The sequence below is a fragment of the Archocentrus centrarchus genome, chromosome 4 (genome assembly GCF_007364275.1).
Source record: "Archocentrus centrarchus isolate MPI-CPG fArcCen1 chromosome 4, fArcCen1, whole genome shotgun sequence".
In the NCBI taxonomy this organism is placed as follows: Eukaryota; Metazoa; Chordata; class Actinopteri; order Cichliformes; family Cichlidae; genus Archocentrus; species Archocentrus centrarchus.
In genome coordinates this window covers 22173899-22245987 of record NC_044349.1, presented here as the reverse complement: position 1 = coordinate 22245987, position 72089 = coordinate 22173899, and the positions used below count along the sequence as shown (strand labels likewise).

The following is a 72089-nucleotide window of genomic DNA, read 5'->3' as shown; positions in this document are numbered from 1 at the left end:
TGCAGTGCTGTAGGTGTAGTATGTATGCCACAACTCGCATTGCCTCATTTCTTGGGTACAAAAAAAAATGAATGACAATTTGAGTTGTGAGTAACGTGTTAGATAATCCAAGCAAAGTGTGACTAAATGGCCTTGAGGCAAGGCATTGCTACACAAACTCTTGTTTTTCCATGTGTACATTCTTTATTGTCTGTTGGACTGTGACAAGCCTGTTCTTTTAAATGTCTATTGTATCTTTAATCGCTGACCCGCATACAAAGTTTCAACTGTATGCAGAAGTTCCTGTTTTCTTTTTAATCTTCAGAGACACAGCTGTTCTAAAACTGGTTTAGAGTATTTTTTTTCTTTTTTTTTTCTATATTTCTATAAGTTTGCATTGTATCTCTGTAGGCAGAGTCACTCTGGGTTTCTCAGTTTCTTTTGCAGTTCACACCTAAAGAATAATTCAGCAGATTTTCTGATTGTCCCCAAAATATTAAATTGTTCTCAGTATTTTATATGGTCAGAGGCACATTGTCACATACAATAGGGCTTGCTCACAGAGTCCCACAGCAGGAAAATTACATATTTCCTTGCATTCTTTACTTTTAATACACTTTGTCCCCTTGTACTGTTGCCGTCACTGGTTATTTTGTCGGTGAAGCCGTCCTGCAGCGTCTCCCGGGAGCTGGGCCTCTCATGTGGTTTTTGTCCTCGGAGCAAAACTATGAAGATGCTTGATGGGAATGGTTTTCCTCAGTAGAGCTGTGTCATGGAAACTGAAGCCCTTTTTATCAAAGAGGCACGTTCCATTGAGAGAACTTTGAACTTAGTTTCTGTGTAGCTGATGTTCAAATTATTTTTTATTATTACAGGTAAAATTGCAGGTGAAATTGTGGAATTTCAGGCATTTTAGATGCATAAATTGTTTGATTTTTTTCACAGTTTGGTTATGCAATTATGAGGATGATTATACCTTTTATGATTTACAGCCTGTACCCATCTATATGTTATTTTATCTTGCCTAGCTATGAATAAATCCAATATTCTCTTTTCCAGTATAGTTATTGCTGCTTATTAAAGGGTACCGACTCTTTGCAGTTCCATGTTTTTAATTCTTGGACTTTACTAGAGCTTAGCATTATTCCCACTTCAAAATAATCCTTTTTTTAGCACAGCCACTCAATTCACTCACTCTAGCATACGCTGTTTTAGCACTTCTTCCTTTAGGTAACCTTTCTTTTTTTTTTCTGAATGACTACCTTTCCCAAACAGAAGGTTTGAGCAGCAGGTGTGTGGGGTTGGGACTCTCTGCCAGTGCTGTCGCTGACATCATACAGAGCTTCGAGTACAAAAAATGTAAATGGTGTTCTCTGATTACCAGAAAAAGAAATGAACCAAACTTAATCTAAAAGACATTCTTTTATGTCATTCCAAGCTAGATTCTAATGAAAACTATAATACAATGAATTGGCAACATAAAGGCACCATCAAATATATACAGGACAAAGTAAGACGTAGCAAAGCAACAGCAGCTTATTTGGTAAGGTCAGGACCATTCATTGTAGTTGCACACATCAGAGTGACTTTTAACTCCTCCCGCAGACCTTTCTGGCTTAGGCTGAAACCTGTGTGGCCTACTTCTTTGATCCCCTCCAAACCCAGGCTCTTTGATTGCTAACCCAGATTTAGTTGCTCTCCCACCACTCACACAGCCTCGCCTGCCACCATGTCTCCTTCTGCTCTGCTTGAAGCTAAGCACGCGTAAATGATGGACAGAGTGAAACAGTGGGATTAAAAATAAAGAATGGACCACAGCAGCAGCAGGATTTGGTGTGACTGGTGAAGCTGGGCGTTCCTCATATGAATTAGAATTCCAGAGGCCTACGCCGGCAGAGGCTGTAGCCTCAGCACATACCTTCCACATTAGTCAGTCCAGCTTTGAGGGAGACAGATAGAAAGAGAGAGCTTTTAGTTGTTTTTTAGCTGCAACCCTTCTTTTACAGATCTGTAACGTTGCCTGTTTTGACGTAAAACATGTTTGAATTGGAGGAAGCAAACGAAAAAGAGAACGCAAAGAAAAAAGTGGAAACACTGACTGCAACTAAGAGGAAAAAAAATGCCTGCCTCTGTCCTCGTCCACGCTGGGTGGAATTAGAAGCAGTCAAGAATGGAATGAGTGACTAAAAAGTGACACAGATGAAAAATGAAGGAACAAGAAATGGTGAAATGTGAGCTGAAACTAGAACTGTCAACAAGAGGAAAAGATGGATAGAAATACAGAAAAAAGAAACTGAGTGACCTTCGTACTGCAAAGACAGGAAACGGGAGTGGAAGAAATTAGATGGAGGAGCAAATGTTCCCGCTGCGACCCCGAAGGAAAGTTTTAGAATTCGCAGGGCACCTTAAGGGCATGGGAACACCCATCTCACACCACACACAGGATATGCACTCTTTAGGTATGCATAATAATAACCTAGACTACATGTTTTTCAAATTAGGGAAAATTATTGGCCATCCACGTGGATGCAGGTGCAGCAAGTTATGTCAGAGTAAGTTTGAGAGTAAGTTGACCATGGCAGTCTGACTCAAGGAACTAACGTTTCTACAGGAGAAAAATGGAGCACGGACGGCAAATACATGTAGACATGAAAAAGAAGGAAAGGAAATGGAAGGGAAGGGAAAAAAAAGACAAAAAACAGAGAGAGAGAGGATGTGACAGGCCTTGAATGTCAGCACCAGAGTGCGATTGCGGTCCAAATGGTCCTGCATAATTGCACATCTGCCAGCTAAATAAAGCATCACCCACTGAGGCCTCTATATTTACAACAGAGTGAGAAGTGTGTGGGAGGACAGTGTGATCGAGTGAGTGACAGAAAGCAAAGAATGAATGGCTTTAAGCATGAGAGAGAAACAGAATGAGAGGATGTGATTCAGCAGTGGTAGAAAGAATGAACATAGTGAAATCTTTGTTGGTTGGTGTTGTTGGGGTATCGATTAATGTGAAAATCATCCTCTGACTGAGCTGTATTCTTCAGACTGCCTTTACACAGTAACTGTCACTTACTCAGATGTAACTTCGTGTTCCACTAATATCCATTTCAGCAGTGGGAGTCACCAAAGTACCACTGCAAAGAGGAACCAAAGACTCAAAAGTGAACCTTCCTTAAACTGAGACGGACAGACTGCATCCTCCCACTTCAAAGCTTCCCATTAGGGGCTCAGGCAGGAGATTTCTGACTGGCTACAGAAGATGAGTTTCCTGGCCACGCTTCAAACAGAAGGCATTTTCCTCCGTCAGTGTTTGGAAGAAATGTCTAAAAAGAAGGTTTTCCTGCACCCCCAAGAAACACCTCCACTCTCTTTGCCATTGCCTCCATGTAATTCTCTGTTCTTTCACATTTTCTCAACAGAAAAATCTCCAGTAGATGTCTGAGCTTAGCCCAAGTCAGAGACACTGCTCGGTCTTAAATGGAGGCAGTTCTGGAGCAATGTCAATTTGGGTTGTGGGACTGTCTCGTGGTATGCTGGAGGCCTATTTTGTGTGCTGATGGGTCTAATTTTGTCTGAAAACTGTGTATGTGTGTGTGTCTGCCTTTCCAGAGACTGGCTGGTTTGTTTCTTGCAGATCTTATACACAGGGGCACTGCTCATGAGACACACTCGCATACGCACCTCAGGGCGTACCATTTATTTTGCCCATGAGAGCAGTCCAGACTCCTTACATCATTTTATTTCAGCCTTTTTCTTTTCATCCAAGCTTGTAATTTATGACTGAAAAGTTAAAGTCAGGTGTTAGCTGAATTAGTGCTTCATGGATGAACACAGAAATGAAAAATTAATACTTTTTTACAAGTCAGTGGGGCTTATTTAAGACCTTCAGGCTGACTTCACTCAGTTTCTGTGGCAAATGTGCCTTGTTAAGAGGATTTAGTAAGCATTAAAAACATAAAAGATATTAAACTGATGAGATGAATACATTTTTTGTAGTCAGTAGAATAATGCCAATGATGGACGTGGAAAAGCTTTTTAGTCTTGTGTGAATTTATGTGCTATTTCATTAGCTGCTGGCAGATGACTTTAAAGTTTTTTGCTTGATTTTTCTCCTGCTTTGCTGTGATTAATGGCCCCATTCCACCATGTGACTCCGGTATAGAAATAATGTTGTACTGCTGCTTTAAAGTGACATTTACCATTCTGTGTTAAGTAAATAAACATCTCCCCAGAGTTTGTCCAGGGCAGTCTTACAGGAACCTTTTAAACTTGCCGTTATGTAATAGTTGAGGGAGGTTTCACTTGAAACCTGCCAAAAAAAAAAAAATAGGGCTTCTGGGCAACATTTATGCATCAGTTTACCGATTTTGCATAATTTATAGAGAAAATGTCTACACTTACATAAAATAAAACATGATTGCTTGACATTATAGTGTTTATTGAGAACTCTGATGTTCCTAGTAATCTTTCTTTGTATTTCTTCCCACAGATATTTAACAATTTTAAAGCAGGATTTTGAAGACACTGGAGTACAAGTCACTATAATAACTCCTGTAATGCAACCCACTCTGGTTGGGCTCTGTCTGATTTTTAGTGCAACTATTTGTCCCTGACTCCATGGAGAAATTAGCAGCAGGTAGTGCTCCATTCTTGCCAGCTGGAAGCAGGATACAGATGCACAAGCTGCCACCCAAAAGCCACATCAGTAAATCCATATCAGGGAGCTCCCTTGTGGTGCCTCAGACAGGATGTTAGTTAAATACAAGAGACTCTGTATTACACCATGGTCACAAACAGGATTTGGTGGTTCTAAGAGGAAAATGAGTGCAGTAAGACTTTAAAATCATGGTTCACCACATCCTGACGTGGCTGGTAGATGTACAGACAGGGGCCTGGTACTTAAGCAGTAGTTGGTGGGAATCAACATAAAGTGAAAGGTGACAACCAGCTGCTGCTTGTGCGTTGGTGTTTGGAGAAAGGGGGAATAAATGCACTGCAATTGCCTGTAGGCAACAAAATTAGTTAAAAATGTATGGTTGCTGCATGTAACAATAGCTGCATGTTTTGGAAAGTGCTCCTGACTCCTTTGCTGCAGCCCCCCTCACACACACACACACACACACACATTATACTTTGATTAGAAAGACTTAGTCAGGCAAAATGCTTTAAGTAGTGTTACTTTGTGTCTGAATGCAGTTGTCTACTTGTCTTTTTCTGTCCTTGTTTGTCTAAATTCAGCTCCATCAAGGTCAGTTTAGCAGGAGTCAGTGCACAATCATATATTTATCCAATTGTGCGCTATTGTTTATTCTGCTCTCAGCACAAAGCTTCTATTTTACTGCTGCCTTTCGTCACTGAGCCCATAGGACACTTTGTCCACATGTGTGCAGCTGGCATGTCACTAAACATTAAATATGTCGCCTTAGACATGTTAGATAAGTACAAATGCATGTTATTATTATTATTATTATTATTCTGTCACTGTGTATGCCTTGTTATTGAAAATTTGAACATTAGTGAGAGGTATTTCAATACATTTAATTGAGTTATTAAATGTAATGAATGACCCAAATTCACAGATTCTCTGCTTACAAACTAAATAGTCACAAAATCTTTTTCTTTTTGTTTTTCTTTTTGTCAGGATTCATGCATTTACAGTAGGCTGTTGTTCTGTGTCCATCATGTGAATGAATTAAACATGGAATTAACAGAGCATTTATTTCAGCTGAATCCCAATCCACCTTCGAGTTGTGTATTTTCCTTTAGTTTCAGTCTCGATGGTCTCTCATCAGTCAGTCTCACTGGAAGTCTTCCTAGAATTATGTCAGCAGCCTGCTTTTTTTTTTTTTTAATGGGAGGGGTGCACTGCTCGTTTACACAGAAATGTAATGCTGTTGCTGAGTGAATTTTTCAAGTCCTTGTGATGCTTTTGAGTTGCTGTTTTTCTTGCATTTAGCATGCAGGTGCTTGGTATTTCCACAGTGGCCCCAAGACTGTCTGCCTTAAATGGATAGTAGTAGTGGATATTAGGGTGGAGAACACATTCCTTAGTGGGGCTGGAACACACAATCATTTTCAGCCATTTGTCAGCTAATTTTTTTTACTCTTTGGCTTCTCTAATATACTTTGGAAATCAAGATCAACAGCACACCAAAACCCGTGTGTGTGTGTGTGTGTGTGTGTGTGTGTGTGTGTTTTTCCCTCAGAAAACACCTGTAATCCTATAAAACTACAAGTTTACAGTAGCATGTAAGGGGAAAAAATGCTATTCCTTGCATTTAGGATGTTAAAACCAGGAAATCTTCTACATACGTGTTATAGATTATGTTCATTGAATAACTCGATAGTATATTAGTGATTTATTCATCACTTTACTTTTGCCACCAAAGAGTCCAAGGTTGGATGAAGCACCTCTGGCTTCTGCGGCTGTGCATATGAAGCCTTTGTCCTGCATATTGTTTATATCTCTCTAGAGTCATTCTTCACTGCTCCACATTGTAGCCTTGAAAGAGGACAGTCAATGACAAGCAGTAGTAGTTAGTTTTGATTAGGTTACATTGGTTGGAGGCAGAAAAGAAGCATCACGTGTCTGTCAGTAGTCTCATATCCTCAGGTCTCTATTGTAGCTTCTGCAAATTTAAGAGGTCTTTGATTTTTTAACCAACATAACAAAACGCAATGAAAAAAAAGTGTTTACTCTTTATTAATACAAGCTTGTTAAAATTCAGAGATTTGCTTAATAGTGAGTGTCTGTTGGAGAGACAGGAAGATGACGCGTGTGTGGTTTGGGAATGGATGCTTTCGAATATTTCAAGGACATCATTCGTTCTCGGGGGAGCCATAAGCAGCTATATTTGGTCTTATTTTGCACACAGCCACATCAGTTAAAAGCACTGCAGTTGTGTGTGTTGTCTGCAGGAATTTGTGTACAGTCTTTTAAATGTTTATATAGTACACATGGGTATGTGTGTGTGATGTGTGACTTTGATATTTAGATTTTTTTCAACGTGAGCCCATGTATATAAAATCTATTCCCACTGTGTATTTTTGTGGGCATTTAAGTACAAAATGTGCCTTTTCATTTTGGGTTGTTTTCATCAATTTGAATTTAGCATCCAAGGTTAAGAGAGGGAGAGAGAGAAAACTATTTAGTTATCCTTAGAGAAACATTCCCCAAGTTGGGACATGAGGTAATGTCTGAAAACTGTAGAAAAAATAGACAAACATGGTTTTCTACCACATTTTTTTTAACATGTATTAACTTGGATCCTGGATCATCCAACCTATGCATTCATCTCATCCCAACAAGAGCAAAATGTATCCAAATATAATAATTCCTCTAACCTAATCAGCCTGCTCCTCTGGTTTTTTCCATCCAGCGGCGCTGCCCTTCATCATTATGACCATCGTGTCCAAGCCATATCAAAGAGGCATTTACTGTAATGATGAGAGTATCATGTACCCCCTAAAACCAGACACCATCACCCACGGTATGCTGGCGGCTGTCACCATCTCCTGCACTGTCATCATTGTAAGTTTTAACAGGAAGTTTTATTTCTTCTCACCTCAGTTTCCTCGTTATATAGTTCCAGTTGACTTTACTCAGAGAAGAACATCTTGTGGTCTTTGTTCAATTAACTTTTGGAACTTGATGTTTTGACGTGTAAGACATTTTATGTAATGGTGCAAAAAATGTAGGAAAAAGAAACAGCAACAAAGATTGATCTTTCACTTTTGTTCTCTCTCCTCAGATCTCATCTGGAGAGGCTTATCTGGTCTACAGCAATAGGATTTACTCTAATACAGATTTCAACCAATACTTGGCTGCGCTCTACAAAGTAGTGGGCACCTTTTTATTTGGAGGAGCTGTCAGCCAGTCACTGACTGATCTTGCAAAGTACACTATTGGCCGCCCAAGACCTAACTTCATGGCAGTATGCTCACCAAAAGTCTGCACAGGATACGTGCAGGTGATCAACTGCACTGGCAGGCCTCAGGATGTCACGGAGTCCAGGTAGGAGGGAAAGAACTTGCATCGTTTTGTTCACACAGACAAATAAACTGTCTCTGATTTGGACCTGATACTGATTACACAGATTATAACATAATGCAAGACAGAAAAGGCTGGGATATTGATGCTACAAAATGCCACTGTACAAATGTCCTGTGTAAAGCAGTTACATCTGAATTGTGTTTTTCTCTAGATTGTCCTTCTACTCTGGTCACTCCTCTTTTGGCATGTACTGCATGCTTTTCCTAGCGGTAAGTGCAGAACATGAGCTTCAAGAATTAAAACGCATCTCTCTGTACAGTTAAAAAGACTAAAAAACTTCTGGGTCCTTTTAAGAACAGTCATATGCATTTCCTCACCAGTACTCAGAGACTTAAAAGAGCAAAGTGGAGTCCAGGGAAAGAATGGAGTGAGATACATGATCTGGATTCATCTGCAACCTTTTTCCCAGCAATGATGAAGGCAAAGCAAGAGCTGTGTCGTGTCTTCCAGGCCTATTCAGTTCATTCCACCTGGCCTCATCTTTGTTTTAAAAGGCATGAGTGCTAGACAGCGAGCTCCAAGCAAAGCAGCATTTTTTTTTTTCCAGTTCCAAGAAAAGAGTGTCCAGCTAGTGTCCATTCCTGTCTTTGGTGCACTCTGTTTTGCCAGGCATATGCTGCAAACAGAGAGCTCAGCTGTGATATCCAGCCCTTGTCTGTACGTCAGGGGGACGGTGGTGTGATGCCAGTTTTTACACCTTCAACAGCAGCCGAGTAGAATTTCTATACTTTTGCCAGATTCATATTTTTTCTGCGTTTGTTCTTCCCAGTATAAATGAGTTTATGGTGGGCATAAATTAAATTTGTGCTCAGCACCCTTTGAAAGTTAAATCCAGCTTGAGAGGTGCCAGCCACTGTTTTCACTCTAGAGATGCAAGCTCCAAACTAACAGGCAAGTTAGGATCCACCCGACGACCTAATAGGCTGTCTGTTCAAGCAAATGTACAGAAATTTGCCTGCTGTACTGTTTTGTTAGCATATCACATTGCAGCTATGATGTATGACTGCGCTGTCATGTACTGGTGTGATAACCTTTTTAGGTTCCAGTTTTGCTAACAGCATCACTGCTCTCTTTTTCGACTCTGTTTCTCCCTCCAGCTTTACGTACAGGCGAGACTTGTAGCAAAGTGGGCCAGACTTCTCCGGCCCACCATCCAGTTCTTCCTGGTGGCCTTCGCGGTTTATGTGGGTTACACCCGAGTCTCTGATTACAAGCACCATTGGAGCGATGTGCTGGTGGGGCTGCTGCAGGGAGCGCTTGTTGCTTTGTTAAATGTGAGTCTCCAAGGCAACATCTTCCATGATAAATGCTGTAACAATTAATGATTCCCACATTATACGCAACCAGTAACACATAATACAGCCAATACCTACAACACCTGATGCCCAGGGGCCTCTGTTATATAGCCTGTGGCAATTTTTACTTCTCTTCTTGAGAGTTTATGGTCACATGGAGACTTCTTTTTCATTTCATTTCATTTTTTTTTTTTTTTTTTGTGAAGTACCTCTAGCTTCCTACCTGATGACATACTCACTCTGAATCTCAGCCCTCTGGTTTCCAAGTGTTGGAAAAGCAAATATGGGTGCAACTGTCCAAATCATAAAAATGACATTTAATGGAAATCTTGCTGTGAGCAGAATAGCCATAGGTGAAAATATATTTTTTGCCTTGTATTTCATTCCCAAAGTTAAAACCTAAGTAGACAGGAAGTTTGAGCAGTGTGAAGTGTGACAGCAGCGTGGTGTGCCTTGATACAAACCCACACACTCACAGCTGGCAGGTTCTCAGGTAACAAGTCCATTCGCCTCACTTCATCCAGCTGGGCTTCTTTATTGTTTGGCCTCTTACCTGTTTTGATTGAACCACTGTCAGCTCTGCCTTGTGGAAATTCTGGAGCGGTGGAGTGTGTGTTTGTGTGTCTGTGTGTGTGTCCATGTATGATTAATTGGGATGTGAGCCCGCACCTTTGGCCTTCACATTGCTGTGTGCAATTAGAGACCCTCCTGGGCATAGGATTTTATGGTCTGCAGGAGTTGTGCTTACTCTCTGTGTGTTCCTCTCTGATGTGTGTGAGTTTGTGTTAGTGTGCCATTTAACAGCTGTTCACAGTCCTCTCCAGACATGTGTAATCACAGTTTCCAGCCCTGCCTTTACCTCCTCTGTATCCCTTACTTGTTTACACTCCAATTCCTGTGGCACAAATAAATTTCTAAGTGACCTGCAATCTTGTCTGGCTTCCTTTTTCCTTCCCTCTTAATCTCTCATTTCCTTCCATCTGCAGGTGCACTTTGTGTCAGATTTCTTCAAGAAGCGTCCTAAACGTTCCACGAAGCCTGACACGGCCGATAGTGAGGAACCAGCAAGGAAACCCAGCCTGCAGATTGCAGATTCTGAGAACAGCAACCATTACAACTACCACAATCGTGGCCCTGTGTGATAGTGGACTTAGGAACAAAGGCTGTGGTCTGCAGACCCCAAACCTGTGTGATAGCTTCAAATCCAGGGGCTTCCGCCTGTTTAGTTCAGGTAATAACCTGGTTGTATGCAGTCCTGACTCTTTCGGTTGCCTTCTGTCCTAGAACTGTGTTAAATTTTAGTGTCTTTGTGAGTTTGTAATCTGCCTTTTGTATTTCTTTAAAAAAAAAAAAAAGGAGAAAAAAGTAAAAAGTTAGATATCTGGTCTGTAACTTTCAACTTCTCTCTGCATCAACCACTCACTTCCCACCTGCTCCACTGGACTGAGGGATGCAACCCATCACTAGGTGCCAGAGACCCCGCTTAAAGACACCACGATGACACTTTTCTCCTGTAAGAGAGAAAGAAGCATATTTTAAAGCTATCATTATTGACAGTATAGCAAAATACACTTAAAGCTGCATCAAGTGAAGCACTACAAACCAAATGCAACAACCTTTTGTTTCCTGTGTTGGCAGTGCAGATAACAGTATGGGCTTCCAGTGTCTTTTTCCAGCACACTGACAAATACATGTCAGATATAAGTCTCTCTGCCTTTGGGTTGATACATGTACTACTTTTTTTATGCAGTACGTACTTTGTAAGTACTGTTTCTCAGGCTCTGTGTTAGAATGGGTCAGTAAAAGTACTGACATTTCAGCTGTACAGAGTGAAGGCAGCAATAACAACCTGAAAGTGCCTGAAAACTGCTTGAAGATCTGGGTGTGGATTCACTCTGGGGGGGTCACAATTACTAGCAACTGTTTCACATCCAGTGAGTTCTTTATTTTATTAGAACTATGCCGCTTAATAGAGCTTTAACATTAATGTATTGTTTTGATTTCTGTAAGTAGAGAACCAAATTTGTCTAGAATAATAAAATTGAAGTACAAATGTTCAGGCAAGAATGTTTCTAAATGATGGTGAATTCATGTAATTTTATTGCACCTTAAAACTGCCTAAAACACTAGAAAAATATTGCATTGCTGATGGCAGATGGACTTATTTTCTTTTCCTATATAATGCCATCCTGTTGACAAAATGTCTCAAAAGCTAAAATGCAGTGTTTTTCCTGGCAGTCGAGTCTGTGTCACCTTTTTCAGCAGAAACTTTCTGCCTATTATTTGATAAACAAATATTTAACAGGCGCCCCAATTAATGAGGCTGTTTAAAAAAATAATTTTATTACAGTGCTGGTGATTTTTCTTTGGCTCTGTTTTAAACCTTTTTGATGGTTTTAACGGCTGTAGACCATCCAAAGCTGCTTTGAAATCAGGTTTAACCCCATGTCAAACAAGAACATCCAGTTACATTTCAGTGCCGTGTAAACAGATCTGGATCCCTATTTGGACAATGTGTTCTTAAAGTGGCTATACAGGTTTGACAGTGCTGGTGACTCACTTATTAGATCATAAAAAATTTTACTTTAAATTACTTTTTATTTCAACTGCTAGTGTTGGCAAACTTTACTACCTGTCACAGATTTTTTTGCGCTTAGGGATGGCTTATGTCCAGCCTGGAACAGATTTATTTGTTAAATTAGTTATGCATTTCTAAAATGTAAACATGTAATTATGGCTCAGATGAATGATTTAGATTTTCCTTCTGTGAAATGGACTGCAGTAGCAGAAACCATTGATGCCAGTAGCTTTTATTTCTGCTGGACTTGATGTGTCATACCACTACTACACTGCCAATGAAATATTAAGAAATGTTGCCTCTATCTTGTGTCCCTTTTTCCATTTTCTTTTATTTTTGTGGTTTTGTTTAGCAAATATTAATCAAAGAAGGATGAGACAGCCATTTTGAAGATGGTATATAAGTTATTCTGAATATAAAATGTTCTTTATTTACTTTTACAAGGTTGGAAGTGCCAGCTATAAGGTTTTTGTGCAATCAACCCAGCTTGCCACTATGAGCCACAAATACTGTATCCATGAATGCTATGCTGAGACATGTTTTTAAGTTTTGTGAAGGATGTGTGTATTTGTACACCCGTGTTTGAAATAAATACATTTAAAGCAATAGCAATGATTAATATATAACTTCCATCCATCCATCCATTCGCTTCCGCACATCCTGTTAAGGGTTGCGGGGGGGGCTGGAGCCTATCCCAGCTGTCATAGGGCGAGAGGCAGGGTACACCCTGAACAGGTCGCCAGCCTGTTGCAGGGCTAATATATAACTTGTATGCTTTTATTTCAAATGTGGGGATGTTTTGGTTTCACCTGTACAGTGTGTTTTGGCCCATGCCTGTTGCCTGTTGGATTTACCACACAAACAGATCCAATCCCAGGTCCAAACGTATGCCAGATGCATTGGCAGGGCTTTGAAATGGCTGCTGTAAAGATGATAAAGAGTTACATACCCAGCTGTGTATTTGAAGCTTGTAACACTGCTCTGGTTCCACTTCAAAGATTGGTTCATGTTCCCTTTCCCCTTCCTGTGCTGATAAATGGGGTTAATTTGTGCATAAGGTCTCCTGTGTAGCTCTTGTACAGCATGCAGACCCCTGGCTGATGGACAACAGATCAGACAGACCATAGACCTGACAGACTGATAAACAGAGAGAGAAAGGAACATGGAGGGACTCTCAACTGGCAGTGATTGTGAGGCCCCCAGAGCTGACCTGTGGTGGGGGTGGTGTATCTTATGGTGAACCTCGGTCCATAGGGATTTCCACACATTTAAAGCATACATTTGCAACAAGACGCATCTGGAACTGGTTGCATTTAAGTGCAGTTCTCTGGTTGTGCTTGCTTCTTATATCTAAAGCATCTGTGTATAACTAAACCTGACGATTGGCAGAAAATGAGGATAAGGATGTAGAGGTATCATACTGTCTGAGTCTGCTCCAGGTTTTTGGAACCAAAAGTTCTCAGCTGGCAATATGTCTCCATGTGTGGCAATATGTCTCCATTGGTTTAATACCTTAGATTTGCTGCTTTTGTTTATATGTCTGTTGTTTATATATGATTTGTGCCTGTGGTTCATGTTGTTTGCTTGTGTTTAACCTATAGATTATATCTATAGTCTTTAAAGCAGAGAATTTTAAATAAAGTTTTAATCTACATCACAAATGTATTGTTGGAACGTATCTCTTTAGCATGACTGATGTTATGATTAGAGCTTAGGCTTTGTGTGTGTGTGTGTGTGTGTGTGTGTGTGTGTGTGTGTGTGTGTGTGTGTGTGTGTGTGTGTGTGTGTGTGTGTGTGTGTGTGTGTGTGTGTGTGTGTGTGTTTCTGTTTTGTTTTTTTCTGTTAGAACATGATTTAACCATGATTAAGGAGAGCAAGCTGTTCTTTGAAAATTGTTTTGCATCATTTAAAAATAGGTTTATCCAGTCTGAAGCAGAGAAGATGTAATTGTAAGTTTCCTTAATTGAAATATGAATATTATGATGCTTTAAAAGGTGTTACTGGAGTCCTCAGTGTCAAGTTGTGTGTAATATCATTTATTTGTTTTTTCTTTTACTGCACATATGGTTTGTTTTAAGGTAAGTATCATTGTGTCGTGCAATGTTCATCAATAATTTATACTTTTCCAAAGCTGTTTGCCATGCTTTGTAAACACCAAGAAGAGAGTGACATAAAAGTGTGAATGAGGTTGAGGCATAATTTCTACTCTTACATACTGTTCATATTTCATACCTTTTCAAGCCAAGAATTCCCTCATAAGTGCCTACAACAAATTTTAGATTACAGGTGTATTTGGAATGTGTGGAAAGCCCATCTGACATTAATAATGAATAATCCTTAAAGTTTCAGAGAGCAGAGATGGTATATTTCTTTAGGTTTTCTAACACTCGTTTTTGGAGAAAAACCTCTACAATCCCACAATATCATGTCCTGTTTCACCTAAGACTTCAAGACATAAAAGCCAAAATTATTTAAATATATTTTAATGAAAGTAAAAATGGCAAGAACATTCTGGAACTGTTGGGATTTTTAATATAACTACATATCACCATTATAACCATAAAACACTGTATATGATTTAAAAAAAATGCTCAGAAATACAGTTTATAATTATCAAGATAAATCTAGCATTTCTAAACCAGTCTGTGCATTCAAAGCATTTGCATTTGCATTCAATTCAATTTTATTTATATAGCACCAAATCACAACAAACAGTCACCTCAAGGTGCTTTTTACTGTAGATAAATACCCTCCAATAATACAGAGAAAACCCAACAGTCAAAACAGCCCCCTATGAGCAAGCATTTGGCAACAGTGGGAAAGAAAAACTCCCTTTTAACAGGAAGAAACCTCCAGCAGAACCAGGCTCAGGGAGGGGCAGTCATCTCCTGTGACTGGTTGGGGCTGAGTTTCCCACACTCACTGAAATGGCAGCTCAGGAGCTTTTATGATCTTATGACCCTTCTTTTGATCTCTGTATTAATCTCAGTTAAAAACTGATTCTAATTTATTTTTAGTGTTAAGGCACCCTCTGACCTCTGTATGGCCTCTGTTCTGTATGTGCACCATATATGATCACTCCTTTGTTGTTGCATTATTTCACAGTTTTAAAGAGCTTCAGGTGCCCGTCTCTGTGGGAAACTAGGCAAATGTGGTGGGAACACAAGTATTTCTCTTGACAGTGTCAAGGCCTCCATTGAATTCTGTCACCGCTGTCCCATAAAAAATACACACAGACATGCATGTACAGTTTAACAGTTTCAAAATTCCCTAAAACCAACATTTTCTTCTATTTGACCCACACTGGTAGATCTAAGATCCATCTGAATAGATATGGCTCAAATTTAACCTGGAACAACCTCAATGTACAAAAACTATAAAATTTTAAAATATTTTCATTTGGGTCAATTTGAGAAAAGTCATCAAATTTGATGGTTAAATAATTCACATGCAGAATATTTTTACTGTCCTCAAATGTCATAACAGGTCATATTTGACCCAAAGAGTATGCAAGAGTGCCCCTGCACTGCATTTCTTAATCTTCTATGGATTTACCTCCAGAGACATACTGACGAGTTCTTGATTTGGATGATTAATTAAGTAAATGTTTTTGTTTTGTCGTTTTTCCATCAAGAATAATTCAGTCCCATTGCTGATGAGTCAGTAAGGGTTAATCAAGTCTCTCTACTGTCTCAGTGCATCTAGGCTGGAGAATGGAACAAGCCACAAAAATAAACACATATATTTATAACGAAATAAACACTGGACCCACGGGGACATTTGTGGGAGTTTTGTTGGCAGTGGTACTGAAAACCACTGCCATTCCTCATTTAAAACAATATTACTCACTTGCATGTTGTGAAAGTTATGCAGAAACGGGGCTATTTTTCAATGCGATGTCAAAACAAGTACAAATGGAAAACACCAAGATATTTTATTTACATGACTATTTAGCCATTTAGCTCCTTCTTCTTCAGGGTGATTTACAATATGTGAGTTCACAGCTCTGTTTATTAATTTCTCCAGAGAGATGCATAATGTACCCTACTGGATATATTATCCTCAAGGCCTGATGGAAAATTTACCCTTTTATATCATGAGATGTGTTCTGTGTGGTAACCGGAGCATTTACAAGCTTGCTAAAAAAAAAAAAAAGCTAAAAAAGCTTGCCTTTGGTTGTAGACGGTAAAACAGGATCTGAAAACCATCATGTTACATTTAAATTACATCTGTCCAGGTTAATGAGGCAAATGAAAGAAATACCTCACCTGGAACGTTCCACATTCCATGTGTTTTAGATAAAAATAAATAAATAAACATAATGAAAGATTCTGCAATGATGGTAGTGCTGCATAAAAATCTTAATATGATAGTGGCTAAACATCCTGCACTTAACTAAAAGTAGTAGTGGTAGTTCCAACCATAGACTCTGTGTATGGTGAATGATATGCTTAGTCCTCATGACTCACTCGCTGATTGGTGAACTCCCATTTGGAAGGTTTTATTTTAGCACTGTGGCCATTGCCAGCATTTTGGAACCAGGAGTCACCAAATTTGGAGAGAGTGGTGTGCAAAGTTCTCAGCTAATCAGCGAGCTTAGTTAGCAAGTTGCATCCATAGACTGTGTGGGAGCATGGCACAGATAGGGGAGCACAGTGTGTAAAAGGGTGTGTTATTACCAAAATGTATTATGAAACTATTCATCACCTGCTAAAGTGTAGCAGAGATTAAAAAAAAAAATTACAATGTATTTTTCTTTTGCATTTTTGGCCACAGTGGCTTTTATCAACAGTGGAGAGAGACAGGAAAGATACAGGGGAAGACACGTGGGCAAATTGGCGAAGGGCTGGGACGCGAGCCCGCACCGCCTGCACCGCAACGTGGCATATGTATGTGGTCGCCGGCTTCACCACTAAGCCACCCAGGCGCCCCACAGTGTGTTTTTCTTTTCTTTTTTTGTCAGAAATAAATAGAAACACTCAAGTAAAAAACCTTTAAAAATTGTACTTGAGCTACTTCATAGTTGCAGTATTTGCCTTCTTTCAAGCATATGTGCCAAAAAAAACAAACAAACAAAAAAACCCCAAAAACAACAACAACAAATTTGTTACATCTAATCTTCAGAAAAAGCAGAAAAATATTCCTTAGAAGCCTTCACAAATCATGAATGGTCCCGTCCTCGGGGATGGAATTATGTGAATGACTGAGAGCCTGGTGCAAAGTGGCTCTTGAGATGAGTAGCTTTGGAAAAACCTCAGTACTGAAAGCAGTAACGCATGACGGAAAAAGACTTTGTTGCCAGTATTTTGATGCTGCAGTAGACAATATTGGATGGTATATACTCACTTTGGTCAATGTGCCTGTGGAAAATGGCCACATATTTAAAAACAGGAATTTTAAAGGGTGCTGCTAGAAATCCTACGAGCATGTAAATCACACTGTGAAAGTTGTCTTAGAGTCCTGGAACAATCAATATTTATAACTCTTTAATTCTGCTTCCCTTTTTCTCTTTCTCTTGCTGTAGCTTTGTAACTATGGGTGAATGTCTGCTGGGAAATTGTAGTTATTAGTGCAATGACGGGAAGTGGAAATCAGTCACAAGAATCAGACATACTGTCTGTTTATGGACAGAGAGGATGTAAGAAGCAAAGTGAATGTCTGAATCAGACATGAGCTGTTTTACATAAGTAGAAGTGGCTCCAGTGTTTAATTGAGTTATTCTGTGGTTTCCATTGAACTGGAACTGATATCATATTTTCAGCACTTAAAGACGGCATCTAAATCAATTAGTGTTTAGAGTCTCATAACCACAGGCATGCACAGGCACCAGTACTGGAACTACTGGTGCTACTGACTCTCAGAATATCATCCTGGTGTGTAAACCTCAGCAGTGACTGTTGCTTTTTTTGTTCCAGAAGAACTAGTTTTAACAAGCGCTATTAGTGCATTTGCTATCTGATGTTAATTTTGAAAATTAACATTTTTTTTTCCTTCGGTATTGATTCAGAGGTGTTACAGAGAGCAGCTTTTGTTACTTTCTCATGCTGGAAGCCAGTGGAGACATTTTTAGCTTGGCTCTGTATTCTAGCAATTAAAATGCCTCCAGAAATGAGCAGCTAGTCTCTGTTGTTTTTCTCTTCCTATTATAGACAGCAGCTAGTCTTCCTTTCATCACAGCTAAAAGCATTGCTTCTGCAAAGAGACGCATTAATTGAGCCCACTCTGTTCCACATACAAAAGCACATTCTCAAACATACCTATATGATTTATGCAGTAGGTAGGTTATAGCATCAGCTCACAAGTCTTAATCTGAAGAATAGTTTGGAATGACCCTTTTGTATTTTTTATCATTATTATTTAAATATTTAATCTTTGGCCCTGCGACAGGCTGGCGACCTGTACAGGGTGTACCCTGCCTCTCGCCCTATGACAGCTGGGATAGGCTCCAGCCCCCCCGTGACCCTGAACAGGATAAGCGGAAGTGAATGGATGGATGGATGGATGGATATTTAATCTTTGGAATTTTTTTTAGATGATATGTGTTACACAGACACAGCACGTCCGGGAGTCAGATGACACCAGCCTATCAATGATCACGATGCAGATACTTCAGGCTTAATTGTGATGGTTTACATTTCCTTAGCTTTCAACATTAGAATTTTGGATGTTTTCATATTTCACCTATTTTTTTTATTCAGTCACTTCTGAATGTACACCTGTTCAACTGCTCATAATTGCCTAAAACTGGTTTCTAGAGCATGACAAGGAGTTCACCTGTATTCCAAGTAGAGCAGAGGATGTGGTGAAATGGGAGCTTTGCATCGTGGAGGTGCAGCTGACAAATCTGCAGCAACTGTGTGATGCCATCATATCACTATGGCCCAAAATCTCTGAGGAATGTTTCCAGCACTTTGTTGAATCTGTGCCACAAAGAAATCAAGACACTTCTGAAGGCAAAAGGGGTCAAATCCAGTACTAGCAAGGTGTAACTAATGAAGTAGCCAGTGAGTGTTTGTCCACTGTATTTTGACAGGTGGATTTGTGTACATGTTATTACTTTATGTAGCCACTTCCAATTGAGCTCCTGCCTCTCTCTGCCAGGACACGCTTGATAAAGAAGAGTTTAATTTCAAGAGTCTTATTTTCCTGATGGAATAAAGATTAAATATATAAACACATCTTAACTATTGATTTTGATCCAATCACCCATTTCCACAGCGTCTATAAACAGAAAACCATAAACAAAGACAGCAATGGGCAGAATCGTCAGTTGCGTCATTCAAAGTACAGTTAACAGTGCACATTTTTAAAAATCTGTCACACTGGAGATCAGGGCTGTGTGACGACCTACTGCAGAACTCTGTGTGGTTCTTCTGTCTTCATGTTTGTGCTTATTGTCTTCCTGCACAATGAAACTGAAACCAAACAGATGTCTAATAAATCAAAAGAAAATGTAAGGATCTCAGGTTCTTAAAACATTTGCACAGCTATTTATAGAGAGGTATCATCATCTTTCAAAGTAACATATGTTGTTTATACATTTAGCTCAGCCAGAAAATGTGTTCTTAATGTTCAGCATCCTATTTTTCATGTGCAGTTAAACAGTTTGTTTTCAGTCCACTAACCTGCAACTGCTTGTCTTTAGTACATCCATATATTCACCCAAACTGAAAGTGCTTTTAAATTATTTTCATGATTCCATTCAGAAGAGAAGATGATTGTCCTCACGTGTCTTTTGCTGTGTAATACCAGAATCATTCTGTTACTGATGAGCAGTGACTGGTTATAATTATACCAGTAGACACAAGGAGATGAGGAGTGATTAAGGTGTTGTGAGTGCAACTATCGCAACACAAAAAAAGCATACTAACATCTGCCATTGATAAACTTGACTGAGTTGCAGTGCAGCAGAGACCCTGGCATAAGGCTGCAGTCCCAACTATGTAATATAAAGTTTACAAGTAGCCTTTCCCTATATTCATTTCATTGTGCCCCTTGAAGGTCAACTATCTTCCTTCCATCTTTTAGGGAAAGAAGCCACTGCTTCTTGAAGAGCAACATTGCTTGATACATGTGCACTGTTTCAAGATCCTATTTTATGAGAAGCTATCAATATAATAATAACCCAATTTCAAAGTAGAGGTCAAAATCAGTAGTTACCAGGCCGTTTAAGCTTTGTGACACTGGCAACACAGACTTGGCTGCAAACAGAGTGAAAGAGATAACCTGCAAACTGATCTCAAAATCTCCACTCCCAGTGCACAGTTCACTAGAGTACATTAATAAAAAGGAAGTGGAGCAAAGATTGTACACATTTTTAAAATATCGACTTATTGTGGTACTTTATCCTTCTTATTTGATGTACTGAATGTAATGTAATGAACAGTTACCCATTATTTGTCCGTAGATACAACTCTAAAGCCTTTGCTTGTAGTAATGGCTAAATGACCTTTTTTGACCCCTAGTCAAATATCTGCATGGGAAGCACATAAGTGTGGGCAGTAATAGTTTCTGGATCCAACCAGCACTAGTCTGCAGATGCTGTTCCCCACATTGTTAAAGATTACGGAACATGATGGGGGCATGAGCATCCATAAGGATGCTGTGAAGTAGTTGCAGAACAGGATGATTTTAAATGCTGCTTCTTATATAGCACTTTTCTACTCTACTTTATACAATATGCTTCATTCACCCATTCATATAAGCACTTCTTTCTACGCCTAAGTGCTTTCTATCTAACATTCACACTCCAATGGATGCGTCAGAGAGCAACTTGGGATTCAGTATCTTGCCCAAGGATACTTTGGTATGCGGCCAGGGATCGAACCACCAGCCCTCCAATTAGTAGATGACCTGCTCTACCCCCTGACTCAGCTACAGCTGATCACCTTTTTTCCATCAAAGCTCTTGAAACAAGGTTTTCAAGAGAAATAAGTGTTAAAAAAAAATGAATGGTCAGAAGAACATAGTAAGTTGGACAATTTAATGTATTATTTGTGTCTCTTGCAATCTCATAATGAGAAACAGTCGGAATTCAGCTCCAGCCTGGACTGCTGAGGGAGACTTTTGGTTTGAGAGAAGCCTTTTAAAGTCTCTAGACTAATTTAAATTTTCTGGAGATCAGCCTCCTTCTGGCTCATGAAAGCCTGCATAGCTTCACTGAAGCAGTTTCACTCGAACTGGCAATGGCCTGCTGGAAAGAAAAAAGAAATGAAGAGAAAGTAGTGAGGCAGGAGAAGCTTTTGGCTGTAGCAGAGGTGGTCGTAAACAGTATGAGGAGGTATCTAAAGCTCTCTCCCATCCAGCTTCCAGTCTCCAGTCTCTTGGCATTTGCATGTTGCTTTGGACACCAGTTCTGTGCTCAGGGGCCCGGCTGTAGGGGTCTGGCTGGATAATGGCACGTTTCTTTCAGGCACCTCAGGGAAAGCCAAAAAGAGAGAGACCAGAAGCAGCTTATCTGGCTGCTGGCCACTACCACCAGTGACCCTAATGAGGGATTTAAATATTTATATATTTAAGCACACACACCGCTCCGTTCGCTTCAACCATGGGCTTCGTGTCACTCCACCTCAACTCTGCAAGTCATGCACGACTTTATAGATTTATGGTTGAGGGGAAAACGTGTCCCACTGTGGAATAGTAGCAACACAGAGAGGTAAACAAACCTTGGGTGCATAGCAAAAAAGCCATCTGTGACAGGGCCTGCTTTAGGAAACAGCCCAAGGTCCTGCTTCAGACTCACATGATGTCATTGCAAATGGAAGTGCACTGTGTAGTCAAGGCCACATTCATTCGTCTGTTTGTATTAATGCACAAGAAGGTTAATCTGGAAAGGTGCAGTTCAGTTTCAGTCACTGGAAAAATGGCATACTAACATACATTAAAATACTGTAAAAGACTCTGCAGAGACCACCCATCTCATCAGCCAAGAGTGATGAGTCTGTTTTTAGATTTAGATTGCAGAGAGATGCATATTATCTTAATACAGTGTAAGTGTGGATTTAACCTCACAGTAAGGCCAAGACATACAGTTCCAACTCTCTAACGCAGCATTTGCACAGTGTAGAGGTGATTCGCAGTCCTCATATTTCTTAAACGACACTTTAGCCGCATTTTTTGGAATGCAAACTAAAGAGTCTGACTAGTTATTAAATCAGCTATGCTGAGTAGACAGTCAGTCACCCCCCACTGGGGTTAGAAGGTGTTGTATATCACTCAGAACTTGTCGTTTAATAATATGACTCCAACTTGAGTCTGTCATAAAGATGTTATATTTTTCAGCCAAATATAAAATCAATAGCTTTGCAAGATGTTTTTTTTTTCCTTTCTGCTGGACTGTCTTCAAGGTTACATTATCTATTCAAACAGGAGAACCAAAGGCAGAATGAGGCTGTACTACATATACTCAAGTATTTGACTTCTGACTCTTGAAACAGATCTCATTCTCACTATGAATAACATTAAGTCAGTTTTTCCTCTCTGTAGCCACACAGGAGATGATCTTTAATCTTCAGTCTTTCCGACTGTCTTTTCTCTTCTAGTGTAGCCGCTCATAAAAGCCGGCACATCGCTGTAGCAAAGTGAAAGGGACCACAAGGGGAAACTGGAGGCCCGGGTCTGCTTAACAATATGAGTTGCCTTCCTGTGGCAGAAAACTGCAGAGCAAGAACAAACAGTGAATGAAAGAAGGGGAAAATGTTAGTGTAGATAATGCCAGCCAAGAAGGAAAAGGAAAAAAATGGTTCGTATTCCTAAATTCAGCAATCTTCTGAAGAAGGGAAAGTGCTGGCAGATACAACTAGAAGGGGCAATGAAGAGAGTTACATTTTTCCTCAGTCATATGAAGATCAAACTAATAAATAAACCCCTACAACCTCTGGGCCCGAGACACTGACAATCATGTTGTTTCAAAGATAGTTTTGAAAGCATGTAATGCTGGAAGCTTTGGTTTGGGTTTAAAGTGCTGATCTTTAGTATGATTTTTAAAGATCCTCAATCACACATTATGCTAAAGCATTTAAAAAAATTTTTTTTTCATTGCTTTCCTTTGTGGGTATACTGTGTTTATTATAGTTGATTTACTGACACAACTCAACTCAACTCAGCTCTCAGTTTGTGCAGACTTACACCACACCAAAATTCAGAGGAAAATACTGTGCGTTTTACTTATTAGCTACTTTAATTTTAATGAACTCATTTTGACATGTAAAATGTATGAATAGCTTATGACATAGAAGCCAAAAACCTGTTATGGTTACAGCTTTTTAATTTCCATTTAACCTCCACAGCCTCCCTAATGCTGAAGCAAACAAGCTGAACGGAGTGCTCCTCCAACATGTCCGATCTATCGTTTCAGCACCAACCTTGTGAAATTTGACATTTAACATGCACTTAATCACAGAGGTTGCCAACAAAGAGTAGTAGTTTTAACATTAAAATTAAAGTTTTTCTAGTTTTTTAGTAGACTGTATGTTTTTTGGTTCATGTTGAAACAGGGACTTTTCCTGTAGGTCACTATTTTATGCTGCTGACACATCTAAGCTCTTCAAAAATACACTAAATTTTGTTTCAAAGTCAAAATTAATTGCAGTATGTAGCACTGTAAGCAGTGGCGAAAGCCTTGGTGGCTACAAGTGGTAATAATTATACAATTTTGGTGCATTAAATTCTGCTGGGCTCCAAGTTCATGCAATAAAGGACACGCGAACACGTCCTGCCAGTTGCTCTTTCAGCAACTGCAAAATCATCATCTTAGTACAAACTGGTAATTTTAATGTCCACAGCAACAGGCAACTCAGTAATATGTGTAACTCAAGTAAAAACCTTTTAGTTTGCATTAGTTTACTTCATGACTGCAAGAAGTCCTTGTCATTGTTCATACAGTGAAAGAAATCGCCTCCTTCAGGCAACATGCAGCGACTGAGATCCTTGGTAGGAGACGACAGAGTCGCCGCTAGATGACAACACACCACTTTCCCCGCAGTTTACTCCAAACTTGTCATAAATGAAAAAAAAGGCATCTGTAAAAGAGAGGTAGGAGAACTGGTTATTACCATGGACCCTCAGCAGCTGAGGGGTTTGTGGCATGTGGGAAAAATAATGTAAGCAAAGCCCAGCAAGGTTGGAAAAGCCCCACCAGGGGCAGAACCATTATTGGTCAGCGATCTGTCAATCCTGTGGCTGGAGAGACCAGATCCCAACAAGCTAAATGTGGGACAAAGAGCATGTTTGTGTGGAAGAGTATGGGAAATGTTACTAATTCTGAATGGTGGTCTGAAATTTTAAGCCAGAAACTAAATAAACTATGCAGGGTACAGGTTTGGTACAAATACATGGTATTTTATGTAACTTTTCAGACTTCTTCTGTAGACAAGAAATAAGCGCAAAAAGAAGCTGAAGGTGGTTCAATTATCTTCTAACACTCGTGTATTCCCTTTTTTTTTTTTTGTTTAAAATAACTGTAAAAATTTTAAAGGTCATCTTTCCTGTTCAGTCTGGTTGTCACTTTTGCCTTTCAATATGGATGCATCTGCACATCAGCACATCTGCTTTGGAGTCCCAAGTTTCCTGTCACTTCATCTTATTATTCTTTCCTCTGCAAAACTGAAATAATATCAGTGATAAGGGCAAAATACACTGAGCACTGATTTCAGCTACTTGTGTATGTTGTAGTTTTTCAGCATTTATTGTTGCATTGTTGCTAGTTTCCATCATATTCTGCAGAAATCTGTATAGTTTGGCACTTTGTGGTGACTTGCAATTTTCCCTGTTGAGCATAGATTACGCAGCAAAAAAAAAAAAAAGAAGACGTTAACCTTCACTTGACCCGTGATGACAGTCGTTCCAGCCTCCTGCAATCTAAAGCCTTCTAAAGCCAGACTTTAGAAAAGCGTCTGTTCTGCAGCCAATCAAAATGGGAGACATCATCTCGGTAGCAGGACAGAAATACAGAGGATAAAAATCTCAGTCCCATCCCACATAGAATAGGGCACCTGGTCATCCTGCCTCTGGCTGGTTTTGTTGTTGCGACCTAATTCCAAATTAGTTTGAAACTCAGTTTCAATTTCATATTGAAATGAAAATTCCTCAGGTAATTCCTGTATTTGTTCTTGTTTCCAAGTTTGGCTCTTTGATGCCTACTGGTCAAATACTATATAAAGCAAGAAACAATAAGTTACCAGAAAGAATTAAAAAAAAATTTCACAGACAGAGAAGGGGGGTTATGAGCTGTGGAAAGAGCTAAATTTTTTTTTTTTTAAAAACATAAAGTAAGGACAACAATGAAAAGTATGTGCATAGCGGTCTGTGGAGTAAATTTGTGGAAAAATTTAGAAGAGAAATTGAAAACATGTACCAATATAAATCCGTTTTAAAATTATATAAAATAACACTTATACAACATTATATGGACAAGGTAGAGTGAAAAATATTTATATGGATGTACTGTATATTCTAAAAAACAAAACAAAACTAGGTGTATGTATGTATATGTATGTATGTACACATGTAGGTGTGTGTATCGATGTGTGTATGTATATATATATATATATATATATATATATATATATATATATATATATATATATATATATATATATATATATATATATATACACATATGTGTGTGTGTGTGTAGAGCAAGTTAGGGGTAGGAATTTATAAGCATTTGCTTCCTCCTACTCCTTTTCGAACAAAAAAAAAAAAATCACTGATTGCATGTGGACTTGATTTTTCTATGTGTATTAACGTACATGTTCGAAATAAAGATTGATTGATTGATTGATTGATACCTTAAATTAGCCAGAATTGTATAGGAACACGTCACGCACCGTTTGCATCCACACCTTAAGATCCTCCACTACATTTGTCTAGGAACTTCTGTTTTTCCACATAGGATAGGTGCCAGATATTCATGTAAAAGATTTCTTCCAAAACTAATGGTTTGTATGTCTGTACTAGTGCGGACAGGCTTTTAAAATCCTCAGGCCTTTGAGGCTACCCTGTAGTGTCCTGTTAAAAAACCAAAATGTTTAAAAAAAGGGACAAGTGCAACAAGTCTCCAAGTAAGTGCCCAAACCCAGTTGAGTAGTGTTGGTGGCTGAAGCAAACCAAACAGCAAATACAAATACAAGCAAACTATACTAAAGTGTAAAAACAGCTGGGGACAGTGTTTATTCCTGTGCAAGATTAGAACTGTTTTCAATTTGGTCAAAGTCCCGTGACACACACTCCACCACTGCCCTCGAGTGGAAGCCCTACAATTTGTGTCTATGAATGACTTTATTTTTGTGGCTGCTTCATGGACTGCACTGTGACCGTGTTGGCAGTTAAATGAACAACCAGAAAGCGAGCACAGCTTTGCGCAGTATGGTAGGCCTGCCTCCTGCCTCGGGTTGTTTGGCTAAGTGGATTTGTGAAGTCTTTAGAAACCTGTGGCCCCAAAACACATATCTAGGATTTAGAAACCCATAGCCAATTTTTTCCCCTGCATTAACTGTGTTTGAGAATAACGAGAAAACAAAATTATAGAAATAATTTTAAAAAAAACAGAGTAAGTGGGGGTTTCGCCTCCTAACATTTTCTGACTTTATTAATCTTATGCAGCCAAAACTTGCCCATGGATCACTGATTGTAAGTGCCAGTACTGGAGCAGGAGAGTGGAGTGTAAGGGAAGCTCTTTGCTCCATTACAAGTCAGAGTACCATCAAAATAATTGAAGCTGTTACTTTAAAATGAAATAGTTACTTATTAGTGCGTTAGTTCTGATAACTAAGAAAAAGAAATTACAAAGTGGTTTGGAAAAAGCAGTTTTTAAATGTCAGCAGTTAAAATTAAAATTAAATGTGAAGTTTTACATTTTTATTGGTCCTTAATACATATTCAGACTATTCTACTCTCACACATCAATACACTTCAGTGTGAACCTTCAGCATTCCTGGGTCGAATAACAGCGTAATTACTGGGATTTACTGTGTAATGGCGCCACCGTGTGGTGCAACTTTCTAACTGCAGCTTGGAGGCAAGAAAATGGCGTCTTGGCACGCGACAGTATTTAGCATCAGTTTCCACTCACTGATGAAGGTTTTCAGCGTCTGAGACGGACACGTACGGCGAAACTGACGATTAAAAAACGCCGAGCAGAGCTACTGATGAGCACTGCAGTCTGTCTGTGTCTGTCTGTCCCCCTGCTGAGCTCCTCGATTTTTTTTTTTTTTTTTTTTTTTTTTGGAAAACGCTGCCTAGCAGGTAACCTTGACCTTACCCCTGGAAAACACACACACACACACAAAAAACAGGTTGTATGAGGTCACAGGATTCAAAGTCCATAGTGCTGCTATTACAAAACCACCAGTGAACATATAAAGCTTTATGATGTATGACACACAGCGCTGACAATGATTTATTCATTTATAGCGTCGTGGAATCGCACATAAAACAAAGTATATTATATAGCCCGCTATACAGTGTATGCCGCTGGTTCCATTACTTACAGTGAACAGCAGGTGGCAGCATAATGCAGTATTCTAGCCTGTTGCTTGTACTACAATTACAAGTACAAACCCACAAAATGCAGTGTTGCATGGTGTGTTTGATGGTGGGTTTTTGTTGTTGTTGTTGTTGTTGTTTTATAGAAATGAAAAACTCAATGTGTTTTTTAATGTAAATTAACCCTGATATTCACGGGACCTCAGGAGTCAGGTTAAGCTGTGACTATGCACTTTTTCTTTTAAATGTTTGTAAATGCATATTTTTGTTGGAGCCAAGCTCTGTAAGCCCAACAGATCATACAGGGGTGCCGGGCCTTCTGCACCCCTTGTCCTCCTTTGCATGTTTTTTTTTTTTTATATATTTATATAATTTTCCTTCCTATGGCAATTGCATAAACATGCAAATTATGACCCGATCTGCACTCTCCACTTTCCCAGCACTCAGTTACAGTGGAAACCTGTGGCAGTAGCTGCATACTTTTCATAGGAGAGCATCACGCCGCTGTGTGAGATGAGTGACAGCGCACGCAGAGTGCTGTCAGTAGCATTTGCAAGTCAATGCTCAGATTTAACCTCTCCACTCTCCCTCCCTCCCTGCATTCAAAATCAAACTCTTGAAAAGATGCTCTTTTCTCACTCGCCCCTTCAAAAAAAAAAGGAAAATGTGGGAATATGAACCATCGCACTGACCTTGTCTCAAAATTTCTCTGGCACATATGAAGTTATCTTTTTGCAACGAGACCCCATGAGGAAACCCTTCTGAGACATTTTCTTGCCTCACCATTACCTCTGAATACACAATGCCATTTGAGATTTCATGGCCAAATTGTGCAAGCAGCTACACTGCCAGACATTTGGAAGGTCAAAGGGAGATCTTATTCCACTTCACCAAGATACAAATCACCCCATTGTTCTGTTTTATAAAGAAAAAAAATGCCAGTGAAAAGGAGAGGAGTGCATTCCATCTTCCCGGGGCTACAACAGGTTATGATGAAAACGCCGTCCTATTTACAAATGGAGCAATTTAGCAAATTTCAAAGAAAAAGATTGCTCTGTATTGATCTCTTCAGTGTTATGGTATGTGGTCTAAAGACTGCAGGAGACTTTTGAGCAGGGAAACAATGTTACGGCCAAAGCACTGGAATTCCTCAGTTCCAAGATACACATGCCTGTGGGCGTAAATGTGTCAGCGCCTGTTTTATGCGTGCATACGTGTGTGTGTGTGTGTGTGTGTGTGTGTCACACAGGGTATTTATTTGTATCCGCCTGCGACGAGGAGAGAAGGTGTGTGTTGTGTGTGTGTGTGTGTGTGTGGTGTGTGTGTGTGTGTGTGTGTGTGTGTGTGTGTGTGTGTGTGTGTGTGTGTGTGTGCTCGTGCATGTGAGCGTAGCTGCTGCTGATGTGGGTCATTACCCCTTCTTTTCCCCAGGGGCTATACAGCAGGAGAGGACAGAAGGGGAGGGGTTGGATTGAGTGTTTGGGGGCAGGGGTGGGGGGAAGGGAAAATGGAGGGTGTTGCGGGGGTGGGGGTGGCGGTAGAGGTAGGAGATGAGATTGTGTATTGGGGAGGTTGGTGGAGGTGGGGGGAGTCCCAGAGGAGTAGAGCCCAATAAATCACAGGGCCGTCTCTGCGCTGACACCCAGCTTGTCTGATGAGGGGCAGAAAGAGGGATAGGGGATGAGGGGATGGGGGTGAGGGTGGGGTCAAAGTAAGGCAGCAGGGAGGGGTGAGGGAGAGTGGGGTGGGGTGGGGTGGGGGCATCCTGACAACACTGTGGCCTTGTCTTCCTGTCACTCAAACCAATTCATGGCAGGAGCCGCTCTCAATCCCAAACTAAAGGCACTGCTGAAATTGGGGAGAGGTGGTGAGGCTGGGAGCTCACAAGTTTGACCCATGCAGAGCATCTTCATCGAAGATCACCCCCTTTTTGCTGCTGTGTTAAAGAAAGTTGAGATGAACAAACTCCTCTTATTTGCTTGCATTCTTAGAAGACAGTCGTTTGTATTCCAGGACTTAAAGCTACTTTCGTCTGCTCCCTTATTCACAAGAGGTCAGGGAGCAGGTAGCTCCACGCGTTTGATTTGGCAGATTTTTGTTTATGCTGGATGCCCTTCCTGACACAACCCCAAAGGGATTTGTGTCTCCTCCAGGAACAAACTGGGGATCTTTTGCTTGTTATGAGAATATGTAAACCAGGGGTGTCCAAACTTGTGGCCCGCGGGCCGCAAGTTTGGACACCCCTGATGTAAACCATACCACTGTGGAGACTTATTTAATGTTAAATCAAATTTTTAGGTCAGGTCATTTCTCAGAAAAATTTGAAGAAAATGGCATTTAACTTGTTACACTGTTGGGCCACTATCAGCATCTTCATTATGGCCGAGCCTCAGGGGTCTGAGCCCGCCCAATAGTCACTGTGCCCCCTCAGCTGAGTTCTACTGATACACTTCAACTATAAGTTAGACTAATTCATAAAATTTTGTAATGAAAAACCTAAACACCCATATCGCTGATAAGTTATTGCTGTCAAGCTCAGTTTAATTATTTGGTTCACAGTAGTTTAGTGCTTCTGTAGCAGTTGCAGGAACCAGCATGTGAGAGGAGGACACTGAGCGGATGAGCCTGTGTAGGTTGGATTTTTGGGAAGGTCCCCTGTTGTCTCTTTGAAACTTAAAAGAGGTCATTCTTCAGCCTGTGCAGCTAGTTTTAAAGCATGACCCTTCTCAGAAATTGCAAAATAAAATGGAAATGTTTTGAGGATATTGTGCGCTCACAGCCAACTGTCCTAGAAAGTGGTGAGTTCATTGATCTGCACTGAGAGGGAATGTCTCTCCTGTTTTTCCCGCTGCAATCTGAGAGAGATATTTTCACAGTTTTATAACTGGCTATATTTCTCTGTGAGTGTACTATGTGTATATGGTTTTAAATATTCATAGCATGCTTTGTTTTTGTTTTTGTTTTGTTTTGTTTTGTTTTTGTTTTTTGGGGGGGTTTTTGGAATAGCAAAGTCATTGGCGCCAAATGCTCCCTTGTCAAAGTTAGTTGCACATCCAGTTCGCGCGGTCTGCAGCCGACCCTGGCAAATATACATTAGAAGCGTGACAGAAACTAAAGCAGGACTATTGCAAAGTGTGCTTTTCCATGTTAAGATGCCGTTGCTGCTTTTAAAATGTGTCCTCTTCTATACAGGGGCTGTTGTGTTACTACAAAAAAAGATTTGCCTGCTAGTATAATTACTGCGAAATCTTGGCTCTGTAAATAAGGACTTTCTCTTTTATTTTGAAGGACTATCTCTAAAACCGTTGATGCTTTACATAGTTGGCTGTTTTTTTTCTCTATTAAAACCGCATTATATAAGTGCTCTGAAGTGATCTCAGGTCAACTAGACGTTTCCTTTCACCGCTGCTATCCTTTCTTGACTTTCTGAGAATATCTAGCACCTTGCATTTTTATTTTCGATGCAGCGTTACTATATAATACCACAAATGCATATGTCTAGTGAGAAAATATCCAGACAGGTGAAGGTTATTGATCCAAGCAAAACAGTAACACCACTCTCATCATGCTGCCTCCCGGTAAACAAAAGATATGACAGTCCACTGTCTCAACAGGATCTGTTTGGTAGACCCTGTCCCTTGTTATTGGGACATCATTTAGTATTAATATCAGTCACAGTTTGACAGTGATATTGCTGCTGGCAACCACAAAGGAATGAAGCTGTCTCTAAAGAATAGTGAGAAGTGTACTTGTTTTCATCACCACTCCCTCCTGATGTTTTGCTGCTTGGTGATACTGTATCCATAACCTGCGTCTTGGCCTTCGCTCCGGTTTTCTTTTCTTAGCAAAGCAGTCCTGCTCTCTTGGGAGCGTTCCACCATTTTCCCCTGTGAGACAGGTGTTTGCGGTTATGTGTTTACTTAGACTCGGAATACATGAGTTTGATAGACCTCTCTTAACAACCTCACATAATTGAGCTAAAACCAAAAGGTCCTGTGGCGTTATGACCATTGTGTCCTCTCCTTTTGTGGAACCTTGCTCTGAGCCGTTGAGGAGAAGGGTACTGTGGACGTAGTGTATTTAATCACTGGAGCTCAGCCAACACACACACACACACACACACACACACACACACACACACACACACACACACACACACACACACACACACACACACACACACACACCTAGAGCACTCCTAGAGCACTCCTTCACCTGACCTGCCAATAGTAATAATATGTGTCCTTCACTTATCATTTTCTATCATCTATATTATTATGCCCCCACCACCCCACCCAGCATAACACAGCCTCATACATCCCATGAACCCTCCTGCCTACCTGCACCCCTGTGCCCCCAACACACACGCACACATGCACGCACACGCACGCACACAACAAGAAACATCTCCCTGTGCAGCAGCAGACTGCAAAGCACTGCATTCCTCATGACTTTTTTTTTTTTCTAATAAATGTGATCCCAGAATCCGGGAGGGAGACCAGTGCTGTGCATTAAAATTCATGGGAAAAAATGGCAATAAAATCTTTCTTTCTCTCTCTCTCTCCCCCTCTTTCTTTCCTTCCCTCTCAACTCTCCATACTTGCTCCCCTCGCCCTTCTCTCTTTTTCATTCCCTTACTTGTCTGCTCACACATGCACGCACACGCAACCCATACGCACACACGCACACACACACACAACACACACACACACACACAACACACACACACACACACACACACACACACACACCACACACACACACACACCACTTTTTTCATCACACATGCTCTCTCTCTCTCTCTTGTTCAATCTCCTAACCCTCCTACTGGCTCGTCTTTTCTCAGCATCCCCCCTGCTGTCCTTCATCCTTTATTCTCTTCCTCCTCCCTCCCTCCCTGCCCCCTCTGCCTTTTTCTCTGTCTCTTTCTCACACACATATATATTCTCACACAAACACACACGCACGCACACACCCATCTATATTTTCCAGCTCCACCTCTGGCAGGTTGTGATTTCCACTGTCAGAAATTGCTTTTTCAATATCTCTCTCTCTAATTATGAGCCCAGCTAAAGGGGTCGTGCCACCAGAATACCAATTTTTCCACCATTTCTCCCTTCTCCTCCAGAATAATTCTCCTTTTCCAGGTAACAACAACGTGCACGTTGAAGGAGTAGCCATGTGAGTGTTGCACCATTATCACTTTTGCATTTCTGTGGATTTCTGATACCTTACTTGGCTCCTTTTTTGTCTTTTGTTGTTTTAATGTTCTGCGCCCGTTCCCTGTGGTCAAGATTATTTTTTCTGATCTACAAACGACTAAGATGATGCAAACATCAGTGCAAAGTCTATTTATTTCCACACTGACGCGGATGAAAGGTGGAGGAGGAGGAGGGGGGGTGTAATATATTTTTTTAATGTATTGCCGGGTTTGTGGGGAGAAAAAGGAAAACCACTGAGTCTTGATACAGCAACCACACAACTCCTCGCCTTCTCAATCACTCCACGAAGCCAGGAAAGGGTTAACCTCACGGAACGTTTGTAACCCGCTTGATTGACGCGTGGAGCATTGTGCTACCTATATCCTCCAATCAGCGAACGGTCACCACACCCCACGTGGGGTATTCTCAATACTCATTGGCTCATTTTACCAGTGTTTACTGTGCCGAGGCCGAGCCCCACGTGGAGATTTCATTCAATCACTGAACAATTCCTCAGAATCCTTTTTTTCTAAATACATTTTGGACTTTTTTATAAAATTAAAAATTCCCAATTGCGTGGATACATCTTCATTTCCGCGGCTAGATGTGAATAAAGCTGATTACGATGCATCACTAACATGAGACCTGCAAAGGTTTCTTAGCAAATATCATCAGGCTGTTTGAAGAACGGCATTGTGTAAATGCTCTGATTTGCCCTCTATTTATATCCTGGATGGGGATCATAGCCTTAATGTACAATATTTCATTCCGTTGGAAAGCACAATACATAATCGTAAGGTTGATAATTACCAAGGAAACCGTGTCTTAAGGTTCCCCCCTCCTCAAAGAAAGCTACCCATATGTAATGTCCCATTGAGGATCAGAGCAGGGGGGAGTGAGAGAAGTGAGGGACTGGGAGTGTTGTGTGAAAAGAGTGCAGGCCCAACGAGCGAGACAAAAGAGGCTGCGGCTGCATTCAGTGTGCTGGTGGTGTGTCCGTCTCCGAAGCCACAAGCGAACCACATTTCTCCCCTCTGGCCTTTACGCTACAGACGGCGAAAATACATATCGAAGAAGAGGGAAACAATTTGCCTTAGTGTAATTGCTGGAAGCGTGAAGTTGAGGACTTGGAGGAGAGCTTCCTTGGACCGGGTTGTTTTCTCCCTCTCCTCCTCTCCCCGTCCTTACTACTCGTCGAGTGCGGTGCGGTGTGGGGTTGGAGATATAACCAGAACAAAGGAGTCTTGAAGCAAGGAATGAGCGAGTCGAGGCTAGCTTTGCTATTATCTTTGAAATCCAGCCAAATGCTCTGTGAGACCAACAATAGTACATCGGCTGCTCGTATTTTTTCGACGAAGCTTTCAGTCCCAAAAGGGAAAAAAAAAGGACAAAAAAAACGCAAAGACACACAAGTCGGCGGCTACAATGTTTCCCCAGAACCGACCACCGGTAAGTAGGCTAGCTACTATGTAACCACGCGTTTATTGAGATTATTGTATCAGATTGAGTATCAGTTAAATACAGTCTAACCGAAACCTTTTTGAGTCTTAACGAGAAAGTGCAAGTCAAAATTGCATGTCTTTTGTCCTTAGTGTGTATTTCCGGGCACTATCTTGTGTGGAAAGTATGATTCTCCTCAGGCTGTTCTCTGTAACATACATTATTTGCCTTTATACCAACGCTGGGTGTAGGCTTTGTCTTAAGAAGGTCAGGAAGATTGTTGTCAGTGAGGCAAAGCCCCGCTCAAACAACGTCCAACTTTACTGACTGCCTTTGTGTATAAATCTCATGTCCTTGGTGGCTACCACCACCAGAAACGTAAAGCCTCCTATCTCCATACTATAGTGGACTTGACCCAGATGATGAAGTGTGTGTTTGTTTCTGCTTTCCTCATGAACCATGAGGGGGGAAGTGAGTCAGCTTGGCATGCTGTCACCTTCCCTCAATGGCCTGCCCTTCTCAAGAGCCACTCATTGTTTTCACAAATTTTGCTTTTGCTTTTTCTCCATATCAAGTGATTCATCGCCCTGATTTACTGATTTGATGCTGAAAACTATAAGCCAGCCCCTTTTCAAGAAGGTAAATGCTATTGCCAAAGATCTCTGTAACAGCACGTGGGCTGTTAAAAAAAAAAAAAAAAAAAGAAAGAAAGAAAATGACAAGCTGTTTGTGTTTTGAGATAGATTTCTGCAAGGTTAGGAGGAAAATTTGTGCTGCATGGATTTAATTTGCTTTAGTGGAGTTTATGTGGAGAGCTTTGAGCAGACTGAAATACATAAAACACTGGTCCTCCAGCTGTGTGAAGTATCAATTAAGACCTGCTCATTTGCCTAACCCTCCTCTACATCCCTCAGTCATGCCACCCTGCGCCCCACCCTGACAGTGTTTTGACATTCATGTCCCTTGCATTGAAAAGTTCATGGTGAATGTGTGTGTACACCATTATAATTAATGTTTCACAAATCCAGTCAAGAAGGTTAGACTAGAAAGACATCATTTGGATTTTTGTGCGTTTACCATCATGTCTATTTCAACGTTTCAACCTATACTTCCTTTCAGGAAGGCATATGTTATTGGAGCCCCCCCCCCCCCCCCCCCCCCCCCCCCCCCCTCCCTTGCCCAAACACACAGCACATGCAGAAACATTACACACTAGCAGCAGCTGTGCATGTAGTATAGCTGAGTGCAGGAAGGCAGGGCAGGAGGCAGACTGTGGGTCTGTGGTTTGCGCTGTAAACCCAATCCCTCTCATCTAGCCTCTCCTCGCTGTGTTCCTGTGAGAGCTAAAAACCACATCTTAATGTATGGGCAGGCGTCCCAGGGTGAGAGTAGCAGACTGCGGCGGGTCTGGGTGGGATGTTTAGGGCAGCGGTCCTTTTGAGTTGAACTCTCCGCAGATCTTAACGGTACCATGTGAGGCAGCCATCATCAGAAAGTCTTGGCCATCAGCAACTCTTGTTTGCACCTCGGAGTGAAGGGCCACTCAAGCCGGCAAACTGTTTAATCTCTGAAATGCTAGGCTGGCAGTAACCTGTCATCACTGGATATTGGTGTGCTGTGAAGGAAGTGACCCATATATATATAAACACGTAGCCCATGTATTCCAACATAGTTGCCAAACAGTGACTATAAAACGCTGCAATGCTGATTTCAAATTCTGGTGTATTTTCACATTGTTAGCAAGAACTTTGTGGTTCTATCTGACAGGGAGCATTTAAAATAACCCAAATCATCACAGCTTCTTATAATAGATCTTATTTCCTGATTTTTCAAGTAAAGTAAATACTTGGTAACCCCCTCTCTTGAAATATGTGACTATAAATGACTTAACTTAAAAAAAATAAAAAAAAAAAATATATATATATATATATATATATATATATATATATATATATATATATTATATAATATATATATATATATATATATATACTGGTGTAAAGTGCAACAGGCAAGTCAAAAATGAACTTTTTAATCACACCTCTTGCACATCTTGGAAAATAAACCCACTGAATGCCTAAGCTTAACTTTTCAGCAGCTAATCAAAGTAAAATTATGTGCACAAATGAGATCCTTCTGCCAAAATAGCATTAACACCACATGGAAAGATTGAGTGTCTGTTTTCAGATTATTTTAGGGTCCAACTGATGCCAAAAACAGACCAGCAGAGAAGTGCATAGGTTATGGCAGGCATGTCTGGCTGTCTTAGGGCATTAGAGTTCTTTCAAATCTGCCGCAGTGATAGAAACACTCAGGGGACATAAGGAAAAGAAGAAAAATAGAATATTAAAGTATATTTAAATAAGAAACTTTTTCTTGTTTTGGGCTGTGCTGACCCAACCATTTAATATACATTAATAACATGTAAGAGAAATGTGAAATTACTGAGCGGTTAATTAAGTGCCCATGGCCAGATTATCCAATGGGCAAATTGGGCAAATGCCCAGGAGCCCAATGCACAATTTGAGTTATGCTTTTGGCGCAATCGCACGATTGTCACGGAAACACGTAAGTCAGGATTAACTCAGGGGGACACCCGCCCTCCCCTGCCCCCCCAGTATGACAGTTCAAAGACCCACAAAACATTTGTGCCCACAGGTCTGTAGTTTGATGATCCGGGAACAGGAATTTTAGAACAGGAATTTTACTGATTCTTCTATTACCAAAATTTCTGGATGCTAAAAGACTTATCACTAAAGACATCCGTACTTCTCACAGTAAAACAGGTCCTAACATTACCAGTAGCCCTCTACCCAGCATTTTATCCTAAGCAATGGTCTGGTCTGAGGAGAGGAGCGTTGGTTATGTTTTTAGTAGTTTAAGTAATTTGGTCTGATTAAAAATGTTTATTATCCGTTAGTGGTGGCTAATGTAAGAGGGATGATGGAAAACTGATCTGTGGTCTGAAAGTTCAAAATTTGAAAGTCTTTCTCAGAAATCAAGGGCATCAGTTAGCAATTCAAAAGACAACATCCTAGATGGTGTGCAAGAAGTATCTTGCACTTCTATGAAGGTACCATTAATGCTGAATGATATACACAGGTTTTGGAGCAACACATTTTGCCTTTCACATTTTGTTTCAGCCTTATTTATTACCTTAATGAAGCCAAACCACCCCTGCACATGTTATAAGTGAGGAAACAACAGGAACTAGAGCCCCGGATTTCCTTTGGTTGCTCTTTCCAGGCTTTTGTAAATAAAGCTTGAGACACTAGAGAAATTGGTTCTTTTAGACCTGGTAAGTAGTTTAGAGTTGCATAAATAGACCAAAAAAAGTCTAATGGGTAAACTACAACGTTGTGGTTTTGGTAGAGAACTCTGCCTGGAAGCCAGGGTTCAATCGAGTGTGAGGCCAGAAATCAGCAGAAGTCTTTTAGTGCTTATGCCAGTGGTTGTCGGTAGGAGTGGCTAAGATTAGAGAAATTCTGCCCTTTTCATCTCTAGATTTCTACCTTTGCTGCTGTTGCTGCTTCAAACATACGGTCTACATCATTTTCAAATAACTGTTTTGCTTTTGAGGCCAAAAGGAGGTATAAGTTTTCACTTGTATATCTCGTATCTCCTTATTATCCCAACAACCCCAAGGAGGGACTATTTCTGAATTAATTTTATCTAGAAAGTAAAATGCAAAAAGGTCAGGGAGGCGAGTCATCTTCTCTCCACCCTCCGAGCTGCCATAAAGCAAGCCTCCACTTCCTCAGTCCTAGCATGCTTTTAGCTCTTTATTACCAGTGTTGCCCTATGGTGAGAGCGTGACTATCGATCTGGAGTTTGCCTGCTTTGCTCAGCCAGCGATTACAGAGTGAAAGAAAAGGTAGAGGAAAATGAAGGGAAAAGAGGCTGAAGGGATTTCAGGTTTATACAAGCTGTTGTGGCGATGGTCTCGGCGGAAGGGAACAAACGAGCTGAGGGGGTTACCTAATAAAAGAAGGCACCTACAGCAATTAAGCCAGCTGACAGGCAAACTGTGGCGCTTTGCTAATGTGGGCTGACAGCAGGGAAATTTGAATAACGAGGCTTGCGGGAGGAAGGAGACGGGAATGAGGAGGTGATTGGGGGGGGGGGGGGGGGGGGGGGGGGGGGGGGGGGGGGGGAGAAAAACTGAGAAAGAAAGATGTGTGGCACTAATGAAACAGGTGCCTGGCAACCCCTCCCCTGTAAGTGGAGAAATCATTGCTAGATTACTGGCATGTTTCTCCAGCACCGAGACCTACTCAATGTAAGGTAGTGGGGGCAGAGGCGTGGGGGCAAGTTTCCTTGCCACTACATGCTGCTTTAACAATGCAAATGACTGTCAAATGTTGACAGTCATGTCTGAATAATTTCATATAAGAGGCTTTTAATTTCAAAAGCTTTTGAGAGAGGACAAGTTATTGACATGTTTCATGGCCCTCAGAGATGAGTAGGTGTGGGGGGTGGCTACACAGAGATATGCATTCGGACATGCTGTTCTGGGTTAGACCTATTGTCATTGCCTCCTTGGTGGTATTCAGATGAGATGGGAAAAGAGAGAGCTTGGTGGGTGTTTACTCTGATCGACTCTGTGGGTAAGCAGTGTAATTAGTAGCCTGACTAATGAGCTATATGAGGGGAGGCAGCAGTAAATTATTTTCCCAGTTGTAGGAGACAGACTGAGAGATCGACATTCGATGAAACAATTAAACATATATTTGGCAAGGTATTTTTTTTAGTCATGCAAGTAGAATTACTCTAGGGATCAGTCAGTTGGTTCAGCACTTGGTGTTGGTCCAGCCTGAAATATCTCATTAAGCACTGGCTGGATTAAGATGAAATTTTGCTGACATTTATGCTTCCCCAACAGTGAAACCTACTGACTTTCATTAGTGTTATGTTCTTGTCTAATTTTTTTTTTGTAAAACCAAACTTATTGAATGGATTGAAACATTGCTGCTACCCTGAAGAAGGAATTCAATCCTTTTACTGACCTACCGACTTTTTTTCTAGTGGCATTAAGTCAGATATTTGCCATTTACAGTCGTTCTTACTTATTTCAATAAGCCTCAGCTGCAGTTTCCTTCTGACCCAGTATCCAAAAAAGCCTGTATACTCTACCAGATGTCAAGAAATCCAGAATGAAAACACATCGAATTTGTTAAATATAGTATCATTTTGAATTTTTTGGCATGTTTTAAAAAAAATCAGCTTGTGGTTTTATTAGTAATGAGATTGCGGTAGGTTGCACAGCGTAATGTTTCAAAGAATTTGGGTTTATATCTAAAACTGTATCTGGAAGAATATCTGTATGCAAGGGACAAGGCTGAAAACCAATACTGAATTTCTGTGATTTTCTTGGCCTTCAGGTGGCACTGCATTAAAAACCTGCATGATTCTGTGGTGGAGATCAGTGCATGGTCTCAGGAACACTTCTGTAAAAACACGTTTTTTTTAGCTACATCAACCCGATCAGGTTAAAACTCTACCATGCAGCGAAGGAAATGAATATTTCACCAAGATGATACCAGGTCACATTTTGCCTTTACAACTCCATGGCTCTGTTGTATTAGTCAGAGTGCTAAGTTGGCTTACCTGCAGCCAAGACCCGCCACCCACGACAATCATTTGGCACAAAATGAAACTAAAAATATGACAAAGGCGTGTTGTTTAGAAAAACTAGGTCATGCACCACCTTGAAGAACATGCTTACATTCCAGACTTTTTTGATATGTGTTGCTGGCATCAAATTTAAAATTAACACATACTTTTCAAAATGATAAAATGCTGAAGCTTTAAAGCAAATATTGTGTTGTAATGATTTGCAAATCCATGCTTTCTGTTTTATTTACATCTACAGTGTCCTAACTTTTTTTTTTTTTGCAGAGTTGTACTTCTGATTAGAAAATGTAATCACGCTAACACACAAAGATTGTGGGTATGGTAAACATACTTACTACCTGCTGACACTGCCATGGGGAGAGTGTTTCACTGACCTACTAGCACTACTTGAACTCATACCTTATTTACTGAGCAAAGTTTTATTTTTAAGCTGAACATATTTGCTGCAATATGAATATTGGTATTGGCTACATTCTGTGTGTAGCCACTATTCACAATTTACAAAAAAGAAACTCAAATCTTGTCTTTTTTTTTTTTTTTTTTTTGGACTGTTCATGTGTAAGAACACATTTTTGGTGGTGAAGAGTGAAATTAAAAAAAAAAAAAGTTTAATGTTTTTGTCCATGAGAAATCTCTTCCTTCCCTAATTACCTGCACCCTTATGAAGAAGACACAGCAGAGCATTCTTTAAAGTGTACACAACCACCTCCTGACAGCGATGGCCCCATTTCCAGTCCATTAGCGAATTATGTCTCACTGTAGGTCAGCGTGAGTTGGGAGGATTGAGACACATCTTGCAGGTTTCCACTGATACTGACGTTGGAGCTGCAGTCATGTGTGAATGCAATGAAGTGCATATGTGCTTGTAAATACTTGTGGAAAACTTAATGTTTATAATGGTCATGTGTGGGTGTGTTGTCTCATCTGTGAGTCTGATTGCACATGTTTTCTTGAGAGTGTGGGGGTTCGAGCAAGGATGTGAGGTCATAGTGGTTTGCCGCTCGTGGTGTAATTTGAGGTAACTCAAATAAAAACAGGAATGATATGATTCAGGAAACACCACACTGGTAATGGTCCCTTCACATCAAATTTTTAATGGGCGCTCAGTTGAAGTCGTTCTCCTTTGTTCATACGTAAGGATTCGTTTATGCTTTTGTTTGTTTTTGCATTGTTGGCCTGCATTGTTAGATTGTTACCACTATGTTGTGGTGTTCCATTTTTGGGTGCAATGATTGATTTTAAATAATTTCTGACTTTACAGATGACTCGTGTTCTCTTCCCCAGGAAGGAGCTTGTTTTCAGGACTGAGAGGGATTAGTGTGTATATATATGTGTGTATTTGCCTATACATTTAATATGATGGGGTTATATATAATTTTTTTTTTTTTTTTTTCCTTTCGTGCTCATGTAGGTCATAAGCCTTTAACTTTAACCTCTGCTGGCTCTCTGGAACACAACAGATCACAAGAATGTAAGCAGTTCTCTAATGACTGAACTAAACACTTGAGTAATCAGATGATCTCTAATCATATCAGAGATAAGCTTTCTTGCCTTGTTCCTTGCCGTCCAACCTTGTGCAATCCCTTCCCAGTATTACAGAAACTGACTTCACAATTGTATCACTCGCAGAGAGCTCTAGCCTGTAATTGTGTAACAGTGATTTTCAGCCTATGTAAGCTTTGTTCAAGGGCAGACGGCATGTCTCTTGTTTGCCTTCAAGCCAGGGACATAACTGACCATGGGATTATCAGGTGAGGCTCCCTGCGTAGAGCTATTCCCAGAGGTTACCAGGTCAGCTTAATGGTCTGACCTCTCACTTTTAAGCCTGCTCAGCTGTTTGCAGGATCAGGGGTTTGGGCAGACTAATAGCACTGGTTTGTGGGATATGGCAGGAGTTAAGATGTTATGCTATGTTATGATAGAATGGATGCGCTAGTGTTTCAGAGGCAACAGCTGAATGTGAATCAGTGTAAAAACAAAACTAAGCAGGCTGGAGTTGTACCTAAGTGGCTGAGCCAGCAGGGAAATGGTAGTTTCCTCCTTCTAGAAAAAAAAATGCTGTTGTTCTATTCTCCAAAAAATATACAGCTTTGTGCATGCCTCACTTTTTGAAGGAGGCACTGGCTCGCCTCTCAGCTGTCCTCTGAAGACATGGTTATGTGATAAAATAAAAAAAAAGTAAAGGAAAATGTTGAAAGGAAGTAGAAGAGGAAAGTGAGTGATAAAAAGGATAGACCCCTCTTTCTTACACCTTCCACTGTCCTATAAAATGGCCATGGCCTTCGTGTTCTTTTTTTCGCTCGTGGAGAGTAATTGCTGTGGTGTGTGTGTGTGTGTGTGTGTGTGTGTGTGAGCAGAGAGAATGTGTGTGTGTTTAATCAGAAGAGTGTGTATGTGTGACTGACAAAATGTGTGTGTTTTGTGGGGGTGAGTGTTTGTAATACTGGGGTTTGAGTGTATAAGGGAAAAACGGCGTGTGCGCACGCATGTGTTTGTGTGGCTTTCTGTGCTCTAGGAGGGGATCTGGCCGACAGATTGAGAGCAGCTTGTTAGAAAGAAAGAGGAACAATGAGGCCACAGCCCCTCTTCTATCAGCCATTTTTCCTTTCTCTACATTTCTTCCCTTTTCTCCTTTTTCTTGCTCCACTTCTTTCCCCCTCTCTCTCTTCTCCATTTAAATCTCCTTTCAGAAAAGATTCTTCCTCCTTCACCTCTTCTCTGTGCCTTTCCAAAAATAGTCTCATCCATCTTATCTGTCCATTTTTACTTTTCATCAGTCCTACCTTTTATTTTTTCTCCTTTAAATTCTCCTCCCAGTTTCATCTCCATTCTCTGTCCTTGCACTCCCCCTTTTCCCTCAGTGTTTAATTTCCTTTACTCAGATAACGTTTCACCTGCTGGCAAACCTCTCTTGGTGTAGGTTTCTTTCATGTATCTGCACACATGTGGACATGCACGTTTTTATTTAACGTCTTTTATATACTCTCTTGTGGCATTGTAGTTGAGCGATGTTGTAATTAAGCCTTTAATTACACATCATTAATGCATCACAGACACTGCTGATTTGTTGAACATCAGGATTTGCGGTATCATTTTTTAAACCAAATCAAAAATTGCCACAATGACACTTTCAGTGAAATAACCTTGTAGGTTGCGTTGTTGAGAAGGTGGGCAGCTTATTAATTTTGGACACACCGTGATGTCCTAATTGCCGTGGTGTAATTAAACTCATAAGTGGAATTGAGTAAGGAAATATTTGTAGCATGTAGCAATATTTGCAGGATTGTAGTCACTTTATAATGTCTGACTGACTGACATATTCAAAACTTTCAGAAATGGAGAAATTCAAGCAGATGGCTTGAAGGACAGGATAGCATATATAATGTAATCTCTGGAAAGAAAAGGATATGAAATGGAAGGTATATTGTTAAAATTGGAAACAAGCAAACTGTTTAGCCCTGCATGTGTTTAACTTAAAAACACAATCTGTTATATGTACGGGTTTGATAGGAGTGAACATACGTGTGAGCTTTCCCCCTTTACATATTGTATATATTCTGCATTTCACAGGGAAATTGAGTACGTCTTTGCAAATCCCCAGGCAGCGAGACAAAGCGTAGCAAAGCTACATGACTACCAGTTAAGAATGCATATAAGAGAAAAGTGAGTTGCACTCTTTTACTATCCTCAAAGGAGAAAATAGTGCTGCAGGGCAAATACAATGTGTGTGGCACTAGTAGGCAAGTTGTATCTGCCTCTGCTGGAAGTGTAACACTGCCCAAACTTTGATTAATTCATTCAACAAATTGTATAGATCTGACAAGAAATCAGTATTTATATCATGAAAAAGCTTAAGAAATGCAACATTGCAAGCCTGTCTGTTTGTCTGTACATTTCTTGGCTGCTAGGAAATATCCTCGGCTATTTCAGATTTTAAATGTGTCTATTAAACAGCACTGTGTAGAATAAAATCTGAGGCCTCCCAATATAAGTTTTACTACTTGAACTGTAGTACAATATAAGATTGTAAGTACTAGAACCTTAAAAATTAACATCTTAGATGACAATCACGAAGCTTGTTAACCAGCTGTCTTCTTCTTCCCTCTGTTATTTTGAGAGCGAGCCAAACAGACAGACAAATGGACTGACAGCCCCGACCACCCTCCTAGGCCTGCTCTTAGCCCCCTTTTGTCTGCCTGTCCTACAGCATTACCCCTATGGTTGTAGTCTCCTAATTGCTCTGGATCCTGCAGAGAAGAGAGACTATACACAGGGGTTAGAAGGGGTTTTTGGCCCTGATGGGGTCATTCCACCCCCCACCCCCCACCCCCACTGCTCTATTTTGCTCTTTATATCTTTTTTCTACCCAGACATGCAATTAAAGTGTGCTCATTTGGCTGAGAAGCTCTTGTCTCTCTCCGCCCTCTTCTGCTGACCCATTCACATCTGGCAATAACAGTATCTCTGTATTCAACAGCTCCTCACAGACATGAGAATAGTTATTGTGCTCATGATTATTGCTTCCTTTGGTTGTTTGATAATGTTCATTGTATATTTCACTCCTCAGAAAATTCTTCAAGGACATGAAGAATGACAGGATTTTGAAATTTAGTGCCAAGAATATGTCTTTTTGACACATATTTCGTGCATTTTCAGGCACCTCTACAGCCACCCCCTGGATCCTCTGCCTCAGTGGTGGCAGCTGCAGCAGCAGCAGCGCCGCAGCTTCGGGGACGCCCCAGTCACTGAAACTGACCTACCCAGAAACTTTGGACCGCATCAAGGAGGAGTTTCAGTTCCTTCAGACCCAGTACCACAGGTGGGTGTTTAGGAGTGTTCAGTATTGTTTGCAGTCTGTGTGTGTGTGTGTGTGTGTGGTGTGTGTGTGTGTGTGTGTGTGTGTGTTTCTTGGCATGCTGGTGTTTTACTTCCAGTACCCTGGGCATTCATAGCAAAAATTAAATAGAATCATCATGTGACAGCTTCATGCATCATGGTCACTTTTCTGTAAATGTCACAGCAAAAATCAATTACATATCATTTTAACACCGATGCCAGCTACATAAAGGATGTAACCTTTCCTATCAAAGAACAATACAATTATAAGCACCATAGTAGGAAGACTCCTAATAAATGCATTAAATTTAACTTAATATATTGTCAAATCTTGCTATGGTGCACAATATTGAGATTGTGCACCATACTTTGGCTTGCTCCATGAATTTTGGCACTGCTTGTTTGAATTAACTAGTGATGAAAATCAACATAAGAATGAATACCTGACTGAGAAAACGTCATCACTTTAGAAATGTTCTGTATTCTGTGTAAAAAGAAAAAGTAACATGGACTAGAGGTTGTCTTTGTGATGGCAGGTTGCCTAAGATATAAGTGAAAAATGATGCATGGTGATGCATAGGTGTTGTCTGAGTGTTATGTTTATGAGGTTAAAGCTTATCTGTCACTAAACAAAAACTGCAGTGATTTATATTACTAGAATAATTACAACTCTGGAAACTTATCCCAGTGACATTCATGTTATTATCTGTGTGAAAAACAGAGAGATGAACAGTAGACATAGCGCCTTCGTGTCAGAAAGTAATTACTAGGAAATGTGCACTTGCATGTATTTCATCGATACAGTGCTGCCACATGACTTTGCAGTAACGTGTTGTGTCAGAAGTTGAGGCAGGTTCAGCTTTATTCCCAGGCCACGCACTGGAATAGTTTCTCTCGCCCTGTCTCACTCTCATGCCATAGACATGCAAACACACTTGATCTGCCTGAAATAATGCAAGATAATGCTATGTGATGGTTTGACATCTACTCTTTTTGCCTGTCTCTATAGTGTGCTTGATGTGCAGGAATGTGCCCAGAATTCCTTTGAATGTGGGATTTGGGCTGGCTGTGCAGTCCCAGCCTTCTCTCTCTTTTCTCTTTCCCCCTCTCTGTCCTCTTGGCACACCTTCACAGGGTCATTCCCGCCTCCCAACTCTTCTCCTCTCATCCTGCTTTGATATAGCTGGCCAGAATCTCCTCTCCCTCCCTTTCTGTCCCACTTCAAACTTCTTTTGTATGCCGATCCCGTCCCGTCCACAGCCCCCCTAACCCCTGCGGCTACTGTTACCCTGCTCACACCAGTGTCTGTACGTGTGCCCCAGTGTGTTCTTATTTCTCTGTCCATTTTGCTCATCACAAGCTCAAAATTATAAATCTGCAAAAACCCACATTTTTTTTGATTGTTCCAAGTGGATAGCTTCTGAATGTGCAACTCTTTTTTTTGTGTGTTGGCTAAGAACTGGAGCTTCAAGTTTGTATGGACATACATAAGAGTCACATTGATAAAGATAAATGTAAAATGAGTAATCTTGTATAATTAGTGTGGCCAGTTATAGAGGCTTGGCATGTGTCTGTTTGGTTTGTCTAATTTCTGGTTGTTGCAGCATTTTCTTTAGTCCTGCGATATTTATTACAAATTCCAATTGGTGTAAACAATGTATAAAAACAACTCGGTCACATGGGTATGATGTTTCAACCACAACTGGGCAAAATAGTCAAGTTAGACTAAAAGAAGTAGTGAAAACAAGGCAGCCTGTGCTGTAATTTATTTTAACCCCAAACCAGTAAAAACATATGGATGTAGTTTAGTTGTACACTTGTCACATCTTATCATATATGCATGCTTATTTAGTGGAATGCTAAAGCTATGATGCTGACCACCTCTAAGTCTTGGCATCTTTTTTTGATGTGCTTGTTTGCATGAATGAACCAGCGGGCAACCGAAGGTTATCTTCTTGTGATCACCGTAAACAGCAAGCCCCCCCAGTTATTTGCAGTGTCCCTGTGACACTAACCCTTTTATGCAGACAGATCGAGTCATTCACTGAACACGAGTTACACCCCCCCCCCCCGAATCTCTTGGTGATGAACTCCTCTGGCAGCAGTTTGACATAACGCCTCATGTTACAAAACACCTGGAGCATCGCCCTCTTGCAATCGCTGGTACTGAGAACTACTGAGCAGGATCAGCAATGAATTAATTATGTGATTAAGAACACGACTGAGAGCAGGATTGGGATTCTATCTGTGTCGTCCAGTTTTGATAAGTCGGCGTGCGGTTTTAGCAGGTTCAGTTCAGGTTTCCAGGAACGATTGTTTAACCATCCTACAGGCTTTTCCCACAGCCCCGCAGGCTGTTATGAGCACAGAAAATCAAAGCAGATTAATTCACTGCATATGACTATAACTGAAAACTAATACTGTAACCACGGCTTGGAACAATAGCAACAGTTTCTGCCAGTGGAACAGCTTGTGTTATCAGACATCTTCTCACGTATCTGTCGGGTGCATGTTTAATCTGGCAGGTGGGTATGAATCTGTTAATTGGAATGACTGGTTCGGCTCACTCATAATTGGCATACAAACAGCAATAAACTTGAGCTGCTGCTCGTGTTGTGTTTAAGACACACAAAAAAACTACTGCTTCCTTGTATTTTATAAGTAAAGCTTTTATTCCAAATTAATTCTAACTTATGTAAAGCTAAACAAATTATTGCTTTTGGTTTTTATTACACTAAAACCATTGTTAATGTGCAATGTGTAGTTGTGGTGGAATTGCCTTGTGCTAGATTGGCTAAACTTGCAGTATTGGCATGCAAACTCTTATTAATATGGTCCAGACTTTAGTGTGCATCACAATCACCAAATAACCAAAGTATGCAGGTCAGCTTGCTTGAGTCATATGGCACTGTGAGGTCATAAAACAACTAGTATGTTTCAAACTTAAAAATAAGTGTCACAATAAAACCACTTGCCCCTTTCACAACTGTGTAACTCTTGGAAGCAGTTTGATTATCAATCCCCCCCCCCCCCCCCCCCCCCCCCCCCCCCCCCCCCCCAAAAAAAAGGTCAGTTTGGCAGCAGTTTTGGAAAGGAGCACACATACAGTGACAATCAGTATGATTAGCAGTGGCCTTGTTTAGTCCAACAGCAGACAGGTTGCACCACAGAACCACTTCTGATTGCAGGCTACACCTTCTTGTAATCATATCCACTTGTAAGCTATTCACCCTGCAGGGAAAGCATGACCTGAACGCCCACATAGACAGACACAAACACATTGACCCATTCAGACAGACTTCCAGTCTGATGCATATGCTTAACACGCTTAGACACATGTAAGGGCCTCCCCAATTATCTTTACACACAAATAGATGTTGTCTGGAAATAGCTAGGATTAGTTGTGTATTTTGGTTGCAGGGAAAGTGGCCAAATTCTGATAGATGTTGGTTTAGATGGCAGGAAAGAGACGGTGGGAAGTGATTTGAGCTGATGAGCTGTGCATTGTGTGCGTGGGCGGATAGATGGATGGGTGGGTGGTAAGGGTGTGTTTCTAAATTTATATGTGCCTTATTTTTTTAGGTGGCACATGTGGTTGTGTGTGTGGTGATGGGATAAGAAAGATTTCTAACCAACCTAAAGAAAGGGAGGAGTTAATTAATTAGAGGGTCATTGCTGGGTCAACTCCTGTGTGTTCCTGCGTGCGTGCGTGCATGCGTGTGTGCATGCGTGTGTGTGCACTAACTAAACAGGCTGTAATCAGCAGGCTGAAGGGAGACGGGAGAAGCTGCTGACACAGAGCTCTCATTACTGTAATTTTCTTTCTGTACAAACGCACACACAGGTTGTTCTTGGTGACTGCAGACGCGCTTGCATTGTAACTGTGCGTGTGTGGTCTGTAGAGTAAGATAGACTCTCCACTCACCACTAATATGCTGCCACTCATCACTAAAGAGCCCCTCCACTCATCTCTGCCCAAATACTATGTAGCAGCACTGACGCACATACAGTCAGTGCTGCATGTGTGTCATCGTTTAGCTGTCACCATATCGTTTGATAATTAAAGCTGATACAAAAATAAAGTAGTTTTGTAGTTTTGCCTCTGTAGACCAACACAATGGATTTAAAATCAAACAGTCAAGATGTGATTGAAGTGCGGATTTTCAGCTTTAATTTGAGGGGTTTAACAAAAATTTTGCACTAACTCTTTAGGAATTGTGGCCATTTTTATGCCTCATTTTCAGAGGCTCAAAAGTAATGGAACAACTGACTGACAAACAGTTTCATAGCCACGTGAGACTTGCTCACTTGTTATTTCACAACAAATGAAGCAGACATAATATCTGTGAGAATATGGAGAAGAGAAACAGCTCATGATCAGACACATACCACATTATCTGTCCCACATGGTAGAGGCAGTGTTATGGCATGTATGGCTGCTAGTAGAACCGGGTCACTAGTGTTTATTGATGATGTGGCTGCTGATAGAAGCAGCAGGATGAATTCTGAAGTGTGCAGGGCTATACTCTCTACTCAGATTCAGCCAAATCCTGCAAAACAGATTGGACAAGCGCTTCACAGTGCAAATGGAAAATGACCCAAAGCAAACTGCAAAGGCAACCCAAGAGTTTATCAAGGCAGAGAAACAGGATATTCTTCAATATCAAAGAGCAAAGTCAGTCACCCCATCTCAACCCAACAGAGAAGTTTTTCATTTATTAAATTCAAAACTGAAGGCAGAAAGACCCACAGCAAGCTGCAACAGAGCATCTAATGGGAGGAAGCGCTGCATTTGGTGATGCCCATGACTTCTAGACTTTCTGGCGGTCATTGACTGCTAGAAAAATTAAATAAAAAAAAATTAAAACAATCCTTATATTTAAAATTCTATTAATGACACCATAAACTATCCTCAGTTTGTTCCCCAGGGGAGATACAAATCCCTTTGGTGTTGCATTAGGAAGGTCAACTGGCTTAAAAAACCAAAAAAAATCTGCCAAGTTAATCACGCAGCACTATCTGCTGTGGTAGGTGAGGGAGCAGCTAAAAATAGATTCTTCTTTATGTTAGTTTGTCCAGTTAATTTTGAGCCTCTGAAAATAGGGGACCATACAAAAAAAATGGCTGCAATTCCTAAACAGTTAATACAAAACTGTTGTTAAACTCCTTGAATTAAAGCTGAAAGTCTACACTTCAATCGCATATTGATTGTTTGATTTACTATGGTGGAGTAGAGAGGTAAAACTGCAACAATTGTGTCTTTGTCCAACTAATTGCCTTTGGGTTATGAACTGTTGTTTGGACAAAATATGGAGACAGATCTCACAGTGGAATGTTTTCACTGTTTCATTTGTGTTAATAGGTTCAAATGATAAGTTCAAAATAATTAATTTAGCCCATTTTCATACCTCTGTTAGGCAGTATATTATACAGTACTACATGAAAGCAAAATAAAGCACATTTGATTTCTGTCCAGGCCTTTGCTGAACCTCTTTGTCTTTAAAGACAAGTATGTAACTACTTGTAAAGAAACCCCTGTTGACTCTTTACCAAAGGTTTGAGACACACAAATATGCTGATGCGTTCACTTGAACCAGTCGATCAGCAAATACGAGGACATTTACCGATGGCAGGGCCAGTGTTTACCTTTGTGTTGCGTTGGTTTTTGGCTGGATAGAGTTTCAAAGATGAGCCATTACTTTTTTTCTTTCTTTGCTTCTCTGGCAAAAAAAGGCAGAATAAATAACAAAAGCAAGAGAAACAGTCCATTATCTGCTTCAGCTTTCAAGTGTTCTCAGTAAACGCCGATATTGGTATCGGCCCAGATTGTCACAATCTGTACCGAAGACTGTAAGGCTGAGTCGACTTACATATACTGACACAGTCATGTTGAACACCACGTGTGGGCCTGTACTGAATACATCTTTACAGTGTATGTAACTAGATGGGTTGTGTTTGTGTGTGTTTACAGTTATAATTGGATAATCGAGTATCCTGCGTTTAAGTGTCATTCACCAAATGATAAAATTATATTTGCTTTAGGGCAGGCTGAGGGTTTGTGGTTTCTTAATGTGATTTTTTTTTTTTTTTTTTTTGAGGGGGGGATGGGGGGTGGGGTTGGTTTGTGTGATGCAACCTCTCCCTTTTTAATTGACTGTGTGGTTATGTGTTTGCATTTGTTAGAAACAGTTATAAAAGACCAGCCTTTACAGTAAACCTAGCAGCAGAGAGGGTAACAGTTGGCCTCTTATTGTGTGACAAGATCCTAGCTTGTGTGTGCGTTTGCTCTTGTGCTTGCCCTTGAGAGATGATGAAAGAGTACACTGGCAAGTTGGGTGGGTCCCTGGTATGTATGTTTGTGTGTTTCAGAGACTGTGTGTGTATTTGAAAACAGAGACCGGGAGGGAGCTGGAGGTTTTGTGGCAGAGCAGAGAAGAAAGGTTGATCAATAGTTAATGAGATGTAAAGTGAACAGTCACATACCTGGAAGGCTCGCAGGCTAAATGGTCTTGACAGTGTAAAGGCACTACATTGGCGTACTTGCTTCCATCAGTGTGTGTGTGCGCGCTATTGTTATTTAAAGCTAATATTCTGCGTTTTTGTAGCGCTTTAGGATCTGAATTGATGGAGCTTTTCTTTGTTTTATATCACTCTGAATGGAATTTCTTTGGGTTTATCCTGTGATTTTTAAAATGAAATAACTGAGAAAAGAATTAAAAGTAACACTTACAGACGTTCTCTGCCAACCTTTGTCACTTGAAATCCTTTGAGGAACATTTTTTTGTTATGATCAGTCTACACATTACTTTCTTCATCTGGTCTTTGAAATGTTCATAAGTGCACAAAGTCCATTTTTTTCCCCATCTATTAGTCCAAACCCCTGCAATATTTACTTAACTATCAAAGAAACTGAACATTTGTGAACCCGGTGCCAGCTAATGTTTGCAATTTTAGAATGTAACCATTAAGTAATTTTAAATTTCTATTTTTTTCTGACTGTAAATGGATTCAAACCCCCACACCATGGTGGAAATGCTTCACTAACAACTGTCATATATAATGTGTTAAAACCTTGATAAATCTAGCCTTGCCTCACATCACATGTTCATCTCTTTTCTTCTGTAGGGCGTAGCTTTTTAGACCAGACCTACAACTGGCTTGTGGAAGAAGGAAATTAATATTTTATCAATATTTTGATTGGCCTTTTAGCGTAACACTTGCCCAATGACTGTAGAAAACAAAAGCAGCTGATTATATTAATTATCAAGGGAAAAAAAAGAAAAAGAAATGACAGTTACTGTTTTATCATCTGGCCTCAACTAGCTTAGAGGGTTTCCATTTCTGCAAATCTGGTCACATTGATAAGAAAAATAAAATGTTCCTCTTGTTCTCATGCTGGAAAAAAATATCTTCAAGCGAACAGTAGCAATGGACAAGACGCTTATTGAGGAAGAATATAAAAATACCTTTGTTCCTTTAGCAAATAAATCAATGAAGGAGTAGGGAAAGTAAAAGTATTGTTCAGAAAAACAAATGCTAGAGAGGAAAGCGCTGACATTTTTACAATACCCATAAGCCTGTTTTTAGACATGGTGACTTAAAAGGCAGTCGGCACATTTCTACTCTAAGTGCAGAATTAGATGCTTTACTGTCTGTAGGCTCTCATTAGAGTGTGTGTGTGTTCCTCACTGTGTTTATTTAGCGGCTCTGCTAGTGTGTGTGTGTGGGTGCATGCACGGTTTGTGCTCACGTGTACATTATGTTTCCGTGTGCCTGCGTACATGCAGTGTATTCAGTTAATATGCTTGTTTTGTGTGTTCTTGCACACATACTCATTTTCTCCCATGTTTTGCGTGGTTAGTTTGCGTGCTTCCCTGTGTGTGCGTAAAGAGCATTTTGTGTGTGTGTGTGTGTGTGTGTGTGTGTGTGTGTGTGTGTGTGTGTGTGTGTGTGTTCAGTAGCAGAGCAGCACTGACAGAGCTGTCTGAAGGCTGGCAGGCTGCAGATTTGTAGCGCATTCGGTTGATCATCTTATCTCCTGTCACTGCCAGTGAAAAATTGGAGGAACCGAGCCCACCATGCCACACAGGCACACATGTGTACACACACACACACACACACACCTCCCTTTTTCCCCTTGCTTCTTTCTCTTGTTCGCTCACTCAATCTTGGTTCCTCTCTGCGTCGCTGTGTCTTTCTCTCCGTCCTCAGAAACCTTCTCTCCCTCCCTCACAGTAAATGGTGCTGAGCCAAAGACTAATTATTACAGGCAATCATTTCGACATGAAATACCTACTTCCTGCTCACTGCTCTCCTCCCCTCTCTCCCTCATTTTCTTCTCCCCCTCCAACTCTTTTATGCTCCCACATTCCCATCATGACAACACACACTCGCACAGTAATTCCAATCCTTGAAGTCCATTTTCTGGGGAATGGTTATTGCTTTCTGAGTACAACCTTGGGGTCTTTCTTGTAAGCACAAGAACTGTCCATCTGCACACTGTTTGGGTGTAGGTGTGTACATGCGCACACATTTGTTTTTGGCACAACACTCCATAAATTGCTCAACAGCACTTCAAGATTTTATGGCTATATAGACATTATTTTTTATTTTATTATTTTTTTATACATTTTTTTTTTTAGATCGGGGCTGTGGGGGTGGTGGTTGCACTCTGTCTATTTTATTGTATGACTGACTGTTGCTCATTTGCTGAAGCATAATCTGGTGGTTTTGTGATTGTTGCATTTCAGCTGTCGACTGTCATTTTCAAGCACCTTAGAGAAATGCCTTTTCCTGCTGTGAATGCTCTAAAATGAATAAGGAAGCGTGCGTTCTGCTGCACATTATCAACACGTTTAGAGTTGAAACGATTCGCCCATCAGTCGGATTAGCCGATTTTTTTCACAGCTTTATTAAATGAAGGGAGAGAAGGGGGGAACAACACACAACGTGTTGATGATAATTGGTTATGAAGTAAGTCATTTTTAGTATCATTATCATTATTTCATCTTTTTTTTTTTCCTTTTACTTTTCAGAAGAAACACTCAGGGTAACAGCATGGACAGCGGGGAAATGCAAATCAGATTGCCCATAAATGATTTCACGTTGCATTTTTTTTTTTTTTTTTTGCCTTTTTAGGAGTGTTTTTCTTTCATGACTTAGAAATATTTTGATTGTGTGCACTTTTCTTTGGGTCAATTAACTATCGCAGAATTGCTCTAATATGGCTATTGTAATCATGGCTATCATAGTATTATATTGTGAATTATTCAATGGTTCCCACCACAGTACTTTTTTTTAATCATATGTACTTTTATGTTAAAAGATTAATAGATAATCACTGGATTGCTTTTGATTTGACTGCTGATTGGGAAAAAATCTTTAACAAATTTAATCACAGCTGCACTTTTAAACACAATAAAATCACCCATTAGCTCTGAGCTGGTTGATGACAGTTTCTGTGTGTGTGTGTGTGTGTGTGTGTGTGTGTGTGTGTGTGTGTGTGTGTGTGTGTGTGTGTGTGTGTGTGTGTGTGTGTGTGTATTTGCGTGCGTGCGTGTCACGGCTCTTCCCAAGTTTGTCATGATTAACATGCTGGAAGTCCTACAAAACATGCACACATGCACCCGCACGCACACACACAGAGTTGCATTAGTTCCCAGCCCAGCTGTGAGTGACTTCTGCCGAGAGGCAATTCCAGTGTAATAAAATCTATAGGGTGGGGGTGGTGGGGTGGGGGTGGGGAGGTTAATCCTCACTACTCTCCGCTCCTCCACCACCACCACCTTCCTCTCTCACTCTACGTACTGCTTCTCTCCATCTCCTCCCTCGTCCCTCTTCTCCTCAACTGACTGGCAATGATAAATGAGTCAATTATGTGTGTGTGTGCACGCTGCACTGGAGAAAGGGAGCGGATGGGGCCGTTATTACCTGTTGCGGCTGGGGGTAATGTTGCGGTATTAATCATATTCTAATTTTCCAACGCCAAACGACCTCCCCACCACCACCACCTTCGCACACTCTTTCCCGCAGCACCTACCTTTAATGTCCCACCTCACCACAACCCCCCCAATCAATCTATCTACTGCCCGCAAACAAGTTGGCGTAAACTGCCTAAGGCCCAAAATGTACTAGCTCTCTGACGGGGTGGGGGTGGGGGGGTATTTCTGTGTGCAGAAGATGAAGAGAGTTCTGCAGAGGTAACAAGAAAGGTGTTTGGTTTTTTTAGACCTGAGTACATTTAGAAATGGAGTGTGTGCACGTGTGTGTGTTTGCAAGTCTACCAACTGACATCATCCAAATTTAGGAGACATCAGGGACTAGTTTGGGTGCAAGGAGAAATGAGCAGACAAAGAGGACAGGCAGAAATATAGGACACCTGGGATATTTGTTTGGCTGCTATCACCTCAGATGCATTTTTGTGTTTGACTGCGTTCCATTACACGCCAGGTCTTGGAGTAACTATCATCCTAAAATGCTCACAGACAGACACGGGTCACGTCCCGAACGTGAGCACAGACAAGTGAAACAGAACTGCCATATGTGACCCTCTTAAAACGGAAACTTCAGCTTCAGTGAAACTTGGCAAAGTGTGCAGTTAAAAGTGAAGCAGGGGACAGTCAGATTCAAAGACAGACAGACAGGCTGGCTGGTAAATGGGAAAGCAACAAAATGAGGAGGAATGGATGGCACATGGATAGACTGAAAATTGTCCACAGAGAAAAAGAGAAGGAGGCAGAGACACCTTGGATGTGCCTTCCTGCCTGCAGTCTTGGCTGAATTTCAGGCCCCGAGCATGACTTCGTCTATTTCTGCTCTGCTCTGAGGTGATAATGGGCTGTCAGCACCCCGGTCACCCTGCTCCCTCCTCCCCTATGAATGATTTGGAGTGGGGGGGGGGATAATTTGTTGTCATGTTACTAATTACATTGTGTGTTTTCTATTTTGTAGTGCGATACAGATCAAAACGGCCAAACTATATTGCTTCCATTCTTTTCTGTGTTGCAGTTTGAAACTGGAGTGTGAGAAACTGGCTACAGAGAAGACGGAGATTCAGAGACACTATGTTATGGTGAGACACACGCACACACACGTCTTTCCACATTTACTCACAACAAGTGCAGTGCCAAGTCCCCTGAATCCCTTTCATCTGCTAACAGCTGCCAAACAACACCCAGCAAAAACCACACACAAGACCACACATGCACACACACAAAGACATATTAGAGAACTACAAAATAAATCAAAATTTTAACAGTTTTAGATGGGAAAATACTGGTAGGTTTGCATTCAGAGAACAATAAAATGTGGCTTTATTTTCTCCAATAAGAAAACTCTTTATTTAAAATACTTTATATTCCTCAAAGGAGGCAACATACTGGCACAAGTGTTGAAGATGAAGCAATACCCCACTTGTTTTTATGCTCAAGTCTAAAATTTTTAGTGGCTTGAATGTGAATTTCCTTTGTCTCTGTTGGTTTTCCTAAACAAGATGATTTAATTTATTCATCGGTGCTGAAAATGATCATATAAACTGGTGTTACTTGGAGCCTTAAACGTCTCATCAACACTTCCCTGATTGATCACTTTGTCTGATCATTGTTCGTATACTGCTGCATAATTTGCCCAGTCATTGTAGATATTCCTCTAAGTATGAAGCATTTGCATCTCATCACTGAAATGAAAGCAAGTTATAGAAATTGATGCACGACTGTGATTTGAATACCAGGAAAATATCTGTAAATCTTGGAGTGAAAAAAAGAGTGCCAAATTGTAAATGTGGTTCCTCTGTGCCACTTAGATCAGCAGATCTTTTTCTGGATAAAGGGAAGGCCAAAACTCTTTGTCTTTTTTTTTTTTTTTTTTTTTTTTTAGTTTGCAAACCTCCAGCCTTGATTTACCTGTGATCAGAGCCATAAACAACCACAGCTTACAGAGAGTGGGCTGCCCATAACCTGCTGCGCCAAAAAAAGAGCTATGTGGCAATCTTGGCACAGAGCGGGGGGCTTGAAGCAGAGGGGGGATTGAAGTTTTAGCAATGGGGAGGAGGGGGTAGCTGGCATCAAGCACAGGCCAGGTCTCTTTTTCTGGCTGATGATTTGGGGGAGTTTGGATGTTGCTTAGCAACAGACGAAACTTGGCAAAGCAATTGCCAAGCAGAGCTGCCAGCTGCCAGGAAAGGCGTCTTTTATGGAGGCTTACAGGCAAACACACACACACAGAAGAGCATGCACATTCGCCTTGAAAACACACACTCACAGCAAAGCATGCACACAAAGCACATAGATACACACGCCTACACAGTTTCAGACTTGTGCTAAAAACACACACCTGCGCGCACACACACACACACACATACACACACACACACACACACACACACACACACACACACACACGTGCGCTAACTGCCAGGAAAGATGTCTGGAGAGAGAGGACCCCTGCCATCTCCTCTCCCATCCTGCCAGCCTGTTCTGGCTGTCCAACTGCCAATCTCATCTCTCCACAACCAGCCACGCTGAAAAGCAAATGTCAGCCTGCCACTTTTCAAGGCATCTGACTTTAAAATGTTCTCCTTTTCGTCCATCTCTGAAAGAGGAGAGGGGGACTGAGGGAAAGAGAGAGATCCTCACCTGTCTTTCTCGCTCTCTGGCATTCAACACCTCCTGCATTCCTCACAGCTTCTTGTACTTTCGGGTAAAAGCCAGGGTCAAATAGCTCATATTAGACATGATTATTGCAATCGTCTGCCACCTTCCTCTACCCGGCGACAATTTCCCTCCCCCGCTTTGGGTTTCTGGCTTCCGAAACACACCTCAGGGTCGTTTTATTGCCACTGACTTTCAGCAGATTCAAGGTGAAATTAGCAGCGATGAGCTTTTAGGGACACGCGGGCACTTCAGAGTGCTCACGCTTGGCCTAACATCGGGAATCTGGGAGCCAAAGAAAAGGTTGAGAGTGGTCTAGGAGTGTTGATTTGTCTGAACACAATGACTGAATTGTCATTTTGTGTAAGGAAAGACAATAGATATTTCACTTCTTGTCTAGAGAATATTTGTGTTTTTCAGGTAAGAAGGAAATATACGTTTTATATGTTATTGAATTAGGCTTAAAGTTTATTGTCTATTGATCCTGTGAAAATGCCAAAACTTATAATGCTTGTGACTTTGCAGCCCTGTCTGTGGCACTCAACCCCAAATCATATAGGAGTATATTTGTTGGGGACTATTTTATCACAGCTTTATTGGTTTTAGGCTTTTAATGGGAGTTGCAGGAAAATGTAAACTGGAGTTATTTTATATTAATGTCTGCATTTTATCTTTCAGCAGACACATTACACCAGATGACTTTTTTTCCTACACTATATCCATGGGAAATGTTTTCATTATATATTAAAAAAAATCTTTGACGTCTTACCCGAAACCCTGTGTTTTACAGTCTCATTTTTTTCTATGTACATTCATGTATATTAACCAATATTCCCTTTTTGTTTCAGTATTATGAAATGTCCTACGGCCTTAACATTGAAATGCACAAACAGGTGAGTCAGCTGCAGGATTCTCTCTTTGTCCTGAAGCTTTGCATTTTTCTCTTGTATTATCACGTCCTCTTTGCTTTGCCCTCAATCAGCTCAAAAACGAAGAATTATTTTTAGGAAAATCGCCCTCTATTTTTTTTTTCTGTCTCTCTGCTGCTGTTGTGTCAATTCTCCCTCTGATGGACTTGTAGAGCAGTGTTATGCTGTGGAGGTGTTAATAGGATCCACAAACAGAATTCATTTCTCCACCACAGACAGATGAGAATAGTCTGCCCTTCCCTCTTGCCCATCATAAATCCCTGTCTGTTATTCACTCCCTCTGTCCTTTCAATTCTCTCACTGTCACTCTGCTTCTCTGTCCCATCTTCCTTTTTTTTTATCCTTTCCCTTCAATTTATGTCTTACTGTATCTTTTTAATGCTCCCCTCTCTTAATCTCCATTTCTTCACCATCTCTGTCTCTCTTCCTTTTGATTGATTTCTCTTTCTCTTTATCTCCTATTTTTTTGTGCACCCTGCCTCCACCTCTGTCTCCTTCCAGACATACAGTCCATGCTGAATTTCACTTTAAATCAGGTCACTGCCTTCCTGCTGTCTACTCTCTTTCCTTCTCTTCGTTCATTTTGCCATCTCAATCACTTTGCTTTTGACGTGCCCCCCAACACACACACACACACACACACACACCATCACCACTTCCCAATCTCGATTTTCCTCCTCCGCCTTCCTTCTGTTCTTCTTTTTTCTATTTCTTTTCTCCCTCCTACATTCTTCGTTCATTGGCTGTCATTTCCTCAACCCAATCTGCCCTTTTCCTCCTCCTCCTCTCCCTCTCCTTCCTCTGCCTCCTCTTTTCATTTCCCCTCTCCCATTTTGTCCTCCCCTCTTTATCCTCTTTCTCTCGATTGCTCGTGTTCTCTCCTTCTCTCCCTTTCTCTCTCTCTCTCGCTCTCTCCTGAAGATGTCATTTAGTAGTTGGAGCTCTCTAACAAGAAATCATTGTGTCTCCCTTGGGGTGGGGGGTGATGGATTCAGAGGATGGAGGGGAGAAGGGCAGGAGTAGGGGGTGGGGGGGCACTCTGGCTGGCTGACAAATGGAGAGCAGAGGGAGGGAGAGATGTGGGCAAGCAAGAGGAATGAGAGAAAGAGCATGAGAGAGGAAGAGCAAGAAAAAGGAAGGGTGGAAGTTCAGTCCAGCATCAATAAATCACTTAAGAGGGAGACTGGGGTGGGGTGAGTGTGGGTATACATACAAACACACTCACATGGATTCTCACACATACTATCACACACGCACACAGAACAGGGTCTAGCTGTCAACAAGATAAACAGCCTGTGGCCATAATGATGTTGTCATGATCTCTGCATGCATATCATTACTGGCCATAACGGCCTTGTTGGGCCTGCCGCTAAACATGTTTTTGTGTGTGTGCGTGTACATACGCATGCGCCCGCGTGTGTGTGTTAGACATTACATGGCAGTGCTTGTAACACTGATTACTGTGCTAATACTAGGGAGGGAGGAATGAAACGAGGGATAGATGGATGGAAAGAGCAATAAATGGAGTGGGATGGAAGGAAAAAAGGAAAGAGAAATGGGGGGGAGTGGGGAGGGTGGAGGAAGAGTTTGCTGTTGGCTGTGTAGTAGAGCAGATCGAGACAGACACACACCCACAGCAAGAATCACTGACCCCCAGCAGGAAACACACACACACTCAAGCATGCAAAATGCAAACACGCACACACAGACAAACAGACATGCAAGGACACACTAGAAACACATGCACAAACACACACACACACACACACAAGATGGTAAATTGCGTATGCATGCACGCACACACACACATACACTCACACACACTGTGTGGGCTGGCTGTGGCCACAGCAGATGCTGTCCATGAATATTTTAGCCAAACTCTCTGGCAGAGTTTCCATTTGCATGGACCAGATGTAAGCAGCTGAAATATTTACCACACTGGCCCTGGGAGAAACAGGCCACAGTCACACTGTGTGTGTGTGCGTTTGTGTGTGTAACCTTCATGAGGGTGTGCGTTTTCTTTGTGTTCATGCTGAATCTTGGCTGTGCGAGTGTTTGTGTGTGTGTTTATTCATCAAAGTGACAGTACCTTTTTTTCTCTTTTAGACGGAGATTGCCAAGCGGTTGAACGTGATCTGTGCTCAGCTCATCCCCTTCCTGTCACAGGAGGTGTGACACACACGCGCGCACACACACACACACACACCATGTGCCGCATTCAGTCCTCTTTCTTTTTTCTCCTGCGTGAGATCAACCCACACAGGATGTGTGCACATACATACACATTTATCACTGTCACATACAGAGCTGCAGATGGACAGAACTTCGATGCACATTCATTTTCCTCAGTCACTAAAAGTCAAACTACGAATGCTATAAATTGGGTTATTATAAACTGAGTTCACAGTTAAGAAAAAAAGACTAATTATCAATCCACCTGCCCTTACTGACATCTTGGTTTGTTCCACAGCATCAACAACAGGTGGTCCAGGCCATGGAACGCGCCAAACAGGTGACCATGGGGGAGCTAAATGCTTCGATAGGGGTACGTGGGCTCCCCCCTCTGCCTCATAGCGTGTGTACCTTATACTCCCACATTTTTATTTTTCTTCCTGTTCTTTTCCTTTTAGTAAGAATATTTATTGGCCTTCTCTAAAATATGTTTTTTTTTTTTTTTTTGGCTAAAACACCTAGAAGATGGCTTCAGGTGACTATTTTTTTTAAGTCTTTGACAACCAGCAGAACAGGCCCAAAAATCATAAATTTAAATTATGTCTCAGTCAAATTGTCAAATATTCAAATGCAAATTAAATTCATGGACAATTTGGCATTGTTTTCCCTTTCAATTGAACTGCAAAGCTTCCCATATTAAAGAGCCACTCCCTGGACCTTAACATTGCTCCTCTCGTGCACATCGCAGCAATTAGTTCCCTTCCTTTTCTTCCTCCTCTCTTCCTGTTGATCAGTTCTGTGGAGTAAGCTTTTGCTTGTAAGTCACCCAAATCTCTCTCTCTCTCTCTCTCTCTCTCTCTCTCTCTCTCTCTCTCGCTCCTGTCTCCTCTTTTTTTCTGTTTCTTTGTTTTTCTCTTTACAGCAGCAGCTTCAAGCTCAGCATCTCTCCCAGCACGCCCAGGGTTTGCCAGTGGGCCCACACCCATCAGGACTGCCCCACCCCAGCCTGGCACTCAGCAGTGGGTCCGGCCTGCTGGCCTTGTCTGGTGCTCTGGGTGCCCAGCTCGCTGCCAAGGATGAGAGAGCGCACCTCGAGGCAGCTGCCGCCGCCGCCGCTGCAGAGCATCACCGAGGTACAGCAGCAGCAGCCCTTTAAAAGATGCCCTTCTTGTTTCAATTTGCTCAAAGAAAAACATGTAACAGTCCAGATGAGTCCATGCCTGAGAGAAGAGTTGGATCACATTTTTTGTAGATGAAAACATCTCACTGGGTTAGCAGCAGAGTGAACACCAAAATAGGCCCAGTGGACTCCAGTGATTGCCTTTGCTTTGGAATTTGGCAGGGCACAGTAGTGCTGCTGATCACAACACTCCTCAGGGATGTTTTCCCACTGAGTCATCAGCTGCAGCGTGATGTATAGTGATGGTATGTAATCTGACATGTGTGTCTTTATGTGTGTGTCTGTCCAATGTGTGTCCTGCTACCTCTGCCTGGATGTGCTTCGGCATGGAATGAACAGATCGTGAAGCAGGACCGGTGAGTACAATTTACTACACAACACACTAATATATTTCTATATGTCCTCCCTTCATTCAATATTTTTGATACAATAAGTTGTTCCTCTTTATTTGTCAAAAATGGGGTTTAACCCATGCAAGTTTCCATTACTGTTGCACGTTATGTGTTAAATATTTGCCTGTGGACATATTTTCTTGCACGATGACATCCTTGAATGTGAAGACAAAACTAAGATGTTTTTACAGTGCAGCTCCGTTTTTCGAATTCTGTTCATTCTCATTTAACAATAACAATGTAGCTTGCTTTAAACATTCACGCGCCAGAATTAGTCAGCAGTAGAGGAAACAGTGTGATAACAATTTGAATCTCAGCACTATAAAATAGTTACCCAGCTGGTTTAAAAAAGAAAAGAAAAAACAGTATCAGTGCCAGTTCGTGCTTTGACCGCGCTGCACTCTTTTCTGCTGCCCTTAAGAAAACTTGAAAGATTCTTTCTTCCTCTCACTCCCTCACTGAGCCGGCCAATCGATGCAGCCTGATATTCTTTCACATTCATCTCTGCAGCTTATGAGCCTGACATGATTTATGCAGTCCCTCTCACCTCATTATCACCCTCTTCCTTCGCGCCCTCACGCATATTTCTCCACTCCTCTGTCCTTCTTACCTTCATCTCCTCCTCTTCTTTGCACCTCCCCACACACCTCCCCTTTGCTCCCTGCCGCTCTGTCTCAATTCAATCCTCTCTGCCCTCCCCTGCCCTGTCTCGCTGCTCTCTGCAGAGCTCTCTGTCCAATGGGGATAAGGGTCGCCCAGCAGACTACCTCAGCAACGGCAAGAAGAGGAAAGCTGATGAGAAGGAGTTCATGACAGACTATGTGAGGACATTTTCATAACACTCTTAAATGTTTGAGTAACTGTTAGAAAGTTTCATCCAACTGTGCCAGTTCTCGTCAGATAAGACTGGTGGGGTCTTTATAGTGGCAGGCCAGCAGACTTTTGAAAGCTGCTCTTTCTTCCAAAGTAACTGAAATGTTCTCACTTTCTGCTGTCCTTACTATGTTGTTGAAGTAATTGTGAAAGATCAGATATATTAGGCCTTGAGAGGGTTTGTTTTAGTGTGAGATAAATGCATCCTTTTATCCTGAAGTTCAGAATTATCAATGTGTTCAAGACCTAGAACAAAAACACAAGTCTGTTCCTGAGAGGATTTCACCTGGCCAAGTTAAGAATCTGAAATTAATTGCATTTCTGCTGTTCATTGTCTGCATTTCTGCACCTTCTTGGGTGTTAAAAAAAAATCAAAAAAGGAACTTTTTCCAAATGCAACACAGAGAAACTTGTTTTTGTATGACTTTGTGCGTTGTATATTTCTACATGTAATCTGCATATATCAGACCGCAGAGCGGGAGTGTCTCATCTCACCTTCTTTTTCTTTCAGGGCAGCGATGCGGATAAGAGTGATGATAATTTGGTGGTAGATGAGGTTAGTAGGCAGCCGCTGGCCTCTGTTTGCCTCACTTGACCGCTTTCATCTGCATACATCATGTAAACATACCCAGCAGGACCACATGAATAGTAATTATACTAATCCCCCTCCACCCTCCTTCACCTCCACCTGTCCTCATTTAGCAGCACAGAGCTATAAAATACGTAGGTACACAAACCCCACTGTAGTTCAAGCTGTCCTCATTTTAAAAGGCCCTTTCTTATAGATTTGTTTGTGTGTGTGTGTGTGTGTGTGTGTGTGTGTGTGTGTGTGTGTGTGTGTGTGTGTGTGTGTGTGTGTGTGTGTGTGTGTGTGTGTGTGTGTGTGATTGAAAAAGTGGAAGAAAATGAAATTCATTTCCAGCAAAGATGAACAAATAAGGAAAAAAATGTCATTTATAGATTTATACTTTTTCTTAAAAAATGATGCAAATAAAAGAATAAGCATCCAAGCAAGATGAGTGAGCCTATATTCAGTTGATGACAGTTTTGATGAAAAATTTCATGTTGAATCGTTTCAAATAAATTATAACCTGTTATTTTCATTGTTTCCAGTGAAAATAACACCGGCAAAAATCTGCTTCCCTTTTTGTTTGAAACGTATTCCAAAGTTTGTCATGTTAGGTCATATGCACACTGCGCACCATGACTCTAATGTATGATAGAGTACAGTATGAAGTTTGACGTAAGCACACAGCACAATAATACCCACTGAAACATACAGTAGGCTGTGATGCACTGCTGCAATTCCTCCTTTAAATTCCAGGCTACACCTTCCTTGTTACTGTAATAACAGCTGGAGGACACATCCTACAAACTAGACTCCTGCTGCCAATGCCAGCTCTTCTTCTTTGTTGGAATTCCAGACATCTTGTTTTCTATATCTTCATATTCCTGTTTGTTTGTTTTGGGTTTTTTGGGAAACATAGCATATACATAACATAGCTAATAGCAGCAGTTGAATTGTGAGATGGTCACTCAAAATACGGGGCACATGGCCACATATAGACACTGAGTTCTTATATATATCTTATTTATATATATAGTCTTTAGCAAAAAAATTCTTTGTTTCCCAGGAGTGAATCCATCCTCCTTCCACTTAAGGAGAATGACTGTAACCTGAATCAGCAATTTAGTACAAAAGAAGTCACCTTACCAACTTCAGTGTGCAAAGGATGTGGGCGTCATTGACACTGGGAAGCATATCAGGCAAACATTTCTCCGTGTATGAACTGGATGATTTCAGCTGAAGGATTACAGCAAGAGAAATTGGTTTCACTGTTTGAGCTCCTGGTTATAGTTTTAAAACTGAGAATATGCGAACCTGTGTTTGAACATGGGAAAGATATTATTTCTAACTTGTGTGTGTTTTTATACTCAGGATCCATCGTCACCCCGCAGTGTGCAGTCCTACTCATCCCGGGAAAATGGTTTGGACAAGATTCCCCCGTCCCGAAAAGAGGGCCCCCCGCAGGCCAGTCCCACCTCCCTGGCCTCATCCAGCAGTGCCACCTCCCCATCTCGTGGCAAAGAGCCCCCACAGGTAGACAGACACAATGTTAGCTCAAATGCAGACACCAAAGGGCAGATAACTTTTCATCATATTAATCACTAATATATTAATTTAGTCTTGGACACATTTTATTTACCTTTTCTTTTCATGAGTAGTTGTTATGTAAGATGCTCAACATCCCAAACACAGTGTGACATCCCACAATGGTCCCATCTATGCTTGGTCTTACTTATTGTCATTTTGTGTGTGTTTTCTTTGGCATTCTTTTTCTTCCCTGTCGCTTCCTCTTCCCTTTCAGATTTTTAAATATATCTCTCTTTGTTTTTAAATCCACTCTCTCCCAGAGAGAGAAGTCCAGCACTCCAGGTATGAAACCAGGGACCCCTATGTCTCAGGAGTCCAACACCCCAGGACCAAGTGGGCCCCCACAGTTCAGACCTGTCCCAGGCAAGCCTGGCGTCGACCCCCTCGGTGAGGACGTCCTTAGCTTTCCTTAATTCCCCTAAAGGGCGTATAGTCTTTTGCTTTATTGCTAAAACACTTCACTGGACTTCAGAGAGCCTGCAGATAAAGTATGAGGCAGACAGCTGAGGACACTACGGACGAGTAGTTCTTGCTGTACTATTTCCTAATCCTCTTGGAGAGTGCATAGATGCTGCTCACAGGAGCCATTAAACATTTGAATCTGTATCTGCAGAGCTGAGTTTTAGCTGTGTTACATTAGCTTTGTTTCTAGCAACATTGGGCTGCAGTAGTTGGTATGAGTGTCAGCCAGCTCCCCACCACCAACCACCATCTGGACTTAATAAGCAGCTGTGGGCAAAAATATTCTGTGCGCCTCACTTTTTAAATGGAAAGATTAGGAGAGGTGATGGACTGTGACTGTGAGCTGCTTCGTAATGAGCCTCCATCTATTCCACTGTATCTCTTTTCTCTTTTCTCACATCACCTGTTAGCCTCTGCTCCGCTTTCTCTCTCACACACATCTACACTATTATGTATGCATGCGTGCATGCACCATCCTAGATGCACCTACATGTGCAGATGGAGGGATATACAGGATGTTAATTTCAGCACACGTGGACATGCTGTCTCACTGCAGGATGGCAAGCTGGCCAGCAGGGGTCAGTAGTGGTCCAGTGCTGATATCATCCAGCCTTTTGTTGCAGCTTGTTCACAGCCTGTCAGTCACAGCTGTCTCTTGCGTTACAAGACTCTGCAGAGGGAGTCACCTTAATAAAATATGTATCTTATTATAACCTATGTAAACGTGGTGTCTTGACTCAGAGCTTGTTTGCCCCAGTAAGTAATTTTTTCACCTGAACAATCCAAAACAAATGATCTATCTTGTCTTTTTGACCCTTTCTTTAACCTCCAGCTCTGGGTCTGAGAAACCCCTTGGCGGTTCAGGGAGCGTACCCACCAGGGGCTTTTGGCCTACCCCCTCCAGGGGTGAATGGGGACCTGCCTGGGGCTGCGGGCTATGGCGCTGGTCTTCACTTGGTCTCCCCCCAGATGAACGGAGCTGCAGCAGCAGCGGCAGCAGCTGCTGCAGGCTATGGACGATCCCCTGTGGTGAGCTTGACGCTCTGCACATAATTTGTCTTTGCAGTGTCACTGTCATATGTCATACCTCAGCATATAAACCAGTCAGAGAGCAAGAAGAGGGATATATATATGGAAAAGAAGAGCCTTTTGGATGGGGAGCAGCTGCATTGTCATTTGTTGTTAAAAAGCCATGAGCTTTTATGTGGTCTTGTTTTATTCTGATAGTTTTGATTCATACTGCCTTTATATGACCAGTTTTAACAAATTAACTTTCATCTTTTCTCTCTGCTCCATGAACCATGTATTTTATTTCATAGTTTTCAGTATTTTTTCCTATGTTGACTTATCTCTGACTCTTCCAGGTGGGCTATGAGTCTCCACACCCACACATGAGGGTCCCTGGGCTGCCTGCCAGCCTGCAGTCAGCTGCCTCCGGGAAACCGTGAGTTTCCTCTTCCTCTGCCGTTATCACTCAAATCTTCTCCTGTTCACTATTAACAACACTCAGAAGCTCAATTTGCCCTCAGAATTCAGTTACAACACATTAAGACAAGAAAAGATGAACAGTAAGAGATTTTGAAGTGGGGGAGAATACCTTTGTTAGGCCAAAATGTACAACAGCGAGGCATCTTTTAAAAAAATCTAGACAGGGTGTGTTCATGCATCAAGAACTTTTCAGTGAGTTCATCCTTCAAGCATTTGAAAAATGTATTTAAAACTGTTAGCTGTATGCCTGGCTTCACTTTTTCGTGTGTAATATTTCTTACTTCTGCAGATAAATGGCCGGAGTAGGTGATGTGACACTGGTGTTATTTGCAGAGCAGCATCAATAGACTCAGTTTGTTGAATACCGCATTCTTCAGTTATCCAGACATCATTAGTAAATGTTAAATTTCAGTCACTCTGTGTTAGCCTCTTAAAAAGTATTTCTGGCAAATGGAGGAAGAGAAAGTTAAAGTCAATGAGGCAGGATGAGGAAAAGCGCCTACACATAAATGTTGTGTAATGTTTTAATTTAGACATAGTGACATTACTCCATGACAAAAGTATAAGAGCTAAAGGGTATCAACTCTATGAACAAGCTACTTATGTGGTTCTTTAAATTACATCCATGTGGAATGTAGAAGACGTTCGCAGCTCGTCCAAATAACTTGTGATCACTTGTGTGATTTGTGTGTTTAATCTGTTATTCATCTATTTCTGTCTTCTTCCTTCTGTCTCCTCAGCGCCTACTCGTTCCACGTGAGCGCCGACGGTCAGATGCAGCCGGTGCCCTTTCCCCCCGATGCCCTGCTCGGACCGGGAATTCCTCGTCACGCCCGTCAGATCCACACCCTGAACCACGGAGAGGTGGTGTGTGCCGTCACCATCAGCACCTCGACGCGTCACGTGTACACCGGAGGCAAGGGCTGCGTCAAAGTGTGGGACATCAGCCAACCAGGAAGCAAGAGCCCCATGGCCCAGCTGGACTGTCTGGTGAGAAACAAAGGAGGACAGATAGATGGATGTTTTGCAGATCAGATTTAAAATCTGTTGTCCATCTCATGTTTAGTAATGTTGCTTTACCACTGAAGTTGATGTGCTTGTTTTTCACACATAAAGTAACACTTTGAATGATAAATCACCTTTGCAAGATAACTCCTCCAGCCTCTTTATACTTTTCTGTTGGCGCATGCTTTGTTTTTTAGCACATTGTCGTCAGTTGCACTAACTAGAATACATATGCCTGTATAATTTTATGGTAATATGTTTATCATTTTATGACGTTTAATCAGAACAGGGATAACTACATCCGATCCTGCAAGCTGCTCTCCGATGGGCGAACCTTGATTGTCGGAGGAGAGGCCAGCACGCTGTCAATCTGGGATTTGGCCACCCCGACTCCTCGCATCAAAGCGGAGCTGACGTCGTCTGCTCCCGCCTGCTACGCTCTGGCTATCTCGCCTGACAACAAGGTCTGCTTTTCCTGCTGCAGCGACGGCAACATCGTCGTTTGGGACCTCCACAACCAGACGCTGGTCAGGTAAGAGGAGAAGGAAGTGGCTGATTCATCATCTTCACCGGTTTCCTGCAGTCAGATGAGGAGAGCAGATGGGAATGGGAAATAGCCAGATTATTTTCAGGTTGTGAGAGGAGAGACTGATGAAAAAAAAGGCAAAGGTATGGATGTTGAGAAGAGAGGGAGAAAAATATAAGGAATTGGTGTAATTTTACAATCTGTGCTGTCAGTCATGAAATAGACATAGTGCCAGGAAAAACTTCACTCAGGGCACCAAAGCAAAGATGTTTTTTTGGTTCTGAGCACAGGCTGTGCATTTATCTCCTATTCAGAATGAAGACTTACAGTCTCCATTAAATGGGTCCTCCCAGTGCTTTTGCACGTTCACATGTGCTCTCACATGTCACTGCTGAGCAGCAGCAGTCTGTTTTTGACAGTATATTTTTTTATTTTCAAATAATATCTTCAGATGCTGCGTTCAACTCTAAATTTAGTGCATCCCTTAATACATAATATAGTCTTTGCTGTTTACTTCTACTGTAGGTTCCTCTTTTTATCCTTTCTGATCATTGTAGAAATATAGAATTGTTCATTTTTTATTAATACGCAGTATTTTTCATGAGTCAAATGTTTTATTGGTATATTCTGCTGTATTATTCATTAGCTGTGTCCACAGTTGCCTCCACTCATAGAAGCACATAGAGGGAGTTAAAGGTGGCGAGAAGCATATTAAGAACCACTATATCTGTGTGTTTTTGGGAGGACGTACATTTTGGCTAAATAAACAATAAAATCTCTGCAGCCTTAAATTCTCTCGCGTCCTGGGACTATTTTGAGGTGAGGAATTCTGTGTAATGCAGAAAAAAATTCCTCACGTCAACAAAAATTGTAAAGATTAAATATTAAATCTTGTCAGGTGTATTTAAATGAAGTAATGTCAGCGGGGGAAAAGTGGTGTGTACTTTAATAAACATCTCTCTGGTTGTAGATGCTGCGTTGACCAACTGTACGGTCCATTAAAGTCTGTTTCTCAGAAGCTCCTGCGTCTGATCTTGCAGGCAGTTCCAGGGCCACACAGACGGAGCGAGCTGCATCGATATCTCCAACGACGGCACCAAGCTGTGGACGGGAGGGCTGGACAACACAGTCCGCTGCTGGGACCTCCGAGAGGGCCGCCAGCTTCAGCAGCATGACTTCACCTCACAGGTATGCACACAAGTCTAATACATAAACCTGATTTCTAAGTCCCCCACTAAAAGAGGCTGCTGCTGATCATTAACATTTTGCATCTCTCATCTCATCGTCACGTTTCCTCCCTTTTTGTCTCCAGATCTTCTCTCTGGGCTACTGTCCGACAGGCGAATGGCTGGCTGTGGGAATGGAGAGCAGTAATGTGGAAGTTCTGCATGTCTCAAAACCTGACAAGTATCAGCTGCACCTTCACGAAAGCTGCGTTCTCTCTCTCAAGTTTGCCTACTGCGGTATGCACAAACATCTCGCATACACACGGCACGTACACACTGATAAGATTGATGGTTTGGTTACATCACACTACCCGAGGGTATTTAATCACAGGGAAGCAGAACAAATCTTTTGCTTCTCTCATTAGAACACAGAAACAGTCCTTCCCTTTTCGCCCCTTCACTTCTTTTGCTTTGCGGCCTCTCAGGCTTCTCCATATCTCTCCTCCCCTGAGGTTTTATCTGCTGATGGCTGTGTGTGTTTTATCCTGTAGGTAAATGGTTCGTGAGCACAGGCAAAGATAACCTCCTGAATGCATGGAGGACACCTTATGGATCCAGCATATTCCAGGTAAAACACCAGCGTTTAATGCACAACACGCAACGTAATCTGATGAGAAATTTTGATCTCTGCTCTGGAAACAATTGAGCTGTAAAAGCTCGTCTTCTTCAAACATTAGAGGGTTATTTTGGGATGCAAAAGTAACTTAAATAAGAGCTGATGTGATTTTCTGGATTGTTTACTGTTAGTTGCTGATGACCTCCTCTTTGTGTTTGTGCTCAGTCTAAGGAGTCTTCGTCGGTTCTCAGCTGTGATATTTCCCCTGACGACCAGTTCATCGTCACTGGCTCCGGGGACAAGAAAGCCACAGTCTACGAAGTAATCTACTGAACTCTGAGTGGCTCAAAAACGAAAACTAATAATCAGGGGGCGAAGCCAAGGCTCCCTCCTGCAGCATTGACTGTACAGAGCGTTGGTGGCATGGAAAGCAAGAGACACTCAACTTGTACTTTTGTTGTTTTGGTTATGTTTGTGAAAAAAAAAAAAGAAAGAGAAGCAAAGAGGCGCAAAGTCACATCTCTGGAAAAAGAAAAAACTTTGATTTAATGCTCTGAGAATGCTGGTTAGTCTATAGCTGCGCAACTGTGGGATTCCTCCAAAGAACCTTTTGTTTTTGTTTCCTTTTTTTTTTTGTCCTTTTTTTAAACAAAACGAAACCTCTGTAGTGAACAAGAAATTAGGGAAAAAAAAATATTTTTTTAGCCTTTGAATTTTACTCAAACAGTTGGACGGCGTTGAGTGGAGGAAAAAAGACAAAGGTGTGGGACTGAGATGTGGAGAGTGTTCAAGGAGCGCTTGAAAAACCCTTAATGGAACAATATGGTCCATATTCTGTGCTCTGTACAAAGTCCAAGCCCGAGTCAGCTTGGCCTCGTTCGGCCTGGTCCAGTCCAGCTCAGTCCACAGCACGGAGCTGCTCCTCGGGGCAGCAGATGCATGGCAGATGGCGAGACGATGTGGTGTGAGGTTCCAGCTATTTTTTTTTTTTTTTCCTCCTGGTTAAGTTTCAGCAGCAACATGATTGTATCATCTCTAGTGCATACATGACAGAACAAGGCCCGGTCCTGTAAAGTGTCCTGAGACTCAGATTGTCTTTGTTGTTTTACTTTTTTCCTCCTGCTGTTTCTTTCCAAAAGAACAAAGACAAACGTGTTCTGAAGATGTTTTATAGAAACCAAAATCAAACAGACAGAAAAATAAAGTCAGTTCAAACTAGTGCTCTCCAGTTTCAGGACATGGCCTCGGCATCAACAACACAAAAACACTCAACATTATGTGTGAGTTTTTTTTTTTAACTGTATTTGTTAGGGCACATACACACAGACAGACACACAGTTATTGTCACAGCTGCATCATGAACCTTGACCCTTGCTATATATGGACATGTAAATAAACTTCTCTAAAGGCAAACAAATATGATATCTGTGACTGTGAATTTTCTTTGAGACAAACTGTAATGTGTGTGTGTGTGTGTGTGTGTGTGTGTGTGTGTGTGTGTGTGTGTGTGTGTGTGTGTGTGTGTGCGTTTTATTATAGTTCCTTAGGGATCTGTGCAACTGTAAATGCGTAAGTGAGAAAACTTTTGATTTGACGTGTGTGTCTGTGTGTGTGTGTGTTGTTGGCTGTCAGAAAATGTTTTTTAACTGCGAACCCAAGTCAGTCTCTCAGCACGTCTGGCTCGGGCATTTAAGATGGAAAAAGAAGCATTTGTTGAATATTTGTTTAAACCATAACAGCCAGAAAAGCGTGCTCTCAGCGTGGCGCCAGAAAGCATCTTAGAAATATTTAGATGAAAAAAATGAAGGATCTGAATGATGGAATACACACTGCGTTCTAAGGGAACGCAGTGTTTCTCCAGTCTGCATTCTCAGACGTGAGAAAGTGTCTTGGGATCCAAACCCACAGCGTGAGCGAGCTCTGATTCACAGCTCCTTTGTGACTGGCGCTCTCGGTAAATAATGCCGCCTCACAGTTGTGGG

The 72089-nt window shown here is 41.3% G+C and overlaps 2 protein-coding genes across 6 annotated transcripts in view; both read left to right on the top strand.

The window, feature by feature from the left end:
* plpp2b (phospholipid phosphatase 2b) overlaps window positions 1-12507 on the top strand; it is a 15628-nt gene extending 3121 nt beyond the window's left edge. Inside the window, exons 2-6 of the mRNA XM_030728168.1 lie at window positions 7353-7504; window positions 7725-7987; window positions 8178-8235; window positions 9124-9300; window positions 10308-12507. Coding sequence (XP_030584028.1) covers window positions 7353-7504; window positions 7725-7987; window positions 8178-8235; window positions 9124-9300; window positions 10308-10463 — 806 coding nt within the window. The 3' untranslated portion in view covers window positions 10464-12507. The remainder of the gene's footprint in view (window positions 1-7352; window positions 7505-7724; window positions 7988-8177; window positions 8236-9123; window positions 9301-10307) is intronic.
* A 21004-nt stretch (window positions 12508-33511) lies between these two features.
* Window positions 33512-71524, top strand: tle2a (TLE family member 2, transcriptional corepressor a). Of its 5 annotated transcripts, none has more exons than XM_030726803.1 (20): window positions 33512-34035; window positions 44317-44479; window positions 55504-55567; window positions 57992-58036; window positions 60179-60241; window positions 60543-60584; window positions 61170-61377; window positions 61764-61780; window positions 62542-62637; window positions 63201-63245; window positions 64629-64790; window positions 65105-65231; window positions 66139-66335; window positions 66671-66750; window positions 67535-67784; window positions 68084-68331; window positions 69366-69513; window positions 69638-69788; window positions 70043-70119; window positions 70333-71524. In XM_030726803.1, exons 1-20 carry the CDS (start codon window positions 33843-33845, stop codon window positions 70438-70440), a joined length of 2484 nt encoding a protein of 827 aa, XP_030582663.1. In that variant the 5' UTR covers window positions 33512-33842; the 3' UTR covers window positions 70441-71524. The 5 variants fall into 5 exon arrangements, with proteins under 5 accessions (XP_030582663.1, XP_030582662.1, XP_030582661.1 ...); XM_030726802.1 differs by having other exon boundaries at window positions 61167-61377; XM_030726801.1 differs by having other exon boundaries at window positions 60543-60617.
* The last annotated feature ends 565 nt before the right edge of the window (window positions 71525-72089 follow it).

Bases quoted from the DNA above. Each gene is read 5' to 3' on its own strand.
- tle2a (XM_030726799.1), top strand. From the start codon at position 33,843: ATGAGCGAGTCGAGGCTAGCTTTGCTATTATCTTTGAAATCCAGCCAA. The intron at 60,242-60,542 runs GTGTGACACACA...TTTGTTCCACAG, and splicing joins TCCCCTTCCTGTCACAGGAG to CATCAACAACAGGTGGTCCA. The intron at 64,791-65,104 runs GTAGACAGACAC...ACTCTCTCCCAG, and splicing joins GTGGCAAAGAGCCCCCACAG to AGAGAGAAGTCCAGCACTCC.